This window comes from Amblyraja radiata, chromosome 30 (genome assembly GCF_010909765.2).
Source record: "Amblyraja radiata isolate CabotCenter1 chromosome 30, sAmbRad1.1.pri, whole genome shotgun sequence".
Classification (NCBI taxonomy): domain Eukaryota; kingdom Metazoa; phylum Chordata; class Chondrichthyes; order Rajiformes; family Rajidae; genus Amblyraja; species Amblyraja radiata.
The window spans coordinates 23740643-23812731 of record NC_045985.1 but is presented as its reverse complement, the minus strand read 5'-3'; the positions used below and the strand labels follow the sequence as shown (position 1 = coordinate 23812731).

The 72089-nt window shown below is 45.6% G+C and overlaps 2 long non-coding RNA genes across 2 annotated transcripts; one reads left to right on the top strand and one right to left on the bottom strand.

Annotated features, from left to right (window-relative positions):
- Positions 1-13151: 13151 nt before the first annotated feature.
- Positions 13152-21521, bottom strand: LOC116990000. Its single transcript, XR_004416382.1, has 3 exons — positions 21466-21521; positions 15535-15581; positions 13152-13558 (listed from the first exon to the last, which is right to left on the bottom strand). It is a non-coding gene; the product is annotated as an uncharacterized LOC116990000 (long non-coding RNA).
- A 23634-nt stretch (positions 21522-45155) lies between these two features.
- Positions 45156-58865, top strand: LOC116989999. The gene is made up of 3 exons (XR_004416381.1): positions 45156-45165; positions 46253-46255; positions 58550-58865. It is a non-coding gene; the product is annotated as an uncharacterized LOC116989999 (long non-coding RNA).
- Positions 58866-72089: the final 13224 nt, after the last annotated feature.

Genomic DNA, 72089 nt, shown 5'->3' with positions numbered 1-72089 from the left:
CTTCATTCTCACATAAATCAAGAGGTGTTGCAATATTAATTCGTAAAGGTATACCCTTTAAACATATATCAACGATAGAAGACATTGAAGGCAGATATATTATAATAATAGGGGAGTTATACTTAAAAAAGGTGACTCTCCTCAATGTGTATGGACCAAATTTTGATAGCCCTCTGTTTTTTAAGAGAATTCTTAACAATATCCCGGAAGGTACACAACAAAACTTAATAATCGGTGGAGATTTAAATTGTACATTGGATGCTTGTTTGGATAGATCATCAACTCAAAGAAAACTAAAATCTCGATCAAGTGAATTTTTAAATTCATACATTAATACCACTAATATTAAGGACGTTTGGAGAATTGAAAATCCATCGGGCCGAGAATATTCATTTTACTCACCAGTACATAAAACTTACTCAAGGATAGACTATTTTTTAGTAGATTCAAAACTTATCCCATTCACCTATAACTCACAATATCATAACATCATAATCTCAGACCACGCCCCATTAACATTTATGATCAAAGTAAACGGAATGGCAGAGACACAGTCACAATGGAGATTTAATCCCCAAATCTTAAAAGATAAGTCATGTAATGAATATCTAGTAAAACAGATTAAAATGTTTTTTGAGGCTAACGATAGCCCTGAAATCTCTGCCTCCCTTCTTTGGGAAACATTTAAAGCATTTGTACGAGGAGCATTAATTTCTTCCCAATCATTTTTTAATAAAGAGAATAGGGCCAAACAACAGAAACTGGAAATGGAAATAAAGCAATTAGACACAGAAAATGCAGCAGCACCATCCACGATAAAACACAATAAAATTGCAGTATTGAAATATAAATTAAACAAGATTTATTCAGACCAAGTTATAAAACTTTATCAACATACAAAACAATTAAATTTTGAATTTGGTGACAAACCACAAAAACTATTAGCGCGTCAACTTCGCAAATTGGACGGGGAAAAAACAATATACAAAATTAGAACAGATAAGGGAGAAACATTAACACTGCCTAAAGATATTAATGATAGATTTCTACAATACTACCAAAAATTGTATTCATCTAAAATAACAGAACAATCAACGGGAATGGAAACATTTTTACAGAATTGTAAGTTTGCGGGTCTAGATCAGAAAGAGAGAGAATTGCTAGGGGCTGAAATTACGATAAAAGACATTGAAGAATCAATAAAGTCCTTAAAAAACGGAAAGTCGGCAGGACCCGATGGTCTAAATTCGGAATTTTATAAAAAAAATTATGATTTGCTTTCCCCACGCCTACAGACAATGTACAAATACGCATATACTCAACAGAAACTCCCAGAAACTCTAAATGAATCAACAATCATACTTATACCAAAAACGGACAAGGATCTTGAAGACCCAGGTTCATACAGAGCTATAGCCCTCTTAAATACTGATCAGAAAATATTAACTAAGATTCTATCTAATAGATTGAGCTTAGTGATCAGTAAATTAATACATCCTGACCAAACAGGGTTTATCCCCAAACGGTATTCATTTTTTAATCTGAGAAGATTATTTAATATTATATACTCCAATAGAATCCCTAACGCAGAGCTAGCAATTATCTCGTTAGATGCTGAAAAAGCATTTGACCAGGTAGAATGGCCATATTTATTTTCGGTGATGGAAAAATTTCAACTAGGAGAGAAGTACTGTACATGGGTTAAATTGTTATATTCTAACCCAACAGCTAGAATATTAACAAACAAAATGTTATCAACTAAATTTAATCTCTCTAGAGGCTGTAGACAAGGATGCTCACTATCCCCACTATTATTTGCTCTTGCAATCGAACCCCTAGCAGAAAGCGTTAGAAACCATCCAGGAATATTTGGATACAATACTAGAGACACAAGGAATAAAATCTCCTTATATGCAGATGATATACTAATATATATTACAAAATTAGAAACTAGTATTCCAAACCTATTAAATCTAATAACTCAATTTGGTCAGTTTTCGGGATATAGAATCAATTGGAATAAAAGCGAAATCATGCCAATAACAAAATTCAATTTACATACAATACAACAATCCCCTTTTAAAATAGTTAAAGATAAATTTAAATACTTAGGAATCTATGTAACTAAGACATATACCTCTTTATTTAAACTAAATTTCCCACCCTTACTGAATAAACTACATAAGAATATTCAATACTGGAAAACACTCCCCATTTCAATGCTTGGGAGAATTAATGCTATAAAAATGATTTTTTTACCGCAACTGCTGTACCTACTTCAATTAATTCCGATATATATCCCAAAAACTTTTTTCAAAAAAGTCGACTCCATTGTTACAAGTTTTGTCTGGGATTATAAGAATCATAGAATAAGTAAAAAACATTTATGTAAATCAAAGATAAATGGAGGTCTGGCTTTGCCAAATTTCTTATTTTATTTTTGGGCAGTCCATATTAAAAACATGAATTTTTGGCTGGAAGAAATGGACCAACAACCAGATTGGCTAATGATGGAAAAGGAAGACTGTCTACCTTTTGAAATTGGACCGATCATATTTGCCCCCACAAAACTGCACAAAAAAACCTATAAAGAAAACCCCATAATACATAGTGGAATACGAATTTGGAAACAAATAAAAAAAGATTTAAAATTGAATAATATACCACTCTGCCTTCCCATTGTAAATAATCCTTTATTCAAATCATCCTTTATGGACAAAGGTTTCACACAATGGAAAAATCATGGAATCAAAAATATAGGACATCTTTATGGGAAAGGTACTTTTCTTTCATTTCAAGAGTTACAACTGAATTATGGACTGCACTCAAATAATTTCTTCAGATATCTACAAATTAGAGATTATGTTAAATCTAATACACAAGTTTACAGGAATAGGGAATCAGAAATTCTTGATGAATGTCTGAACAAGCATCCTAATACTGAAAAACTAAGCTAGCTTATATTTATAACACCCTACTAAATAACGAGGTACCACCGACCGAACCATATAGATACAAATGGGAAAATGAAATAGGTCATCCTATCACGAAAGATATGTGGGACGAAAGTTTACAACAAATACATCAATGTTCATTAAATGCCAGACATACTTTAATACAATTCAAGGTCTTACATAGACTACACTTCTCTAAAATAAAACTAAATAGAATCTTCCCACAAATCTCTCCTATTTGTGATAAATGTCTACATTTAGAGGCTAATTTAACACATACGTTTGCAAACTGTATAAAACTTAAACATTTCTGGACAGATATTTTTGAAATAACTTCAGAAGTTATTAATACAAAACTGGACCCAGACACAAAATTAATAATACTTGGAATATCAGAACAAAGCTTAACACTCACAACAAACCAAAGAAACTTCCTCAATTACAGTATAATAACCGGAAAAAAATTAATATTAAAATTTTGGAAAGGCCCTACAACCCCCACAATTAAAATGTGGATTACGGAAATGTCGGAGTCCCTATACTTAGAAAGAATTAGACTTGTCTTAATGGACAAACAAGATCTTTTCCATAAAATTTGGGCTCCATTCATTAACTATCTGAAGGGATAGATTGGCACAGCACGAGGACCCAGCTGAAACTTGAACTCAGGAACAGATGAAAAACTATACTCTATACTTTATAACCTACGAACCTATCTCCATTGATGTATTACAGGTAACCCATTCCACCTCCCTTGTTTTTCTGTTGTGTTGTTTTTTTTTTTTTGGTTTTTTTTTTTGCTTTCTTTTTTATTTGTAACTTTCTACCCTCTCTTTTTCTCGCTTTCTATAAAAAATAAAAATTAAAATTAAAAAAAAAAAAGAAGGAATGGGTGACGTTTCGGGTCGAAACCCTTCAGACTGATATATATATATATGCGTGTGTGTGTGTGTGTGTGTGTATATATTTATATGTACATATATATAGAGGTAGACACAAAATTCTGGAGTAACTCAGCAGGTCAGGCAGCATCTCTGGAAAGAAGGAATGGGTGACGTTTCGGGTCGAAACCCTTCAGACTGATATATATATATATGCGTGTGTGTGTGTGTGTGTGTGTGTGTGTGCGCCAGATTCGGCCTTTGATTCCTTGGTCCGCCAGCACCACACACTGAATCAGTCAGAAAGTTCAAATATTGTTGGGGTTTTTTACGGTCTCAGAACTCGTGGTTTCAACTTCTCGAACGAGTGACAGCATCAGCACTAAACCAGGAACTCAAACTAGAAACACGAGGAACTGGGAATGAAACCTGTTCAAACAACACAATGGCCAGTTCCCTGTTGGGCAGCCCAGTGGTGCAGTGGTAGAGTTACTGCCTCACAGAAACCGAGACCCAGCTTCAATCCTGATCACGGGTGCTGTCTGTACAGAGTTTGTACATTCTTCCCGTGACCTGCATGGGTCACAGTTTAGTTCAGAGATACAGCGCAGATACAGGCCTTTCGGCCCACCGAGTCCACACCGACCAGTGATCCCTGAACATCCCTGAAGACTGGATAGACTCGGCTTGTACTCGCTAGAATTTAGAAGATCTTATAGAAACTTACAAAATTCTTAAGGGGTTGGACAGGCTAGATGCAGGAAGATTATTCTAGATGTTGGGGAAGTCCAGAACTAGGGGTTACAGTTTAAGGATAAGGAAAAGATAAGTCTTTTAGGACCGAGATGAGAAGATCATTTTTTACACAGAGAATGGTGAATCTGTGGAATTCTCTGCCACAGAAGGTAGTTGAGGCCACAGTTCATTGGCTATATTTAAGAGGGAGTTAGATGTGACCCTTGTGGCTAAAGGGATCAGGGGGTATGGAGAGAAGGCAGGGATGGGATACTGAGTTGGATGATCAGCCATGATCATATTGAATGGCAGTGCAGGCTCGAAGGGCCGAATGGCCTACTCCTGCACCAAATTTTCTATGTTTCTATGTTTCTATCAATACTATCCTACACACACTAGGGACAATTTAAACATTCATACCAAACCAATTAACCGATAGACCTATCCGTCTTTGGAATGTGGGAGGAAACCGAAGATCTCGGAGAAAACCCACGCGGTCACGGGGAGAACGTACAATCTACGTACAGACAGGGCCTGCAGTCGGGATCTAACCCAGGTCTCTGGCGCTGTGAGGCTGGAACTCTAACGTGCCGCCCTGGTTTTCACCGGGGGCTCCGGATTCCTCCCACACACCAAAGATACACAGGTTTGTTGGTTAATTGGCTTCAGTAAAATTGTAAATTGTCCCCAGTGTGTGTAGGACAATGCTGGAGTGCGGCGTGATCGCTGGTCGGCACGGACTCGGTGGGCCGAATGGCCTGTTTCCGCTCTCCACATCTAAAGTCTAAAGTTTAAATCTCTCCTGTACTAGATAAATGATGTCGGAATTGGCAGGTTTTGCTCTAAGACTACCCACCTGTAATACTATTTTTTCAACTTCAATTTTAAAACTTTATTGGCATGATAAAAAATACATTGTTATATTGCCAAAGTATAAAACATGACATAGATATTTAAGATGCATAAGTATAAATACAAGTATACAGTGCATGGATAGGTATGTCCCTGTACATAAACTCGCAATAGGCCTATAGCCCTTTATTGATGCTACACGTACTTGCTAACTCTCTCCACATCCATCACCTGATCTGTTCAGAGTGTCCGACACTCTTTACTTTCAGGTTTCAGCAACATAATAGGACTCTTCTTCATCGATGAGACCAAACGCAGACTGGGCGATCGTTTCGCTGAACACCTTTGCTCAGTCCACCTGATCAACCTGATCTCCCGGTTGCCAAACACTTTAATTCTCCTTCCCATTCCCACACTGACCTTTCTGTCCTAGGCCTCCTCCATTGTCAGAGTGAGGCCCAGCGCAAATTGGAAAAACGGCATTTCATATTTTGCTTGGGCAGCGGTATGAATATTGATTTCTCTCACTTCAGGTAGCCCCGGCATTCCCTCTCTCTCCATCCCTCCCCCACTCAAGTTGCACCAGCTTCTCGTTCTCACCCAGCAAACAGCTAACAATGGCCAGTTTCCTTTATCACCCTTACTTTTTTGAATATCTTTCATTCATTGTTCTTTATCTCTCCACATCATCGTCTATATCTCTTGTTTACCTGATCCCTATAATGCCCCTGTCCCACTTAGGAAACCTGAACGGAAACCTCTGGAGACTTTGTGCCCCACCCAAGGTTTCCGTGCGGTTCCCGGAGGTTGCAGGTGGTTACCGGAGGTTGCAGGTAGTGGAAGCAGGTAGGGAGACCGACAAAAACCTCCGGGAATCGCACGGAAACCTTGGGTGGGACGCAAAGTTTCCAGAGGTTTCCGTTCAGGTTTCCTAAGTGGGACAGGGGCATAACCAGTCTGATGAAGGGTCTCGACCCGAAACGTCACCCATTCCTTCTCTCCAGAGATGCTGCCTGTCCCGCTGAGTTACTCCAGCTTTTTGCATCTATCTTCAGTTTAAACCAGCATCTGCAGTTCCTTCTTACACACAACATTATTTTATAGTTTTACAATGCTAATTACAAAAGAGATCAGGATCAGACTGAACTAGACTGTAGTTAATGTCAGGTACATGTGCTCCGTTTCAACTTTCTTCAAAGCACAAAATTATTATTACACATGAAAAGGACTTTAAATATATTTAAGCAACCTACCTATCCCTATCCCTTGCTCTCTTCTTGAAGGTTTGCAATGTATCTTTGACACCATACAGTGTGTAAGAAGGTATGTGTGGGAAGGAACTGCAGGTGCTGGTTTACACCGGAGATAGACACAAAACGCTGGAGTAACTCAGCGGGACAGGCAGCATCTCTGGAGAAAAAGGGATGGGTGACGTTTCGGATCGGGATCCTTCTTCAGACTGATAGTAGAGGGGTAGGGAAAGGCCAGAGCAAAGCATGGCCGGCAACAGATGACCAAGGAAGGGTGGAGCCCACAATGGCCCATTGTTGGCTGTGGAAGAGGTGATAACGAAGGGATACTGGGATGTGAACAGTGGAACTGGGGAGAGCGGAGGAGAGGGAATGCAGGGGTTACTTGAAGGAACTGCAGATGTTGGTTCCAACCAAAGATAGACACAAAGTGCTGGAGTAACGCAACGGGACAGGCAGCGTCTGTGGAGAGAAGGAATGGGTGACGTTTTGGGTCGAGATGCTTCTTCAGGAACTGCAGGCGTAGGTAAACATAGCTTGTACCCATTAACTCAACATAGCCTTTTAAAATAGATTGGCAATAATTTATTTTGCCGAGTGTAATCGGCCTCCAGCATGGATGAAATGGAGCAGGATGTGGGAAAAGCCAAAGTTGTGATATCAGGAGGTATTTATAGTTGTGGCAGCAATCCCTTGAATTCTAGATCTCGAGAGGCAATGACCATCAGTCAACCTACGATGAGCGTTTGTTGGCGCTGGGCCTATACTTGGAGTTTAGAATTGAAACATAGAATAGTGAAAGGCTTCGATAGAGTGGATGTGGAGAGGATGTTTCCACTAGTGGGAGAGTCTAGGACTAGAGGTCACAGCCTCAGAATTAAGGGGCGTTCTTTTAGGAAGGACATTAGAAAAATTTTATTCAGTCAGAGGGTGGTGAATCTGTGGAATTCTTTGCTGTGAAGGCCAAGTCAATTGATATTTTCAAGATAGAAAGATTCTTGATTACCAAGGGGGTCAGGGGTTATGGGGAGAAGGCAGTAGAATGGGGTTAGGAGGGAGAGGTGGATGGAAACATAGACAGAATATAGGTGCAGGAGTAGGCTATTCGGCCCTTCGAGCCAGCATCACCATTCAATATGATCATGGCTGATCTTCTTAAATCAGTACCCGGTTCCTGCTTTCTCCCCATATCCCTTGATTCCATTAGCCCTAGAAACTATATTCAACTCTCTCTTGAAAACATCCAGGGAATTGGCCTCCACTGCCTTCTGTGAATTCCACAGATTCACAACTCTCTGGGTGAAAAAGTTTCTTCTCATCTCAGTCTTAAATGGTCGACCCCTTATTCTTAAACTGTGACCCCTGGTTCTGGACCCCCCCACCATGGGTAACATTTTTCCTGCATCAAGTCTGTACAATCCCTTAAGAATGCTATATGTTTCTATAAGATCCTGATCAGCCATGATTGAATGGCGGAGTAGACTTGATGGGCCGAATGGCCTAAATCTATTCCCAACACTTACTGAATGACCTTCTAACTCAGACCCAGTGCGGTCTAAACCCTTGGTGATTACAAGACAAAAAATGAGGCACACAATCTCTTGCCCGGAGTAGGGAAATCGAGAATCAGAGGACTTAGGTTTATGGTGAGCGGGAAAAAATTAATTTAGTTTCTTGTCACATTCTCTGAATCTGGAGGTGTGCGTTTCCACACTTCTATACTTCTTGCCTGATGCCAGAAAGACAATACATGATTACAATCGAGTCTTTAGCCCAGAGTAGGGGAATCAACAACCAGAGGTGACGGGGGAAAGATTTAATGGGAACCTGAGGGGTGACATTTTGACACAGAGGCTGGTGGGTGTATGGAACAAGCTTCTAGAGGAGGTAGTTGAGGCAGGGACTAGAAGCAGGTAGGTGGGACTAGTGGTTAGTTTAGTTTATTGTCACGTGTACCGAGGTACAGTGAAATGCTTTTGTTGCGTGCTAACCAGTCAGCGGAAAGACAATACATGATTACAATCGAGCCGTCCAGTGTACAGATACATAATAAAGGGAATAACGTTTAGTGCAAGGTAAAGCCAGCAAAGTCCGATCAAGGATAGTCCGAGGGTCACCAATGAGGTGTAGATGTAGGTGTAGTGTAGATGGCACATGTTGGTCAGTGTGGGCAAGGTGGGCTGAAGGGCCTGTTTCCCCATTGTATGACTCTATGATGGAACTGATATTAGTTTCTTCATGGTGTCTCCTCAGGATTGACTGTGACTTATGGTCAGAAGTGATAGGAGCAGAATGAGGCCATTCGGCCCATCAAGTCTGCTCCTCCATTCAATCATGGCTGATCTATCTCTCCCTCCTAACCCCATTCCCCTGCCTTCTTCCCGTAACACCTACACCCTTAGTAATCAAGAATCTATCTATCTCTGCCTTGAACATATCCATTGGCTTGGCGTCCACAGCCGTCTGTGGCAAAGAATTCCACAGATTCACCGCCACTTGATTCCATGCCAATTCTGTTGGTGCCATGATTATAAGAATGATTAGGATTCCTATTCTATCTCATGTGGGGCAGAGAGTGCTCTGGGGTTGGGTGGGTGGGCAGGCTTGCAGCCAAGAATTCCAGTCTAACAAGTTCCATAGCTATACTTCACCCTCGTTAGACCTCATTTGGACTACGCAGTTGCAGCATGGGACCCATACACAAATAAAAACATTTCTTCCATCGAACATGTCCAAAGACAGGCAGATCGATTTGTTTCTAACACCTATGAGAGAGAAGCGTGTGACACCAAACTTCTGAATTCTCTGGTCGGGGTGGAACCCTCTCCAAGACAGACGTGAAGCTCACCGTTTGACCTGTTTTTACAAAATGTTAAATGGTCAGCTCGACATAGACTACAAGACCTACACCAAACCCAAACCAATTAGGAGCAGACGAGGGCATTCGATCCAATTTGTGATCCCAGCTACAAAGACAGATGTGTACAGCAATTCGTTCTTCCCCCGCACAATTAAAGCATGGAATAATCTCCACCCAACTATAGTTACCCAACCAGATGCAACTAAATTTAAAGTAGCTCTTTCTTCCCAATAACCCTTTCTGGCTTAAGCTCTCCCTTCACCACCTCCAGTTTAAATTCCATTTGGAATATGTTGGAGGACCAAGAAACCAAGAAACCAAGATATGATTTTGATTTCTCTAACTTCAAGTAAACCTTACATCCCCTCTCTCTCTATCCCTCCCCCCCACCTAAGTCGCACCAGATTCTTGTTTTCACCCAACAAGTAGCTACAACGGCCTGTTTCCGGTTACCAAATTACTGGTTAGGACATGAAGAATTGCCCATGCCACAGTTGACATGGAGATTCTTTACAACTCAACATAACGTATAGGACACAAAGTGCTCGAGGAACTCAGTCAGGCAGCAGCAAGAAGGGTCTCGACCCGAAACGTCACCCATTCCTTCTCTCCAGTGATGCTGCCTGTCCCGCTGAGTTACTCCGGCATTTTGTGTCTATCTGTGGTTTTAACCAGCATCTGCAGTTCCTTCCTACACATCTCTGAACAACATGGATAGATGACATTTCTGATCGGGACTCTTCTTCAACTGGTTGTAAGGGGGGGGTCGGGGGAGGGGGCAGTGGGGGGAGGTTAGTTTAGATTAGTTTAGAAATACAGTGCGGAAACAGACCCTTTGCCTACTGAGTCCACACCGACCAGCGATCCCCGCACACTAACACTATCCTACACACACTAGGGACAATTTACACTTATACCAAGCCAATTTACCTACAAACCTGCACGGCTTTAGAGTGTGGGAGGAAACTGAAGATCTCGGAGAAAACCCACGAGGGTCACGGGGAGAAGGTACAAACTCCGTACAGACAGGGTCGGTAGTCGGGATAGAACCCGGAACTCCGGCGCTGTATTCGCTGTAAGGCAGCAACTCTACCGCTGCGCCACCGTTAAGAGACTGTAGGTGACCATGTGATGGACCAAGACATTAGGATCACTGAATTCTTGATGATTTGCCATGTCCAGTATTAGCTTTTAAAACATTTTATTTTGGCTCAACAGTTATACAGCAACAGAGCAAAGCATTGAAATATCTGCAGACCTCAACTAAAATCAAACATATCATTATTAACAAAGTAAAAAAGCAAAAGAATTATAACTAAAAGCCTAAAGACTGATCGCAATTACTGATAACAGTCACTGGATTTTCGAATGAAAACCTTTACAAAGAGGTTGAAACACGGACTTCCTTATCTATAGAGGCTGACAAAGGCTGGGAATAGCATATTTGTATCATTGAAGGGATTATTGTTCACAGAACTAGTCTGAAGAAGGGTCTCGACTCGAAACATAGAAACATAGAAAATAGGTGCAGGAGTAGGCCATTCGGCCCTTCGAGCCTGCACTGCCATTCAATATGATCATGGCTGATCATCCAACTCAGTATCCCATCCCTGCCTTCTCTCCATACCCCCTGATCCCTTTAGCCACAAGGGCCACATCTAACTCCCTCTTAAATATAGCCAATGAACTGGCCTCAACTACCTTCTGTGGCAGAGAATTCCAGAGATTCACCACTCTCTGTGTGAAAAAGGTTTTCCTCATCTCGGTCCTAAAAGATTTCCCCCTTATCCTTAAACTGTGACCCCTTGTTCTGGACTTCCCCAACATCGGGAACAATCTTCCTGCATCTAGCCTGTCCAACCCCTTAAGAATTTTGTAAGTTTCTATAAGATCCCCCTTCAATCTTCTAAATTCTAGCGAGTACAAACCGAGTCTATCCAGTCTTTCTTCATATGAAAGTCCTGACATCCCAGGAATCAGTCTGGTGAACCTTCTCTGTACTCCCTCTATTGCAAGAATGTCTTTCCTCAGATTAGGAGACCAAAACTGTACGCAATACTCCAGGTGTGGTCTCACCAAGACCCTGTACAACTGCAGTAGAACCTCCCTGCTCCTATACTCAAATCATTTTGCTATGAATGCTATGAAACATCACCCATGCCCTCTCCAGAGATGCTGCCTGTCCCGCTGAGTTACTCCAGCATTTGTGTCTATATGCAGTTCCTTCCTACACATTGTTTACAGTACTCTCTAGGTTATTATCAGCAGTAATTTAGAGTATAGGAGCAGTGTAGTATAGGAGCAGATGTGAGTATAGGAGCAGGGAGGTTCTACTGCAGTTGTACAGGGTCTTGGTGAGACCACACCTGGAGTATTGCGTACAGTTTTGGTCTCCTAATCTGAGGAAGGACATTCTTGCCGTAGAGGGAGTACAGAGAAGGTTCACCAGACTGATTCCTGGGATGTCAGGACTTTCATATGAAGAACGACTGGATAGACTCGATTTGTACTCGCTAGAATTTACAAGATTGAGGGGGGATCTTATAGAAACGTACAAAATTCTTAAGGGTAGATGCAGGAAGATTGTTCCCGATGTTGGGGAAGTCCAGAACAAGGGGTCACAGTTTAAGGACAAGGGGGAAATCTTTTAGGAAAACATTTTTCACACAGAGAGTGGTGAATCTCTGGAATTCTCTGCCACAGAAGGTAGTTGAGGCCAGTTCATTGGCTATATTTAAGAGGGAGTTAGATGTGGCTAAAGGGATCAGGGGGTATGGAGAGAAGGCAGGTACGGGATACTGAGTTGGATGATCAGCCATGATCATATTGAATGGCGGTGCAGGCTCGAAGGGCCGAATGGCCTACTCCTGCACTTATCTTCTATGTTTCTATGTTTCTATTGTGTTCAGCAGACCCATTGTCTAGCAGTTAACGGCATTTTTAAATAAATTGACCCCATCAATTTTAATTTAGTTTTTAGTTTTCAGATTCAGATTCAAATGTTATTGTCACTGTGCAGTGTGCAAATACAGAGACAATGAAATGCAGTTAGACCAGTGGTTCACAACTTTTTTTAGCTCATGGCTCCCTTGGGATCTTTTAATTTTTCTGTGACCCCCCCTCCCTGACATTTTTAGCAGAAAAAAAACTTTCAATATTATAATACCTTCCATAAAAATATCAGTGTCTATTCTCTTATTCAGCACATATATTATCTTTTATTCTATTCCACAAACATCAAAAATATTTTGTGGGTTCAATAAAATAACCATTTATAATCATACATTAAAAATATATTTCAACAACATAGATTTAAATTTATTAGAACTGAAATTTAGGAGGCAACGGGTGGTAGCTCTGTGGCCCCCTTCATTGAACCTGTGGCCCCCCTGAAATTTGCCATGGCCCCAGGTTGGGTATCACTGCAGTAGACAACGAAATGCAGGGATATAGGGAAGAAACAGGCCCTTTGGCCCATGGAGTCCATGCTGGCCATCGATCCCCGCACACTAATGCAATCCTACACACACTGGGGACAATTTACAACTTTACCGAAGCCAATTAACCTACAAACCTGTACGTCTTTGGAGTGCGGGAGGAAACTGGATATCCTGGGGAGAACCACGGGGAGAACGCACAAGTGTGTAGGTATAGTGTGAGTGTATGGGGCGATCGATGGACTCTGCACAGGCAGCACCCGTAGTCGGGATCGAACCCGGGCCTCTGGCGCCGTGTCCCGGACTAGATTAACTTCATCAATTCTCTGCAAGACACTCATCCCATCAATTGCTTGCAAGCCCAATACAGACAGCGCCATTAATACATTTACAGCACATTTTACAGCAAATAGCTCCCTCATGGTTATTTTGTGAATGGTTGCAATGTTTCCCCTGTCTGACGGGGTAAATGCTCGGACATCACGGGGTTAATGCTTTTGGACAAGTTTACGTTGACTCCATTCAAAGTATCCCATCTTGTAAACAGGATGCCTGCACTCTAGGCATTTCCTCCCCATTTGCGACATTACTGTAGAAAAACAAGACAAAAGCAGAATTTAAAAAAAATTGCAGAAACAATTTTGATTTGCACGCAGTGGTCTGGTTGTAGAGTTTCTGCCTCGCAGAGCCAGTTCGATCCTGACTACGGTGTTTTGTCTGCACGGAGTTTGAACGTTCTCCACGTGACCCGCGTGGGTTTTCTGCGGGTGCTCCGGTTTCCTCCCACACTCCAAAGACGCACAGGATTGTCGGTTAATTGGCTTCGGAAAAATTGTAAATTGTCCCTAATGTGTGTAGGACAATTTATGGTAAAAACTGTTTAAAAAATTGTCCCTCGTCCATGTTCATACGTTCTAGCAGCAGAATTAGGCCATTCTGCCCATCAAGTCTACTCCGCCATTCAATCATGGCTGATCCATCTCTCCCTCGTAACCCCATTCCCCTGCCTTCTCCCCATAACCCCTGACACCCGTACTAATCAAGAATCTCTGCCCTAAAAATATCCATTGATTGTCTCCACAGCCTTCTGTGGCAAAAAATTCCACAGGTTCACCACCCTCTGACTAAAGAAATTCCTCCTCATCTCCTTTCTCATGGAACATCCTTTAATTCTGAGGCTGTGCCCTCTGGTCCTAGACTCTCCCACGAGTGGATACATTCACCACCCTCTTGACTAAAGAAATTCCTCCTCATCTCCTTTCTAACGTGACCTCCTTTCATTCTGGGGCTGTGGCCTAGTGTGTTGGATAGTGCGAGTGTATGGGGCGATCGATGGACTCGTTGGGCTTGAGGACCTGTTTCTACATTGTATCTTTAAAGTCCAAACAAGCTTGGAAATTGTGCAGCGTTTGCAAGGTACTTTCAAGGACATGCATTTGGAAACCTTCAAAATATTTGTAAATCTCTTCCCTCCCTCCCTCCCCCACAACCATGTTTACTGACAACAGTGCATATTGGCATGTGTACTGACAACAAAACAATTACATTATTACTTACAGCCCATAACAAACAGCCCCTAATTTGAGGAAGGACATTCTTGCTATTGAGGGAGTGCAGCGTAGGTTTACAAGGTTAATTCCTGGGATGGCGGGACTGTCAAATGCTGAGAGAATGGAACGGCTGGGCTTGTACACTCTGGAGTTTAGAAGAATGAGAGGTGATCTTATTCAAACATATAAGACCATTAAGGGTTTGGACACGCTAGAGGCAGGAAACATGTTCCCGATGTTGGGGGAGTCCAGAACCAGGGTCTACATTTTAAGAATAAGGGGTGAGCCATTTAGAACGGAGGTGAGGAGAAACACTTTTTCTCACAGAGAGTTGTGAGTCTGTGGAATTCTCTGCCATAGAGGGCGGTGGAGGCCGGTTTTCTGGGTACTTTCAAGAGAGAGCTAGATAGGGCTCTTAAAGATAGCGGAGTCAGGGGATATGGGGTGAAGGCAGGAACGGGGTACTGATTAGGGATGATCTCTACAACATTCGTAATGGGTTGAACAGGCTAGATGCAAGAAGATTGTTCCCGATGTTGGGGAAGTCCAGAACAAGGGGTCACAGTTTAAGGATAAGGGGGAAATCATTTAGGACCGAAATGAGAAAACCATTTTCACATTACTAATTGAGAATCTGGGACGAGTGCAGATGGGACATCTAAGTCGGCATGGGCAAGTTAGGCCGAAGGACCCGTCTCCACACTCCATGACTCTCTGATCCTATCCATGTTCTCCAGAGATGCTGCCTGACCCGCTGAGTTACTCCGGCACTTTGTGTCCTTTTTTGTAAAGCAGCATCTGCAGTTCCTTGTTTCGCCAAAGCATCATAATTTGGCATCATTCATGTTCAAGAAGGAACTGCAGATGCTGGAAAATCAAAGGTAGATAAAATTGCTGGAGAAACTCAGCGGGTGCAGCAGCATCTATGGAGCGAAGGAAATAGTTTCGTCTCGGGCTGAAACCCTTCTTCAGAGATGCTGCCACGTAATTTGGCATCAGTACTGTCAACACATACCTTGAGATTCCCACGCCTTGATCTTGCATTTCATTCAGTGGTATGGCCTTAAAATAAAATAACCATGTTTAGTTCAATTACATTTCTCATCCGTATGAGTCCGTGCCGACCAGCGATCCCCGCACACTAACACTATCCTACACACTTTTCCACATCCTTTCACACAAGTGTATGGAAAAGCTGCCAGGGGAGGTAGTTGAGGCAGGGAATATCCCAACGTTTAAGCACCCGGAGAAAATCCTAATCTGAGGAAAGACATTCTTGCCATAGAGGGAGTACAGAGAAGGTTCACCAGACTGATTCCTGGGATGGCAGGACTTTCATATGAAGAAAGACTGGATAGACTCGGTTTATACTCACTAGAATTTAGAAGATTGAGGGGAGATCTTATAGAAACTTACAAAATACTTAAGGGGTTGGACAGGCTAGATGCAGGAAGATTATTCCCGATGTTGGGGAAGTCCAGAACAAGGGGTCACAGTTTAAGGATAAGGGGGAAATCTTTTAGGACCGAGATGAGAAAAACATTTTTCACACAGAGAGTGGTGAATCTCTGGAATTCTCTGCCACAGAAGGTAGTTCAGGCCAGTTCATTGGCTATATTTAAGAGGGAGTTAGATGTGGCTCTTGTGGCTAAAGGGATCAGGGGGTATGGAGAGAAGGCAGATACAGGATACTGAGTTGGATGATCAGCCATGATCATATTGAATGGTGGTGCAGGCTCGAAGTGCCGATGGCCTACTCCTGCACCTATTTTCTATGTTTCTATGTTTCTAAGTGTATGGAACAAGCTGCCAGGGGAGGTAGTTGAGGCAGGGACTATCCCAACGTTCAAGAAACAGTTTGACAGGTACATGTTTAGGATAATTTTGGAGGAATATGGGCCAAATGCAGGCAGGTGTAGCTGGGACATGTTGGCCGGTGTGGGCAAGTTGGGCCGAAGGGCCTGTTTCCACACTGTATCACTCTGACTAGGGACAATTCACAATTTCACCAAAAGCAATTAACCTAAAAACCTGCACGTCTTTGGAGTGTGGGAGGAAACCGGAGCACCCTGGAGAAAACCCACGCAGGTCACAGGGAGAACGTGCAAACTCCGTACAGACAGCACCCATAGTCAGGATCGAACCCGGGTCTGTGGCGCTGTGAGGCAGCAACTCTACCGCTGCGCCACCCTGCCGCCCCTTTCTTATAATCTTTCTTAAGATTATGCTACTTTCTAATTTATGATTACAAAATATGAATTAATAAACAAGTTCCAAAGAATTGGAATCCGTGATTGAAACTGGAATCGTTGGGATTGCAGAGTAGGAGTGTAATGATGGGGAGGAGAAGGAACAAGGAAACACTAATGGAAATGTCAGATGAGTCAGTTTATTTTGACGATAGACATGGGAGGGACACAATCTTTAATTGCATCTATTTTAATAGACAAAAGATAATAGACAATAGGTCCAGGAGTAGGCCATTCGACCCTTCGAGCCAGCACCGGCATTCAATGTGATCATGGCTGATCATCCCCAATCAGTACCCCGTTTCTGCCTTCTCCCCATAACCCGACTCCGCTATCTTTAAGAGCCCTATCTAGCTCTCTCTTGAAAGTATCCAGAGAACCGGCCTCCACCGCCCTCTGAGGCAGAGAATTCCACACACTCACAAAGTGTTTTCTCGTCTCCGTTCTAAATGGCTTACCCCTTATTCTTAAACTGTGTGGCCTCTGGTTCTGGACTCCCCTTTAATGCAGGGATTGCATCCATCAGGTCTACTCCGCCATTCAATTATGGCTGATCTTTCTTTCTCTCCGAACCTCATTCTCCTGCCTTCTCCTCATTACCCCGGACACATTGAAGGTGGAGGTGGCAAAGTTGTCTCACACAACAGTACATTATAGGGGCGCAGCGGTAGAGTTGCTGCCTCACAGCGCCAGAGACCCGAGTTCGATCCTGACTCTGGGTGCTGTCTATACGGAGTTTGTACATCCTCCCTGTGACCTGCGTGGGTTTTCTCCGGGTGCTCCGGTTTCCTCCCACACTCCAAAGACGTGCAGGTTTGTGGATTGGTTGGCTTGGTATAAATATAAATTGTCCCCAGAGATTAGTTTAGTTTAGTTTAGTTTAGTTTAGTTTAGAGATACAGCACTGAAACAGGCCCTTCGACCGACCGAGTCCGCGCCGACCAACAACCCCCGCATGTTAACACTATCCTACACACACACTAGGGACAATTTGCACATACACCAAGCCAATTAACCCACACACCTGTACGTCTTTGTATAACCTTATAACCATATAACCATATAACAATTACAGCACGGAAACAGGCCATCTTGGCCCTTCTAGTCCGTGCCGAACACTTATTCTCCCCTAGTCCCATCTACCTGCACTCAGACCATAACCCTCCATTCCTTTCCCGTCCATATACCTATCCAATTTATTTTTAAATGATAAAATCGAACCTGCCTCCACCACTTCCACTGGAAGCTCATTCCACACAGCTACCACTCTCTGAGTAAAGAAGTTCCCCCTCATGTTACCCCTAAACTTCTGTCCCTTAATTCTCAAGTCATGTCCTCTTGTTTGAATCTTCCCTACTCTCAGTGGGAAAAGCTTATCCACGTCAACTCTGTCTATCCCTCTCATCAATTTAAAGACCTCTATCAAGTCCCTCCTTAACCTTCTGCGCTCCAAAGAATAAAGAATAAAGAATAAAGTGTGGGAGGAAACCGAAGATCTCGGAAAAAAAACCACGCAGGTCACGTGGAGAACGTACAAACTCCGTACAGACAGCGCCCGTGGTCAGGATTGAACCGGGGTCTCCAGCGCTGCAAGCGTTGTAAGGTGGCAACTCTACCGCTGTACCGCTGTGTGTAGGATAGTGATAATGTGTGGGGGTCGCTGGTCAGCACGGACCCGGGGAGCCGAAGGGCCTGTTTCCGCACTGTATCTCTAAACTATTCAATTGAACTGATGGCGTTAATTAACAGATGGGACATGATTGCTACGGGGAAAACATGATGGAAAAATCGCTGAACAGGAACGTCCACATTCCAGCATAAAGAATGTCTGGCTATGAAAAGGAGATAAAAATAGCATCACAATATTAATCATGGGGCCCATTTAAGGGGGAATTCTGTCCGAGTCATTTAGTTTAGTTTAGTTTAGAGATACAGCGCGGAAACAGGCCCTTCGGCCCACCGAGTCCGCACCGACCAGTGAACCCTGCACACTAACGCTATCCTAAACACACACACAATTTGCGTACAGTTTTGGTCTCCTAATCTGAGGAAAGACATTCTTGCCATAGAGGGAGTACAGAGAAGGTTCACCAGACTGATTCCTGGGATGGCAGGACTTTCATATGAAGAAAGACTGGATAGACTCGGCTTGTACTCGCTGGAATTCAGAAGATTGAGGGGGGATCTTATAGAAACTTACAAAATTCTTAAGGGGTTGGACGGGCTAGATGCAGGAAGATTATTCCCGATGTTGGGGAAGTCCCGAACTAGGGGTCACAGTTTAAGGATAAGAGGGAAATCTTTTAGGACCGAGATGAGAAAATCATTTTTTACACAGAGAGTGGTGAATCTGTGGAATTCTCTGCCACAGAAGGTAGTTGAGGCCAGTTCATTAAATTTCTTTATTTATATATAGCACATTTTTAGTCAACTTGCATTGACCCCAAAGTGCTTCACATAATTACATCCACACACACAGGCAAAGGTGGGTGAAGTGTCTTGCCCAAGGACACAACGACAGTATGCACTCCAAGCGGGATTCGAACCAGCTACCTTCCGGTTGCCAGCCGAACACTTAGCCCATTGTGCCATCTGTCATCCCTGCCATTGTGCCATCCCATTGGCTATATTTAAGAGGGAGTGAGATGTGGCTCTTGTGGCTAAAGGGATCAGGGGGTTTGGAGAGAAGGCAGGGATGGGATACTGAGTTGGATGATCAGCCATGATCATATTGAATGGCGGTGCGGGCTCGAAGGGCCGAATGGCCTACTCCTGCACCTATTGTCTATGTTTCTATGTTTCTAATTTGTACTTACACCAAGCCAATTAACCTACATACCTGTACGTCTTTGGAGTGTGGGAGGAAACAGAAGATCTCGGTGAAAACCCACGCAGGTCATGCGGTGAACGTGCAAACTCCGTACAGACAGCACCCGTAGTCGGGATGGAACCCAGGTCTCCAGCGCTGCAAGCGTTGTAAGGCAGCAACACTACCGCTGCGACACCGTGGCCGCCCTTAAGGGGATTTGAACTAAATTTTAGAGCAAATGACTAAGTGTGTGTCACAAGGTTTATGGAGTTGACTTTTACAGTGTGGAAACTGGCTCGTTGTAGCCAACTTGCCCACACCGGCCCACACCGGCCCAATAGTCCCACCTGTCTGCATTTGGCTCATATCCCTCCAAACCTGACCTATCCATGTACAACGTACAGAGTATCGTGTACTGTTCTGCCCGCCATTTTGTAGGAAAGATGTTGTCATAGAAACATAGAAAATAGGTGCAGGAGGAGGCCATTCGGCTAGCACCGCCATTCATTTTGATCATGGCTGATCGTCCCCTATCAATAACCCGTGCCTGCCTTCTCCCCATATCCCTTGACTCCACTAGCCCCTAGAGCTCTATCTAACTCTCTCTTAAATCCATCCAGTGATTTGGCCTCCACTGCCCTCTGTGGCAGGGAATTCCACAAACTCACAAATCTCTGGGAGAAAAGGTTTTTTCTCACCACAGTCTTAAATGACCTCCTCTTTATTCTAAGACTGTGGCCCCTGGTTCTGGACTCGCCCAACATTGGGAACATTTTTCCTGCATCTAGGTTGTCCAGTCCTTTTATAATTTTATATGTTTCTATAAGATCCCCCTCATCCATCTAAACTCCAGTGAATACAAGCCTAGTCTTTTCAATCTTTCCTCACATGACAGTCCCGCCATCCCAGGGATCAATCTCGTGAACCTACGCTGCACTGCCTCAATCACAAGGATGTCCTTCCTCAAATTAGGAGACCAAAACTGTACACAATACTCCAGGTGTGGTCTCATCAGAGCCCTATACAAGTATATATTTGCCAAACTGGAAAGGGTACAGTGAAGATTTACAAGGATGTTGCCAGGACTAGAGGGTTTGAGCTATAGAGAGAGGTTGAGTAGGCTTGGAGCGCAGGAGGATGAGGGGGTGATCTTATAGAGGTGTACAAAATCATGAGAGGAATAGATCGGGTAGAGTCTCTTGCCCAGAGTAGGGGAATCAAGGACCAGACGACATAGGTTTAAGGTGAAAGGAAAAAGATTTAATAGGAATCTGAGGGGCAACCTTTTCACACAAAGGGTGGTGGGTGTATGGAACAAGCTGCCAGAGGAGGTAGTTGAGGCTGGGATTATCCCAACATTTAAGAATCAATTAGACAGGTACATGGATAGGACAGGTTTGGAGGGATATGTGCCAAACACAGGCAGGTGGGACTAGTGTAGCTGGGACATGTTGGCCGGTGTGGGCAAGTTGGGCCTGTGTCCACTGTATCACTCTATGACTAGTGTAGCTGGGACATGTTGGCCGGTGTGGGCAAGTCGGGCCTGTGTCCACTGTATCACTCTATGACTAGTGTAGCTGGGACATGTTGGCCGGTGTGGGCAAGTTGGGCCTGTTTCCACACTGTATCACTCTATGACTAGTGTAGCTGGGACATGTTGGCCGGTGTGGGCAAGTTGGGCCTGTTTCCACACTGTATCACTCTATGACTCTATGAATCTATGTCCAAACTCCACACAGACAGCACCCGTAGTCGGGATCGATCCCGTGAGGCTGCAACTTTACCACTGCGCCACAGTACCACATTCTCTAACCACAGTTGTGATTCCCCATTGCATAACTTGGACTAATGCCAATGTTTCTACTTTCCCTTTACTGCTGTTACTCACACAGTCTTGCTGTTCATTTCGTACCTCTTGCTTTGTTTTCATTTGCTGCTTGTGTTTCGTATCTGTGGACCAGACCACATGACAAGTTGTAAAAACATAGAAATGCAGATACAGGCTCATACAGAAGACAAACACGAGTCATCAGGTCATAAGTGATAGGAGCAGAATTAGGCCATTCAGCCCATCATATCTACCCCGCCATTCAATCGTGGCCGAGTTTGAAGAAGGGTTTCGGCCCGAAACGTTGCTTATTTCCTTCGCTCCATAGATGCTGCTGCACCCGCTGAGTTTCTCCAGCATTTTTGTGTACCTTCGATTTTCCAGCATCTGCAGTTCCTTCTTAAACAATTGTGGCTGATCTATCTCTCCCTCCTAACCCCATTCTCCTGCCTTCTCCCCATGACTCCTGACACCCATTCTAATCAAGAATCTATCTATCTCTGCCTTAAATATATCCACTCACTTGGCCTCCACAGCCTTCTGTGGCAAAGAATTCCACAGTTTCACCACCCTCTGACTAAAGACATTTCTCCTCATCTCCTTCCTAAAGGCTGGCAGTATCATCAAGGACCCACACCATCCTGGCCACACACTCATCTCCCCGCTACCTTCAGGTAGAAGGTACAGGAGCCTGAAGACTGCAATAACCAGGTTCAGGAATAGCTACTTCCCCACAGCCATCAGGCTATTAAACCTGGCTCGGACAAAACTCTGATTATTAATAACCCATTATCTGTTATTTGCACTTTATCAGTTTATTTATTCATGTGTGTATATATTTATATTATGGTATATGGACACATTTATCTGTTTTGTAGTAAATGTCTACTATGTTCTGTTGTGCTGAAGCAAAGCAAGAATTTCATTGTCCTATACAGGGACACATGACAATAAACTCACTTGAACTTGAATGTCCTTCAATTCTGAGGCTGTGACTTCTAGGCCTAGACTCTCCCATTAGAGAAAACATCCTCTCCACATCCACTCTATCCAAGCCTTTCACTATTCGGTACGTTTCAATGAGGTCCCCTCTCATTCTGATAAACTCCAGCGAGTACAGACCCAGTGCCAACAAACGCTCATCGTAGGTGCTGTCTGTATGGAGTTTGCACGTTTCCCCCATGACCTGCATGGGTTTTCTGTGAGTGCTTCGGTTTCCTTCCACACTCCAAAGCTTTTCACTGTACCTCAGTACACGTGACAATATATTAGACTGTAAACTGTAGACGTAGGTTAATTGGTTTGGTTTAATGTAAAATTGTCCCTAGTGTGTGTAGGATAGTGATAGTGTGCGTGGATCGCTGGTCGGCACGGGGTCAGTGTGCCAAAGGGCCTGTTTCCACGCTGTATCGTTAAGCTAAACAAAGCTAACAATTTCCTCATACCACAGTCTGAATTCTCTGCATGCAAAAACATGTACCTAGAATTACCAGTTTTGTGTGGAACCTCCTTGTGCATTTGAACAAAGGTTTACATTAGTCAGTGAAAAAAAGAGCTATTTGTTGCATCGTGATTTGAATGCAGTTATTATGGTATCACAAACTACACACAGATGAGGAAAGTGCCGACATTTGTACTGGCCAGGCATAGTGGTTTGAAAACTAATAAATCTGCAATAAAAAACTTGATATGCTGTTATTAGATTGAGAAAAAAAGGCTATCTGATTTCATAGAGACATCGCCATTGAGCGATACAGTGTGGAAACATGCCCTTCGTCCCAACTTCCCACACCTACCAACATGACCCACCTACACTAGTCCCACCTGCCTGTGTTTGGTCCATATCCCTCCAAACTTGTCTTATCCATGTACTTATCGAACTGTTTCTTAAACGTTGGGATAGTCCCAGCCTCAACTATCTTATCCAGCAGCTCATTCCATACACCCACCACCCTTTGTGTGAAAAAGTCACCCCTCAGATTCCTATTAAATCATTTTCCCTTCACCTTAAACCTATGTCCTCTGGTCCTCGATTCCCCTACTCTGGGCAAGAGACTCTGTGCATCTACCCAATCTATTCCTCTCATGATTATATACACACAAGTGTAAGATCATCCCTCATCCTCCTGTGCTCCAATGAATGGAGTTCCAGCCTGCTCAACCTATCCCTCTAGACATTCTTGACATAGAAAATAAGTGCAGGAGTAGGCCATTTGGCCCCTCGAGCCACATTAATAGCAAAAGGATTTGAGTATAGGAGCAGGGAGGTTCTACTGCAGTTGTACAGGGTCTTGGTGAGACCACACCTGGAGTATTGCGTACAGTTTTGGTCTCCTAATCTGTGGAAGGACATTCTTGCCATAGAAGGAGTACAGAGAAGGTTCACCAGACTGATTCCTGGGATGTCAGGACTTTCATATGAAGAAAGACTGGATAGACTCGGCTTGTACTCGCTAGAATTTAGAAGATTGAGGGGGGATCTTATAGAAACTTACAAAATTCTTAAGGGGTTGGACAGGCTGGATGCAGGAAGATTGTTCCCGATGTTGGGGAAGTCCAGAACAAGGGATCACACACTTTAAGGATAAGGGGGAAGTCTTTTAGGACCGAGATGAGAAAAAAAAATTCACACAGAGAGTGTTGAATCTGTGGAATTCTCTGCCACAGAAGGTAGTTGAGGCCAGTTCATTGGCTATATTTAAGAGGGAGTTAGATGTGGCCCTTATGGCTAAAGGGATCAGGGGGTATGGAGAGAAGGCAGGTATGGGATACTGAGTTGGATGATCAGGCATGATCATATTGAATGGCGGTGCAGGCTCGAAGGACCGAATGGCCTCGTAAATCTCCCCTGAACCCTTTCCAGCTTGACAATATCTTTCCTATAACACGGTGCCCAGAACTGAACTCAAGACTCTAAATGCGGCCTCACCAACATCTGATACAACTGCAACATGACCTCCCGACTTCTACAGCCAATACTCAGGCTAGATCTTTTTAATCTGATTACTAATTAGAGCCAATGCATTGTTAGCGTTCATTTTGAGAACACTAGAATACAAAAGCAAGGATAAAATGCCAAAGGTTTATAAGGCTGCATTTGGAGTATTGTGAGCTGTTCCGTGGCACCATATCCGAGGAAGGATGTGCTGGCCTTGTATAGGGCCCATAGGAAGTCTAAGAATCTGCCTCTCCCACTGAGTTCCTCTCCGAAATTGTTTTTCTTTGCTTGGGAATTTCAATATTTTGATTGTAGCTTAGTAAGCAAGTTGGATTCTGTCCAAGATTAAGATCAGTAAAAATATTCAAGAGTTCCTCTGATCTGTAACTATTCACTATTCTTCACTATAACTTCACTATTTTGGTAGCAGCATTTCATTGTTCAGCATTAACTAGGCAACTCATTCTCCTCCCCAGCTAATCTCTGCTGTGGGGTTCCACAAGGTTCCATCCTTGGCCCCATTCTCTTCCCCCTGTATATGATCCCCTTAGGCCAAGTCATTGAAAGGCACGGCATTTCCTTCCATTGCTACGTAGACGATACCCAACTCTATCTCCCCCTGAAGCCCAAAAACCAATCAAATCTGCTTAACCTTACCCACTGCCTCGAGGATATAAAATGTTGGATGGCCCAGAACTTCCTCCAACTAAACGAGAGTAAGTCTGAGGTCATCCTTCTCGGCCCCTCGGACTCAATCAAAATGATAGCAGGCAGCCTTGGAAGCCTTACCCCATGACTCAAACCTCACGTCAAAAACCTTGGCGTGATATTTGACTCAGCACTGAAATTTGACAAACAAATCAATGTCGTGGTAAAAGCTAGTTTCTTTCAGCTTCGGACGATAGCTAAAATAAAACAATTCCTCCAGTTTGATGACCTGGAAAAGATCATCCACACATTCATCTCCTCCCGCCTAGATTACTGCAACTCTCTTTATACTGGCATCAGCCAATCTTCCCTGTCCCGCCTGCAACTGGTCCAAAACGCCGCAGTGTGCGAGACTCCTGACGGGCACCCGAAAAAGGGACCACATCACCCCGATCCTGGCCTCTCTCCACTGGCTCCCTGTGCGGTTCCGTATACATTTCAAGACCCTCCTCCACGTCTACAAAGCCCTCAATGGGCTTGCCCCCACCTACATAAAAAGTCTTCTCACCCACCACTCCACCTCCAGGCCCCTCAGATCGGCCGACTTGGGGTTGCTGAATATCCCACGGTCTAGGCATAAGCTTAGGGGTGACCGTGCCTTTGCGGTTGCAGCCCCTAGACTGTGGAACAGCAGCATCCCCCTTCCCATCAGAACTGCCCCCTCCATCGACTCCTTTAAGTCAAGACTAAAGACTTATCTATACTCCCAAGCCTTTCCTGACGTCCACTGAGCGAGGGCTACATTTATATGTATGTAATTTGTTTGTTTATACTATTCTTATAACAAATGTAAAGCACTTTGGCCAACGAGAGTTGTTATTTAAATGTGCTATATAAATAAATGTGACTTGACTTGACTAACTAACAACTACAAAACTGTTCATATCCATATGTCAACAAAATCCAGTGGTCATTGTACTAAAAATGACCTGCAAATGCTGGTTTATACTGAAGGTAGACACAAAACGCTGGACTAACTCAGAGGGTCTGGCAGCATCTCTGGATAACATGGATAGGTGACGTTTTGGGTCAGGACCGGGTCTGAAGAAGGGTCCCGACCCAAAACGTCACCTGTCCGTATTACATAGAAACAGAAACATGGAAAACAGGTGCAGGATTAGGCCATTCGGCCCTTCGAGCCAGCACCGCCATTCAATATGATCATGGCTGATCATCCACAATCAGTACCCCGTTCCTGCTTTCTCCCCCATATCCCTTGATTCTGTTAGCCCTGAGAGATAAATCTAACCCTCTCTTGAAAACAATTATCAATTTAAAACCTGCAAGGGCACAGAGGCTGACAGAAGTGCTGGAGAAACTCCACTGAAGAAGGGTCCCGACTAGAAACGTCACCTGTCCATGTTCTCCACAGATGCTGCCTGAACCACTGAGTTAGTCCAGTATGTCATGTCTAAATATGTAAAGATAAAAACATAGAAAATAGGTGCAGGAGTAGGCCATTCGGCCCTTCGAGCCTGCACCGCCATTCAATATGATCATGGCTGATCATCCAACTCAGTATCCCACACCTGCCTTCTCTCCATACCCCCTGATCTCTTTAGCCACAAGGGCCACATCTAACTCCCTCTTAAATATAGCCAATGAACTGGCCTCAACTACCTTCTGTGGCAGAGAATTCCACAGATTCACCACTCTGTGTAAAAAATGTTTTCCTCATCTCGGTCCTAAAGGATTTCCCCCTTATCCTTAAACTGTGACCCCTTGTACTGGACTTCCCCAACATCGGGAACAATCTTCCTGCATCTAGCCTGTCCAACCCCCCGAAGAATTTTGTAAGTTTCTATAAGATCCCCCCTCAATCTTCTAAATTCTAGCGAGTACAAGCCGAGTCTATCCAGTCTTTCTTCATATGAAAGTCCTGACAACCCAGGAATCAGTCTGGTGAACCTTCGCTGTACTCCCTCTATGGCAAGAAAGAGACTTTCTCATCAAGACTTTGTGTCCTCTAAAGATGGACACAAAGTGCAGGAATAATTCAGCGGGTCAGGCAGCATCTCTGGAGAAAAAGGATGGGCGACGTTTCTGGTCGGGACCCTTCTTCAGTTCGACTCAAAATGTCGGCCACCTTTTTCCTCAGAGATGCCGCCTGACTCGCTGGGTTACTCCATCACTTTGTGTGTAACTTTGGTATAAACCAGCATCTGCAGTCTTTTGTTTCCACCTTATGTCGTGCGTTTTAGTTTATTTATAGTGCGGAAACAGGCCCTTTGGCCCACCGAGTCTGTGCCGACCAGCGATCCCCGCACATTAACACTATCTTTTGTTTCATAGCATTATCCTCTCCCTACCATGCATCAATCAATAGACAATAGACAACAGGTGCAGGAGTAGGCCATTCGGCCCTTCGAGCCTGCACCGCCATTCAATGTGATCATGGCTGATCATCCCCAATCAGTACCCCATTCCTGCCTTCGCCCCATATCCCCTGACTCCACTATTTTTAAGAGCCCTATCTAGCTCTCTTGAAAGCATCCAGAGAACCTGCCTCCACCGCCCTCTGTGGCAGAGAATTCCACAGACTCACAACTCTCTGGGTGAAAACGATTTCCCTCATCTCCATTCTAAATGGCTTACCCCTTATTCTTAAACTGTGACCCCTGGTCCTGGACTCCCCCAACATCGGGAACATGTTTCCTGCCTTCAGCGTGTCCAATCCCTTAATAACCTTATATGTTTCAATAAGACCCCCATCATCCTAAATTCCAGAGTATACAAGCCCAGCCGCTCCATTCTATCAACATATGACGGTCCTGCCATCCTGGGAATTAACCTAGTAAACCTATGCTGCACTCCCTCAATAGGGAGGTTTCACGGCAGTCGGGTCACGACCCATGACCCGTACTGTTGCTACGCTACTCCAAGTGGAGTACACGCGATGAACTGCAGGTAGGCACTTACCATTGTTTCCAGCGTAGCGGGCCCGTTAAAACCCGCTGAAATTGTCAATTTTTGCGCTGTAAATAATTATGGAAATCGGGATAAGCGTGAGAGATATTTAGCCTACTTCAGAATTCCAAAAGTGAGGAGAAATGATGGTAGATAGAAGCGAGAGCTGAAGGGACAACAACAGCCAGAGTGCTTGGCGAACATTGGCCGTTTGCTCACTGCATTTCATCAACTAAGGCATTATTTGTGTTTTTTCTTGATTCCTTTGGCGTCTAAAAAGTTTCAGAAGTGATAAATCTGGCTGTAAATTTTTTAAATCGCCCATGGTTCTCAAGTGGGTTTTTACATACAAAATGAAAACGCATCTGAAGAAAAATTTACAGCCAGATTTATCACTTCTGAGACTTTTTAGATACCAAAGGAATCAAGAAAAAACACAAATAATGCCTTACTGTTGATGAAATGCAGTGAGCAAACGCGATAATTCCCAATATTTTCAATTCTGATATCTGCACGGCCAATGTTTACCAAGCACTTTAGCTGCTGTAGTCCCTTCAGCTCTCGCTCCCCTATTCCTTCATTTCGCTTCACGTTTGGAATTCTAAAGTTGGGTCCATGTCTCTCACACTTACCCCGACTTACACAATTTTTTTCAGCGCAAAAATTCAAAATTTTGGCGGTTTTTAACCGGTAGGAAAGTTCGCGTTTCTTGCATTAATAACATATACCGGAAGTGACGGATGTCCTCCAGATGGATTGAGCGGCAACCCCTATGACCCAGTGACCTTACGTGCAACCCCCCTATAGCTAGAATGTCCTTCCTCAAATTTGGAAACCAAACAGGCGTCACTGACTAGCTGAGTATTACCATCTTCTGCTTTTGTTTCAAAATTCCAGCATCTACAATTTTCAGTTCAGTTCCATTTAGCTTATTGTCACGTGTACCAAAGTGCAGTGAAAAGCGTTTGTTGCGTGCTCTCCAGTCAGCAGAAAGACAAACGCAAGGCTAGCGTTTGTTTCAAGGGGGCTTGTAACAAAAACCTGGGTCTCTGGCGCTGCAAGTGCTGTAGGGCCTCCTAACACTCGCTAATTTTCATAATATTTTCATAAACCCATGCACAACAAAAACCATTTGCTTGTTTATTTCATGAAAATTCATGCAAAACCCAAGAGCAGATGATTTAAAAAATCCAGCAGAAAGCTTTAAATGCACGAATTATGTCTTTAAGAAGACGGACTCCAGGAAGTTGAGCGTTTAACTCAAGTTCAAAGAGGGTCAGGGACTTCAGATAAAGTGTCTGTAGAAAACATCGCCCAAACTAATGGGAAGTGGAAGTCAATGAGGATTTAAATATTAGTGAGATTACAATTGTACTTAAGAAGGAACTGCAGATGTTGGAAAATCGAAGAATGCTGGAGAAACTCAGTGGGGGCAGCAGCATCTATGGAGCGAAGGTAATTGGCAACGCTTCAGGCCGAAACGTTGCCTATTTCCTTCGCTCCATAGATGCTGCTGCACCCGCTGAGTTTCCCCAGCATTTTTGTGTACCTATCAATTGTACTTGCTGGAATCTGATTTCTAGGGACAATTTTAACATTTACTAAGCCAATTAACCTACAAACCTGTAGGTCGGAGAAAACTCACGCAGGTCTCGGGGAGAACGTACAAACTCCGTACAGACAGCACCCGCTGTCAGGATCGAACCCGGGTCTACGGCGCTGCATTCGCTGAAAGGCGGCAACTCTACCGCTGCGCTACCCTGACCACCACCGTCAAAGGAATTTGAGTAACCGCACTAATGTAAAGTGTATTACACAAAAAGGTCAGCGGTAGAGTTGCTGCCTCACTGCGCCAGAGGCCCGTGTTCGAACCTAACCACAGGTGCTGTCTGTGAGGAGTTTGCACGTTCTCCCCGTGACCATGTGGGTTTTCCCCGGGTGCTCCGGGTTCCTCCCACGCTCTAAAGACGTGCAGGTGCGTCGGCCATTAGGCTTCGGTAAAATTGTCCCCAGTGTGTGTAGGATAGTGGTAGTTGTATGGGGTGATCAGTGGGCGGCACGGACTCGGTGGGCCGAAGGGCCTGTTTCTGCGCTGTATATCCAGAGTCTAAAGTAGAGTTTGTTGGTCTGTGCATGCAAGCGGGATATGGTGAAATTATTATTGCACAGCACAAAAAATTTCCCCCACCACAGGGTTACTCCATTACTCATAGAGCAGGGCTGCCAACATAGGGTGAGAGGTGAGAGGCAGAAATTGCGAGGGAGTGCAGTGACCGAGGGGGGGGGCTATGTGTCAGGGGGTATCCCCCCCCCTCCCACGGTAGGAAGCTTTTACCTTTTTCAGTTTGAAATTGTGGAATCTGGTGCATGCTTTTAACTTACACTTAAATGCAACATTTATGCTTCAAATTGGATTAGGTGTGAATAAGGTTAGACTAAATTACATTCCTAATTACATTCCACAGCAGAGCCAGGCTCTGATCAACAGGTGCAGCACATGAATGACCTTAGTATATTCATGTATGGAAATCAGATTATAATTCATGCTGTTATGCAAATATATAGAGAAACAAAAACATAGAAACAAGAGGAGTCAGACTTCCATCACTGTTCTGCACAAATAAATCAATCAACCTTACCCTCTGACTATAGATGGAGAGGTGAGAGTCAGGTTTAGTGGTGAATCTGTGGAATTCTCTGCCACAGAAGGTAGTTGAGGCCACAGTTCATTGGCTATATTTAAGAGGGAGTTAGATGTGTCCCTTGTGGCTAAAGGGATCAGGGGGTATGGAGAGAAGGCAGGTACAGGATACTGAGTTGGATGATCAGCCATGATCATATTGAATGGCGGTGCAGGCTCGAAGGGCCGAATGGCCTACTCCTGCACCTCCTGACCACTGCCTCCTTCAGGCTTCCTGTCACCTACAGGAGGACCGGAAGGCAGGCAGAGGGACGTGGAAGTTAAATGTGAAGCTGTTGACCCCAGAGAACGTTGAGGAGCTAAAGAGGGACTACGCACGTTGGAGAACGGTGAGGCCCCTCTTTGACTCCCCGACACTCTGGTGGGAAGCAACCAAGGAGAACATTAAGAGGTTCTTCATAGCCAAAGGGGTTCAGAGAGCAAGACAGAGTCAGAGGGAATTGTGCCAACTCCAGACAGAATTGCAACAACTGCTCCTTCTGCAGTCGAGGGGGGTGGATGTGAGGGAGGAACTTAGAGAGGTGAAGGACCGGCAAGCTCGGCTCTTTACCTCTGAATCCTCCAAGATCATCTTCCGATCCAGGGTCCGCCATGTGGAGCAGGATGAGACGTGCTCACGTTTCTTCTTCCATAAGGTTCACAGGGGGAGCTCTGTGATCAACAGCCTTAGGGAGGAGGACGGCTCGGTAGCATCCTCGCAGACAGACATGATGAGGGTCTGCAAATCCTTTTACTCGGAATTGTATGACCAAAAGGCCACAGACAGCACCGCCTCCCAGAACTTCCTGTCCTCTATCACGGAGGTCTTGGAGGACAGCAAGCAGGAGAGTCTGGACCAACCACTGACCCTAGAGGAGCTGACTGGCTCCATCCGCTCCTTTGACTCGAGTAAAACTCCCGGAAGCGATGGCTTACCAGCCGAGTTGTATTCGGCTCTGTGGGACTGGGTGGGCCCCGACCTGCTGGAAGTGTACAATGACATGCTTCTAGCCGGCAGCAGGTCAGACTCCATGAGGAAGGGCAGCATCACCCTAATCTACAAGCAGAAGGGGGAGATGAAAGATATAAGTAATTGGCGACCCATCACATTGTCGAATGTAGTTACAAGATCCTGTCTAAGGCCATCGCCACCCGGGTCAAGTCTGGTCTGGGACGGATGATCCACCCGGACCAAACCTGTGCTGTACCTGGCGGGAAAATCTCAGACAGCCTAGCGCTGCTGAGAGATACCATCGCCTACGTGCAGGACAGACAGGTGGATGCCTGCCTAGTCAGCTTGGACCAGGAGAAGGCCTTCGACAGGATATCACACACGTACATGAGGGACGTGCTCTCCAAAATGGGTTTTGGGGAGGGAATCCGAAATTGGATCAAACTGCTCTACACCAATATCCGTAGTGCAGTCCAAATCAATGGGTGGGAATCAGACAGTTTCCCTGTAAGGTCTGGAGTCAGGCAGGGTTGCCCTCTTTCTCCTGTCTTGTTTGTCTGCTGTATTGAACCTTTTGCCGAGACCATCAGGAAGGATGCGAGCATAAGAGGAGTGACATTGCCAGGCAGTGGGGACATTCAGGTCAAAACCTCCCTGTACATGGCCGATGTCGCCGTCTTCTGCTCGGATCCAAGGTCGTTCCGCAGATTGATCAGCATCTGTGACCAGTTTGAGTCGGCCACAGGAGCCAGGGTGAACCGCAGGAAGAGCGAGGCCATGCTCTTTGGCAACTGGCCCGACCGATCTTCCATCCCCTTCACCATCAAGCCTGACTTCTTGAAGGTGCTGGGGATCTGGCTCGGGGGGGCTGAGTCGAGTAACAAGAATTGGCTGGAGCGGATAGTCAAGGTGGGGAAGAAGCTGGAGCTGTGGAGGCAACGCTCCCTCTCCACAATGGTGAAAAATGTGGTCATCAGGTGTGAGGTACTCTCGGGGCTGCTGTACTAGTCACAAGTGTGGCCTGTCCCTCCCTCCTACGCCACAGGGATCACCCGGGCCGTCTTCCAGTTCATCTGGGGGTCGAGGATGGACCGGGTGCGACGGACCACAATGTACAAGTCAGCAGACAACGGGGGTAAAGCGTGCCCAACGTCGCCCTCATCCTGATGGCTACCTTTGTGTGTGGCTGCATCAGGCGGAGTGTAGAGCCAAGGCACGTGGGCACTAAGTTCCACTACCTGCTGAGGTTCTACCTGTCCCCGGTGTTGCGAAGGATGGGCCTGGCACAGATGCCACGCAATGTGCCAGTCAGCTGGACATTGCCGCCCCATCTGTCGTCTGTGGAAATGTTCGTCCGGACCAACACCTTTGACCATAAGTCCATTGGGCAGTGGTCAGCACGGAATGTCCTGCAGGCACTGCAGGGAAAGGACTCGATGGATCCTGTGGCGTGGTTCCCAGAGCAGACTGCCCAGCTTGTCTGGCAAAATGCCTCATCGCCAGAACTCACCAACAATCACCAAGACCTGGCTTGGCTGGCGGAGAGGGGGGCCCTCCCAGTCAGATCCTTCCTGCACCGTCGGAACCTTACTACCAGCGCACGCTGCCCTCGGGACGGCTGCTATGGAGAGGAGACGGTTGCCCACCTATTTGCAGAGTATGGATTTGCAAAGAGAGTCTGGAGAGGTATGCATGGGTCCCTGGAACGCTTTATCCCGAACAGCTCTGTCACAGAGGACTCTGTGATTTACTGACTATTCCCAGGGACACATTCAGAGGCTGACATCGAGTGCTGCTGGAGGGTCATCAACTCGGTGAAAGACGCTCTTTGGTCTGCCCGAGCGTTGTTCACCACCCAGCGAAGCGAGATGTCCGTCGGGGAATGTTGCCGACTGGCCCGCTGCAGACTGCAGGAGTACGTGCTAAGGGACTCGCTGAAGCTTGGTGCAGCCAACGCCAAGGCTTGGTGGGGGAGGGCCACAGTCTAGGGTCCTTCCGCTGCTGGACATGGGAGGCACGGTATGGTGGAGACACCCCTCAAAATAAGGGAAGGTATCCCATGCCAGGGGGCCACGTGAGTGGCACGGGTGGGGGACAGTTTCGGGGAATTTAAAAGACGTATAAACTTTATTGAACAATTTGTATAGCCATGAAAATGTTGGATGAATTTTTCGCATGGTTCAAACATCTATATTACTAAATCTCTGATCTTGACCGCTTTTGGCCGACTGTGCTGCGATTTCCGAGTGAACGCCGCCACTTACGGCTGTCATTATTGGCCACCTTGCTCAGAGCCCCCCTCCGCCATATGAGTGTGGAGGATTTTTTCCGTCGATGAAAAATGAGAGAGATATGAGAGAATGGTTCTCCTTTCTCTATGCTGCCCCCGCTGGTGGCAGGGGGAGGGACTATAAAATCAGGAAGTGCCGTGCCTCACTCAGTCTCTGCCAGACCCAGGAAGCAAGAGAGTCACGGCTCTCTGAGCTGCAAATAACACTGAACGCACGTCTACTCCACGGTGAGTCCCCTCGATGCGACTGTAAAGTGGCTGCAGCCCTTTCTAAAACGTTTGTTGTAAAAAGTGGGATAACATTAGCTACCCTCCAATCCACAGGAACTGATCCTGAGTCTATAGAACATTGGAAAATTATCACCAATGCATCCACGATTTCTAGAGTCACTTCCTTAAGTACCCTGGGATGCAGACCATAAGGCCCTGGGGATTTATCAGCCTTCAGTCCCATCAGTCTATCCAAAACCATTTCCTACCTAATGTGGATTTCCTTCAGTTCCTCCGTCACCCCAGATCCTCTGACCACTACTACATCTGGGAGATTATTTTGTGTCCTCCTTAGTGAAGACAGATCCAAAGTACCTGTTCAACTCATCTGCCATTTCCTTGTTCCCCATAATAAATTCACCTTTTTCGGTCTTCAATGGTCCAACTTTGGTCTTAACTAATGACATGAATATTGTCCCAAACCTCCGCTCCACCCAACCCGTAGCCCGCGGAGGGTGGCCGTGGGAGAGTGGGAGCTGTCCTGAGGGATGAGCACCTTTGGCCGCTTTCAAATTGGTGCTTGGGTTCAGATTACTCAGTCACCTATGGCTTGTTGGGAAAATGAACCACATGCTCCCGTCTCTCCCTTCTCTCTCCCCCTCTCTCTCCCTTCTTCTCTCCCCCTTCTCTCTCTCCTCCTCTCTCTTCCCCTCCTCTCCCCCCCCGCTCTCCCTTCTCTCTCCCTCCCTTCTCTCTCTCCCCTGATCTCTCTCCCCCTTCCCTCTCCCCCCGCTCTCTCTCCCTTCTCTTTCTCCCGTTCTCTCCCCCTTCTCTCTCTCCACCGTCCCACAGTCACTGACCGCGATGCACCGACATCGGACCACAACTTCTACACCAGGGTGATTTCCCCCCCGCCGACCGTGGTCAGTGACTGTGGGATGCTCCAGCGGGTGGAGGCAGAGGAGAGAGAGAAGAGGGAGAGAAGGGGAGTGAGAAGGGAGAGGGGGGGGAGAGAGAGAAGGGGAGAGAAGGGAGAGCGAGGGGGGGGGGGGGGAGAGAGGAGTCCGTGTTGAAAGCAAGGCTCACAGGCCCATATTAGGTAATCCAGTTGTCGTGTTGCTGGGGATCCGCAAGGCCCCTAAGGCAGATCTGGACACATCTTGGTGTCCTTGAGACTCTTGAAAATTTTTCGCTCAAAGTATAGGAGCAAGGTCCAACTACAGTCGTGCACAACTGGTGAGACCAATCCTGGAGTATTGTGTGCAGTTTTCATCTCCTAATTTGATTCTTGCGATTGAAGGAGTGCAGCATAGTTTCACTAGATTAATTCCCAGGATGACGAGACTGACATATGATGAAAGTATGGGTCGACTGGACTTATCTATCTATCTATATTACTAAATCTCTGATCTTGACTGCTTTTGGCCGACTATGCTGAGATTTCCGAGAGAACACCACCACCTACGGCCGCCATTTTTGGCCACCTCGCTCAGAGCCCCCCTCCGCCATATGAGTGTGGAGGAGTTTTTCCGTCGATGAAAAATTAGAGAGATATTAATGTTTTTACAAAATTCTACATTCTCTCTGCTGCCCCCGCTGGAGGCAGGGGGAGGGACTATAAAACCAGGAAGTGTCGTGCCTCACTCAGTCTCTGCCAGACCCAGGAAGCGAGAGGGTCACGGCTCTCTGAGCTGCGAATAACACTGAACGCACGTCTACTCCACGGTGAGTCCCCTCGATGCAGCTGTAAAGTGGCTGCAGCCCTTTTTAACAAGTTTGTGTTCACAAAATGAATTTTGGTTGTCGGGAGTCTGCAGCCCAATTGTTTGCCTCGCCTTTTTAACAAGCTGATGTCACAATGCCCACATGCCCACCAGTCCAGGCCCACCTGCCACCAGGCCGCGCCCCCCTGCCGCTGTGGATTAAAGGCGCAGAAGGATCGAGAAAGTTCTGCAGAACAAAGATTCTAGATTCCGCTAGAGCTTATTTGTTCTACACATCTCAGGCCAGCGACTCCTCATGTGCTGAATCTCTGCTATAGGATCACGCGCTTAAACTTAGTTTAAATCTTTTTATTTGAATTTTGAATTTAACAGCAATTTGCATACATACAATGATAACAGACAGTGATAATCAGGACATAATTGTACAACAGTATGTAAACGACCCTCAAAACCCTTACCCTTACCCTTACCCACCCTCGCCACCCGGGAACAAACAACACTCACATACGTACACATCCACACAAATACGATAAAAAAATTAAAAACTTAAATTAAAAATAAATAAATAAACAAATAAATAAATAAATAAAATAAAGAATAAATAAATAAATTGTGGGGAGGGAGGGGGGGGGGGGGAGGGGTTGAGGGGATAGCAGCTGCAATAAGACAGAGCTGTGATAGAGGACACTGAGTCCTCTTCCGAGTCCGGAAACAAGTTAAGAGAGTAAACAAGTTCCAGGAAAGGGTTCCATGTATCTAGGAATGTCTTGGTAGAGCCTTTGAGAGAGAACCTAAGTTTTTCAAGCTTTAAGTTGTAGAGCACCTCCTTGATCCAGCGGGCGTGTGTCGGGGGACAGGTAAGTCTCCAGTTAAGCAAAATCAGTCTCCGGGCTAACAGGGTTGTAAAAGCCAGGACCCGCTTCAACGCAACAGAGAGGTTGGTGTTGGGGGGAATACCAAAAATAGCTGACAGTGGGTTTGGAGGAATAGTCTGGCCATAGGCTCTGCTTAGCACGTCGAAAGCATTCCTCCAAAAGGTTTCTAGCTTAGGGCAAGACCAAAACATATGACTATGGTTGGCAGGGGATTGATTGCATCTGTTGCAGGTGTCTTTAACAGCGGGGTATATTCTAGATAATCTTGCGTTTGTGTAGTGGACTTTGTGAAGGACTTTGCATTGGATTAGGCCATGACGGGCACATATGGAGGAAGAATGGATCAAATCCAAGGCAGAGTCCCATTGCTGGTCTGTTAGTTTCATATTCAGCTCGCCCTCCCACGCAGCTTTTAATGAGGTATAAGGTTTCAATATAACCGACCCTAACAAGTTGTACAAAAAAGAGATGCATTTCTTCCGGTTGGGATCTAGAGCTAGGATGGAATCGGTCAGGGTTTCAGGGGGACGATTTGGGAAATGGGGGAATATCTTCTTCACAAAATTCCTAATCTGGAAAAAAACGAAAAAGGTGGGAGTTTGGGAGGCTATAGTTGTACGAAAGCTCCGCAAAAGACGAAAAAATACCATCCTTGTATAGGTTTTTGATACTACTGATGCCATTACTATGCCAGGTTTTGAATGCGGAGTCTGTACTTGCAGGATTAAAGATGTGATTTTTAAGCAGTGGGGTCAAGATGGAAGGGCCTTGTAAACCAAAGTTTTTCCTAAATTGACTCCATATCTTGAGCGAGAGGGACGCAATTGGGCCTGCACCCGCAGATGTTATAGAAAGGGGGAGTTGAGAGCATAGGACAGACCGCAACGGGAGATGTGAACTCGCCTTTTCCATGTGTACCCAGGTCGGTAGGTGGTCGCAATCATCATTCATCCAGTACAGGATTTTTTGCAAGTTAGCAGCCCAGTAGTATCGCCTAAAGTCAGGAAGTGCCAAACCGCCGTCACTCTTAGGAGACTGTAGTAGCGTCTTTCGAATTCTGGCCGGTTTGCTACCCCATAAAAATTTAGATATTCTCCTTTCTAATTTATCAAAAAAAGATTTAGTGATAAATATAGGAACATGCTGGAAAAGGTACAGGAATTTGGGTAGGACGACCCATCTTGACCAGATTTATCCGGGCCGCGAGGGATAACGGTAAGACTGACCAGCGGTCAAAGTCTCTTTCAGCTTTCTCAACCAGAGGCAGGAAGTTTGTGCGGAACATATCAAATATAGGTATTGTGATAAAAACGCCGAGGTAGCGAAATCCGTCCTCCGCCCATTTGAATGAGGTTAAAGAGCGAGGGAGCTGCTTAGCCAATGAGTTAATCGGTAATAGTTCACTTTTTTGGTAGTTATGTTTATAACCAGAGTACACCCCAAACCGTTCTAAAATATTCATAATCACAGGGAGAGAGCTGATTGGATTCGAGATGTACAGGAGCAGGTCATCCGCATACAATGAGACTTTATGAATTGTGTCAAACCGTGTGATACCTTTAAAGCCCTTCTCTGAGCGTAACCAAACCGCCAAGGGTTCTATCGCGACAGCAAACAGAAGTGGTGATAACGGGCAACCCTGTCTGGTACCTCTCCGAAGGGGGAAGTGGGGCGACAGTGTGTCGTTTGTTTGTACTGAGGCCACCGGGGACGAGTATAATAGACTGACCCAATGAATGAAACTATTGCCGAGGCCAAACCTGTCCATCGCCTCGTATAGGTACTTCCACTCGACCCTGTCGAAAGCTTTTTCGGCGTCGAGGGAGACCACTATCTCCGGGGTCTCACTACTTGGTGAATGGATGATGTTAAGGAGACGCCTAGTATTGTGGGAGGACTGTCGGCCTGGCATAAACCCTGTTTGATCTAATGAAATAATAAAGGGCATCACTTGTTGAAGACGGAGCGCAAGAACTTTAGAGAGGATTTTGAGGTCCACATTCAAGAGTGAAATTGGTCTATAGCTACTACAAAGCAGAGGATCTTTCTCCTTTTTAAGAATTAGGGAGATAGTAGCCAACGACAAGGTGGGCGGTAGGCGACGATGTAAAAACGCCTCATTGTACATATCTCTCAGGACTGGTGCGAGGAGAGCAGATAAAGCTTTGTAATATTCTACAGTGAAGCCGTCAGGGCCGGGCGACTTTCCGCTTTGCAGCGATGTGATGGCTGCTTGGACCTCAGTGACAGTTATGGGACCACCCAAGACTTTCGTGGCTTCATCGTCAATTCGGGGAAACGTCATACTACGGAACATGTCATCTGCAGTGGGAGGACAATCGGAAGCGTATAGCTCAGCGTAAAATTTAGCAAATGCTTCATTAATTCTAAGAGGATCGGTATGAATCTCCCCTAAGCTGGATCTAATGGCTGGAATTAGCCGTGAAGTCGCCTCGGTTCTGGCCTGATGGGCCAAAAGCTTCCCAGCTTTATTCCCAGATTCAAAAAAGTGTTGCCTAGATTTAAGCAGTCGTAACTTGGCTTTATTGGTAGACATGAGGTCAAAGTCTATTTGTAACCTAAAGCGTTCTTTATAAAAATTAGGGTCTGGGTCAGATGCGTATTTATCATCAATGTCCTTTATTTTTCGTAACAGGCCTGCCATTTGGGACGTCTCGGCTCTTTTCAGGTTGGAGACAAAAGAGATAAGTTGGCTCCTAATATAAGCTTTTGAAGCTTCCCAGAGTATACCTCTTGCTATGTCCGGCAAGTCATTCAGCTCAAAATATAAGGTGATTTGGGAGTGCAGGAATTGCTTGTAGTGAGCCTCTGCTAGTAATGAGGAGTTGAACCTCCACTGTTTAAAGGGGTTAGTTCGTTTACGAAAGTGAAGATCGAGGGAAGTCGCAGCGTGATCTGATATTACGACACTATGATACTCGCTGGATTTAATTTTGGAGAGCAGTCTGTTATCTAAGAGGAAGAAGTCTATACGGGTATAGGTACGGTGCACGTGGGAAAAAAATGAAAATAATTTAGTCGTGGGAAATGTATGTCTCCATGGGTCAGTGAGCCCAAGTTGTTTGGTAAAAGCATGCAAAGTCCTACCTGATTTAGTTAAAGTGGAGGCTTTGTTCGAAGATCTGTCCAGTATAGGGTCTTGGACCAGATTAAAATCTCCACCCACAATGATGTGGTAATTTTCAATGTTTGGGAGAGATGTAAAAAATATGGTTACAAATGAGCTGTCATCCCAGTTGGGACCGTAAATACTGGCCAATATGACAGGTGTGTCTTGCAGTTTGCCAGAGACCATGACAAAGCGGCCAGCAGGGTCTTCCACCGTTTTCTGTGGTTCGAACATAAAGTTTTTACGAATCAGGATAGCAGTACCCCTAGCCCTATAATTAAATTTTGAATGAAATAAGTGGCTAATCCAGCCTCTCTTAAGCCGTGTTACCTCTCTGTTGCGAAGGTGTCTCTTGAATAAAAAATATATCGCCCTTAAGGTATTGCAAGTGGGCCAAGATCTTATCAGTCTTAGTAGGACCCCCCACTCCCCTCACGTTCCACGAGACAAATCTAAGAGTGTCGTTTGTGTTGGCCATATTTAGCTATATCCAAACGAGTGGGCAGAGCGCTGTAATACTGCAGATTGAAATGGAAGAGCGCATCGAAGCCAGCTGCTGAGAGTGGGGGTGTGGGTGGTAAAAGGGGAAAAGAAAAAAAACAAAACAAAAAAAAATACATACATACGTATACACACAACAAACGGTCGTGACGCATATCACTTAACCATCTTTCAAACCTGAGTCCCCGGACCTGAGGTCCCCAATGTCCCAACCGAACCTTGAGTGCCCATTGCACCAAGGTACGTTGTCCTCGCATCCGCATGGAGTAGTCCGATCTTAACTCACAATATTTCCACATCCCAAAGCAGCAAAGTCGCTTAATATCAGTAAAGTAACATAAAATGAAATAACTATAATAATGATAACAATGATAGTAATAATTTGAGAAATGGACAATAGAAAATAGAAATAGAAATAGAAATAAAGTGAAGTAAACCTAAATGAATAGATACAAAGTTTAAATAATAGCCTTGGTAGTTGTACTACCAATGACATTGCTAACACTAATGGTGATAATAGTAGTGATGATAGTAATAATACAACAAGACAAATTAACAAAATTAACAAAATAGTGATCCTAAATAAGTAAGCCAACGTATAAGTGAAACAGGAATAGCTTCCTTTGGTATAACATAGTATAACTTAAAATTGGTAAGGTATAAAGAAAGAGTTAACATTAGAGAGATTAACAAGTGGCAAACTGGATTCTTGGATTAAGGCGCAGGGCAGAAGAACATCAATTAAGTTTTGTTAAACAAAAACGCTGTAAGAGCTAATTGGTGTAACGCAGCCTTGACTATAATGAGTTATTCTCAGCCCCAGACAGTCCACTATTAAGACTAGTGTAAACAAACCATTCAAATGCTGGCCAGCTGCTAAAAGCAAGAAGGCAGAGATCAAATCACGAACCACAATGTGGGTCCCTTTAGCCCTATGTTATAGCATGTACAGGGGAAGAGCCTTTCAAGTATGATTACACATAAACATTAAAAGGAAAAGTTGGTAAGACATAGTCATTGATATAACAGCAAGGCCGAGCGCTAGCAGTGGCTAATTGCTAAGGGCAGTCAAGCTAAAGTTAGCCCATAATGTAACCCATAATGTAACCGTTGGCGCAGCTTGTGAAGCCCTGCGCGCTCATTCCAGCTGTGAGTTTCCAGAGTCAGAAGCCACTTCCCTCTCTCTCTTCATTTGGCAGCCCGGCTCCCCTCCACTTCCCCTCCCCCCCCCCCTCCCCCTCCTCCCTCGACTCCTCTTCTCACCTTCTCACCTCCTCCCCTCTCCTCTCTACCAAAGATCCTATACATGATCATCAGCAAAGATTATAGAGGAACAAGATAGACCACTTCTACGAAATCCAATGGGCTGATGTGTAGTACAGATCATAATGTCACGGAATGTCACTTCCGCCATTTTAGGAATAAGTCCCCGATCTCCGTTCTGCCTCTCACAGTTTAATCCACGTCAGTTCATTGGATTTTGTAGTTTATCTTGTTCTCTTAGCCTTCATTGTTAGACTATTATTGTCTGTTTATAATAAATAAGGTGCTCCTTTAAAAAAAAAAATTTAAAAAGGGAAACTGCGTATAAAATGAGCAAAAATGCACAATGAAAGGTCTCTGGACCATATTCATTCTATGATCTTTTGTTTAAACAGTGTTGTGGGGGAACGGTATGTGTGTGTTTCTGTGTGTGAGTGGCAAGATAGAGATAATAGATTTCAAAGTTCCTCATGGATCAGAAGCAAATTTGATTTAAAGTAACTCATGCTGTACATAAGCCATAAAGGCAATTATATTTGCCTTTATATTTTGCTATAAGGTATAAGGAACATAAGCCATAAGCCAATACATTTGCCTATATTAATAATATATATGATACACACACACACATATATAAATGTGATATTGATGTATATAATTATATAGCACATACATATTTCTCGTCTCATATATATATATATATATATATATATATATATATATATATATATATATATATATATATATGTATATATGTGTGATATATATATATATATAAATATATAACACACACATATGTATGTTTCTCTAGTTTCTTTCTTGTGATCTCCCAATTTTGTTGAACTTTTTTTTCTTTCATTCAACCTCTCTCTCTGAAATCCTAATATTGTGAATAAATAAAAATGAACACATGCCAAGATATTTTTTCATTCTATATTAGTGTAAAGAAATAGAGTGTATACATACCTACATTGATGGAGAATTGCGAGCATTATACATGAAAACTGTGCATTGCTACCATAGTTTAGTTTTTAATTTAACATATGTTTGAGGGAAATCTACGTATATGAGGGAAATAAGTTACTGTATTTCCCGGCAATGAAGACGTACCACCATTTGAGTTGCTAAATTTTGAAAAAAGGATGGCGGGACAGAATTGAGAGTTTCGTTTAGTCCAGGGGTCCGCAGCCTTTATTGCATAGGGGCCAGGACCCTCCGGGACTAGCTGCAGTTCCCAGGTCATCTGCGAGCCGCGGGTCTAGCTGCGGTTCCGCTGTCCAGGCCCGGCAGCCGCTCGCAGCCACCCAAGCTTTGAGTAAGTTTTTAAATGTGAATATCTCATAACTAAACATTTGTGGGTTAGCAGTATATTGCATCAATCCACTCATTTTTAAATCGTTCTACAACAAATTTCATAAACAAGGATAACACTTTTTATTTCTGTAATTTATGGTAAGATTTACATAATTTATTGTTTTATGTGTGAGATATACAGGGTGTTCAGAACAAAGATGGCAGTTCTTTGACAAGTACTCGGTCTGATTATAACTACATAACTGCAGAATGGATGATATGTCACTTAATTGCAATTGTTTTCAGGGGTGGGGAGAGACATGTATATTGAAGATGTATTTTTCCTCTAGTAAGTCAATTTATGCCTACTGAATATATTCTATATTCATGCCTACTATATAGAATTTCATTGTCCTATCTGGGACACATGACAATAAACTCTCTTGACTTGACATGATTCATCTTAAATGTAGAAGAGCTTACAATACCATGCGTGCCTTACGACAACAACAAAACCAAAAATGTACAGCAGTGTAAAAATTGATACCTTTATTATTGTTTAAGAACAAACTGCAGATGCTGGAATATCGAAGGTAGACAAAAATGCTCCAGTATTTTTATCTACCTTTATTATTGTGCTAAGTCTATAAAAGAAGACTTTCTAATAACTTGCTCATGTACCAAAAAATGTCTTATATAATATAATACATCGTCGGGATCATAAGAATAGATTTATATATGTTACAGTCATCATGCATTGGGAAGGAAATTAAGGCTTTAATGTGTGCTCCTCATGGCATGTCGTTGTTCCCTATAACTCTATTTATCATGTATTTTAAACACCATTGATCCGTGTACATTGAACACCATTTATCATGCATTTTAAACACCATTGATCCGTGTACATTGTGTATATATATATATATTTTAAATAATTGTATTTGTTAGAAGTAGTGTACATTATAATAATATGCCAAAAATAACATAATACATTTCCTGTGCCACTTCATATTTTAAACTTTAAAAAGCAGAAAAGTAAAGAAAGTGAAATAGGATAGTAACTATGTGACAAAGTGATCAAAAGAGACCCTTAGACACGAAAAATTTGAAAAAGAATTAAGAAGTAAGCCATAGAAAAAGAAAAAGAGAAAAAGAAAACAGAAGATATATTAAAAGTAAAAAAAGAGATAAAAGGGATATACCAACATTGTGTATATTTAATAGCATTTATCGTGTATTTTAAACACCATTAATCCGTGTACATTGTGTATATTTAACACAATTTATCATGTATTTTAAACATTATTTCAAACTGGCTTAAACACAAGCCGATTCGGGACCTCCGCTGCTTGGAGGTCCTGAAACGGCCGCCTCCTACCGGAGACCGGGGCTTCATGATGTTATAGGCCGCGGGCCGGCGTTTTTCTCCGGCGAGGAATCCCAGACTCCGCGAGGGAAATTGTACGCTGCCCCCGAGACTAGATTTGTAAGATCTCCGCGTAACCGCTTGGGTTTTCTCCGAGATCTTTGGTTTCCACTCACACTCCAAAGATGTACAGTTTATAGCAGGTTAATTGGCTTGGTGTAAATGTAAATTGTCCCTACCGTGTGCAGGATAACGTTAATGTGCAGGGATCGCTGGTCGGTGTGGGCTCGTTGGGCCGAAGGGCCTGTTTCTCTGCTGTATCTCGAAATTAAAACTAAACTATAAAGCAATAATCATTTTGGACTATTTTGTTTGATTGTTTTACTGTAGTGCATAAAAACAGAGTAGTGATAAGCATTTTGGACTTTGGACAATTAATAACCATCACACCCATCACCTCTCACCAAGTGACAATGTCCAGAACAGTAAATCTAATCTGAAACTCATTTTGAGAAGCCTTATGTTCATAAGGCATAGGAGCAGAACATGGCCATGTGGCCCATCGAGTCTGCTCCGCCATTCAAACATGGCTGATCTATTTTCCCCCTCACAACCCTGCCTTCTCCTGCCTTATCCCCATAACCTTTGATACAATAACTAATTAAGAAACTATCAATCTCTATTGTAACAATACCAAATTGACTTGGCTTCAACGAACATCTGCGGCAATGAATTCCACCCTCTGGGTATAGAAGTTCCTCCTCATCTCGCACTTTTATTCTGAGGCTGTGCCCTCTGTTCCTAGACTCTCCCGGTAGTGGAAACATCCTCTCCATATTCACACTATCCAGGCATTTTGGTATGTTTCCATGATGTTACCCTCATCCTTGTACACTCGAGTACACGCCCATTAGATGGGACATGTTGGCCAGTATTTTAATGTTCATAAGTGCTAGGAGCAGAATTAGGCTTTTCGGCCCATCGCCATACAATCAATGCTGATCTATTCTCCTGCCTTCTTCCCATAACCTCTGACACCCGTACTAGCCAAGCATCTATCTATCTCTGCCTTAAAAATATCCATTGACGGTTTCATCAGCCCTCTGAGGCAATGAATTCCACAGATTCACCACCCACCGACTAAAGAAATTCCTCCTCATCTTCGCAAAGGAAATGTCTTTAATTCTGAGGCTCTGACCTCTGGTCCGAGACTCTCCCACTAGTGGAAACATCCTCTCTACATCCACGCTCTCCAGGCCTTTGACTATTCGGTAAGTTTGTGTATCTCCGTAAACCGGTATCTGCAGTTCATTGTTGCAGACTTCCCCCAGCCGTTTGTTTATATTTTGTTCCAACATCCACTGTCTGTTTTTCACTGCAATTTCTGAACTCTGTGGCTTTATGTTAGCTCAAACCACTGTGCAGTATCAGCTAGTTTCCTTTCTTATACTGTATTTAGTTTGTTTTCAGTTTAGAGATACAGTACGGAAACATGCCATACGGCCTACCGAGTCCGCACCGACCAGCAATCCCCGCACATTAACAATACCCTACACACACTAGGGACAATTTACATTTATGCCAAGCCAACTAACCTCCAAACCTGGACGTCTTTGGAGTGTGGGAGGAGACTGAAGATCTCAGAGAAAACGCATGCGGTCACGGAGAAAACGTACACATTCCGTACAGACGGCACCTGTAGTCAGGATTCAATCCAGGTCTCTGGCGCTGTGAGGCTGCAACTCTACCACTGCGCCAATGTGCTCCAAAAAAACTGATGAAGAAAGAAATTTAGGTCTCAATATGCATTGTATTGTTTCTCTTCAGCATGTTAAGTGGATGGCAAACTATTTATTAGAAGTTTAAATGTTCATTTTGCTGAAAGATTTTCACTCTAAGTATTGGAGCAAGGTCCTTCTGTAGTTGTACAGGGCCCTGGTGAGACCACAACTAGAGTATTGTGTGCAGGGTTCATCTCCTAATTTGATGAAGGACATTCTTGCAATTGAGGGAGTGCAGCGTAGGTTCTCCAGATTAATTCCCGGGATGATAAGGGCCACTTTTCAACATCGTTTTTTAAGGGGTAAGAGCGTTGTAAAAACAAGCCTGAAGGCTTTGCGTCTCAATGCAAGGGGCATTCGTAACAAGGTGAATGAGTTGAATGTGCAGATTGCTATTAATGCTAAATAGACTATGATATAGTTGGGATCACGGAGACATGGCTCCAGGGTGACCAAGGCTGGGAGCTGAACATCCAGGGATATTCAATATTCAGGAGGGATAGACACCTAACAGTAGTAGTGAAGTTGGGGATGGCATCAAACAGGAAATTAGAAATGCGTGCAACAAAGGTAAAACAGTTATAATGGGTGACTTCAATCTACATATAGATTGGGTGAATCAAATTGGCAGGGGTGCTGAGGAAGAGGATTTCTTGGAATGTATGCGGGATAGTTTTCTAAACCAACATGTAGAGGAACCAACGAGAGAGCAGGCTATTCTAGACTGGGTATTGAGTAATGAGGAAGGGTTAGTTAGCAGTCTTGTTGTGCGTGACCCCTTGGGCAAGAGTGACCATAATATGTTCAAGAAGGAACTGCAGATGCTGGAAGATTGAAGGTACACAAAAATGCTGGAGAAACTCAGCGGGTGCAGCAGCATCTATGGAGCGAAGGAAATGGGTGACGTTTCGGGCCGAAACCCTTCTTCAGACTGATGTGACCTTGGGACCATAATATGGTTGAGTTCTTCATTAGGATGGAGAGTGACATTGTTAATTCAGAAACAATGGTTTGAACTTAAAGAAAGGCAACTTTGAGTGCATGTGACGTGAATTGGCCAAGATTGACTGGCAATTAATTCTTAAAGGGTTGACGGTGGATATGCAATGGAAGGCATTTATAGACTGCATGGATGAACTACAACAATTGTTCATCCCAGTTTGGCAAAAGATTAAATCAGGGAAAAATAGTGCATCCGTGGATAACAAGGGAAATCAGTGATAGTATCAAAGCAAAAGATGAAGCGTACAAATTAGCCAGAAAAAAGCAGCCTACCAGAGGACTGGGAGAAATTCAGAGACCAGCAGAGGAGGACAAAGGGCTTAATTAGGAAAGGGAAAATAGATTATGAAAGAAACTGGCAGGGAACATAAAAACTGACTGCAAACATTTTTATAGATATGTGATGAGAAAGAGATTAGTTAAAACAAATGTAGGTCCCTTGCAGTCAGAAACAGGTGAATTGATCATGGGGAACAAGGACAAGGCGGACCAATTGAATAACTACTTTGGTTCTGTCTTCATAAGGAAGGCATAAATAATCTGCCGGAAATAGCAGGGGACTGCGTGTCAAAGGAGATGGAGGAAGTGGTGTTAGGTAAATTGAATGGATTAAAGGCCGATAAATCCCCAGGGCCAGATAGGCTGCATCCCAGAGTACTTAAGGAAGTAGCTCCAGAAATAGTGGATGCATTAGCGATAATTTTTCAAAACTCTTTACATTCTGGAGTAGTTCCTGAGGATTGGAGGGTAGCTAATGTAACCCCACTTTTTAAAAAGGGAGGGAGAGAGAAGACGGGGAATTACAGACCAGTTAGTCTAACATCGGTAGTGGGGAAACTGCTAGAGTCAGTTATTAAAGATGGGTTAGCCGCACATTTGGAAAATGGTCAAATCATTGGACAAAGTCAGCATGGATTTACGAAAGGTAAATCATGGCTGACGAATCTTATAGAATTTTTCAAGGATGTAACTAGTAGAGTGAATAGGGGAGAACTAGTGGATGTGTTATATCTGGACTTTCAGAAGGCTTTCTACAAGGTCCCACATAAGAGATTAGTATACAAACTTAAAGCACACGGCATTGGGGGTTCAGTATTGATGTGGATAGAGAACTGGCTGGCAGACAGGAAGCAAAGAGTAGGAGTAAACGGGTCCTTTTCAGAATGGCTGGCAGTGACTAGTGGGGTACCGCAAGGCTCAGTGCGGGGAACCCAGCTATTTACAATATATATTAATGATTTGGACAAGGGAATTGAATGCAACATCTCCAGGTTTGCAGATGACACTAAGCTGGGGGGCAGTGTTAGATGTGAGGAGGATGCTAGGAGGCTGCAAGGTGACTTGGATAGGCTGGGCGAGTGGGCAAATGCATGGCAGATGCAGTATAATGTGGATAAATGTGAGGTTATCCACTTTGGTGGCAAAAATAGGAAAGCAGACTATTATCTAAATGGTGGCCGATTAGGAAAAGGGGAGATGCAACGTGACCTGGGTGTCATGGTACACCAGTCATTGAAAGTAGGCATGCACGTGCAGCAGGCGGTGAAGAAAGCGAATGGTATGTTAGCATTCATAGCAAAAGGATTTGAGTATAGGAGCAGGGAGGATCTACTGCAGCTGTACAGGGTCTTGGTGAGACCACACCTGGAGTATTGCGTTCAGTTTTGGTCTCCAAATCTGAGGAAGGACATTATTGCCATAGAGGGAGTGCACAGAAGGTTCTCCAGGACTGATTCTTGGGATGTCAGGACATATGAAGAAAGACTGGATAAACTCGGCTTGTACTCGCTAGAATTTAGGAGATTGAGGGGAATCTCTGGAACTCTCTGCCACAGAAGGTAGTTGTGGCCAGTTAATTCGCTATATTTAAGAGGGAGTTAGATGTGGCGCTTGTGGCTTAAGGGATCAGGGAGTATGGAGAGAAGGCAGGTACGGGATACTGAGTTGGATGATCAGCCATGATCATATTGAATGGCGGTGCAGGCTCGAAGGGCCAAATGGCCTACTCCTGCACCTATTTTCTTTGTTTCTATGACGAGACTCACATATTTTGAAAGAATGGGTCAACCGGGCTTATATTCACTGGAATTTAGAAGGATGAGACGGGATCTTACAGAAACATGTACAATTCTTAAGCGATTGGACAGGCTAAATGCAGGAAACATGTTGCCTATGTTCCCAATGTTGGGGAGTCCAGAACTAGGGGTCAGTTTAAGAATAAGTGATCGGCCATTTAGGTCTGAGATGAGGAAAAACATTTTTCACCCAAACAGTTATGAATCTGTGGAATTCTCTGCCACAGAAGGCAGTGGAGGCCAATTCACTGTATGATTTCAATTGAGACAGTTAGATTTATCTCTTAGGGCTAACAGAATCAAGGGATATGGTGAGAAAGCAGGAATCGGGTACTGATTTTGGATGATCAAACATTGATGGTGAATAATATTGAATGGCGGTGCTGGCTTGAAGGGCCGAATGGCCAACTCCAGCACCTATATTCTATGTTTCTGTTTCTCTACTGCGGACAGTGGTGCAGCGTTAGAGTTGCTGCCTAACAGCGCTTACAGAGTCGGAGACCCGGGTTCGATCCCGACTACAGGGGCTGTCTGTATGGAATTTGTAAGATCTCCGCGTAACCGCTTGGGTTTTCTCCGAGATCTTTGGTTTCCACTCAAACTCCAAAGATGTACAGTTTATAGCAGGTTAATTGGCTTGGTGTAAATGTAAATTGTCCCTACCGTGTACAGGATAACGTTAATGTGCAGGGATCGCTGGTCGGTGTGGGCTCGTTGGGCCGAAGGGCTTGTTTCTCTGCTGTATCTCGAAATTAAAACTAAACTATAAAGCAATAATCATTTTGGACTATTTTGTTTGATTGTTTTACTGTAGTGCATAAAAACAGAGTAGTGATAAGCATTTTGGACTTTGGACAGTTAATAACCATCACACCCATCACCTCTCACCAAGTGACAATGTCCAGAACAGTGAATCTAATCTGAAACGCACTATGAGAAGTCCTATTAGTTCATAAGGCATAGGAGCAGAACATGGCCATGTGGTCCATCGAGTCTGCTCCGCCATTCAAACATGGCTGATCTATTTTCCCACACACAACCCTGCCTTCTCCTGCCTTATCCCCATAACCTTTGATGCAATAACTAATTAAGAAACTATCAATCTCTATTGTAACAATACCAAATTGACTTGGCTTCAACGATCATCTGCGGCAATGAATTCCACCCTCTGGGTATAGAAGTTCCTCCTCATCTCATCCTCTTATTCTGAGGCTGTGCCCTCTGTTCCTAGACTCTCCCGCTAGTGGAAACATCCTCTCCCTATTCACACTATCCAGGCCTTTCGGTATGTTTCCATGAGGTGCCCCTTCATCCTTGTACACTTGAGTACAAGCCCATTAGATGGGACATGTTGGCTGGTGGGAGCAACTTGGGCCGAAGGGCCTGTTTCCATGCTCTGTGACTCAATGGCTCCAGTGATGCTGCCCGACCTGCAATGTGCACAGTATTTTAATGTTCATAAGTGCTAGGAGCAGAATTAGGCCATTCGGCCCATCGCCATTCAATCAATGCTGATCTACCTCCCTCCTAACTATATTCTCCTGCCTTTTTCCCAAAACCTCTGACACCGTACTAACCGAGAATCTATCTATCTCTTCCTTAAAAATATCCATTGACGGTTTCCACAGCCCTCTGAGGCAATGAATTCCACAGGTTCACCACCCACCGACTAAAGAAATTCCCCCTCATCTTCGCAAAGGAAATTTCTTTAATTCTGAGGCTGTGACGTCTGGTCCTAGACTCTCCCGCTAGTGGAAACATCCTCTCTACATCCACGCTCTCCAGGCCTTTGACTATTCGATAAGTTTGTGTCTCTCTGTAAACCGGTATCTGCAGTTCATTGTTGCAGACTTCCCCCAGACGTTTGTTTATATTTTGTTCCAACATCCACTGTCTGTTTTTCACTGCAATTTCTGAACTCTGTGGCTTTATGTTAGTTCAAACCACTGTGCAGTATCAGCTAGTTTCCTTTCTTATATTTAGTTTCTTCTCAGTTTAGAGATACAGTGCGGAAATATGCCCTACAGCCAATCCCCGCACATTAACAATACCCTACACACACTAGGGACAATTTACATTTATGCCAAGCCAACTAACCTCCAAACCTGAACATCTTTGGAGTGTGGGAGGAGACTGAAGATCTCAGAGAAAACCCATGTGGTCACGGGGAGAACGTACAAATTCCGTACAGACAGCACTTGTAGTCAGGATTGAACCCAGATCTCTGGCGCTGTGAGGCAGCAACTCTACCGCTGCGCCATCATGCTCCAAAAAAACTGATGAAGAAAGAAACTTGAGTCTCGAACGATTACTGTGGGCGTGGAGGGTGACTGAACCCACACAACTGTGCGGCACGGTGGCGCAGTGGTAGAGTCCCTGCCTCACTGCACCAGAGACCCAGGTTCGATCCTGACTGTGGGTGCTGTCTGTAGAGAGTATCAATGTTCTCCCCGTGACCTGCGTAGGTTTTCTTCAGTTCCTCAAGTTACCCCCGATACGACAGGCGTACTGATTTGTAGACAGATTGGCTTTGTCTAATTGTAAATTGTCCATTGTGTGTGTAGGATATTGTTCGCAAATAGGATGATCGCTGGTCAGCGAGGACTCAGTGGGTCGAAGGGCCCGTTTCCGCACTGTATCTCTAAATTAAAACTAAACTAAAAAGCAATAAACATTTTGGACTTTTTTGTTTGAGTGTTTTACTGCTCTGCTTAAACCAGACTAGTGATAAGCATTTTGGACTTTGGACAGTTAATAACCGTCACACCCATCACCTCTCACTAAGTGACAATGTCCAGAACAGTAAATCTAAACTGAAACTCATTTTGGGAAGTCTTATAAGTTCATAAGACATAGGAGCAGAACATGTGGCCCATGTCTTAACAAGAAACCAAGAAACCAAGAGTCCGCTCTGCCATTCAAACACGGCTGATCTATTTTTCCCCTCACAACGCTATTCTCCTGCCTTCTCTCCATAACCTTTCATGCAATAACTAATTAAAAAACTATCAATCTCTGATGCAAAAACACACAACCATTGACTTGGCCTCCACCGCCGTCTGTGGCAAAGAATTCCACCCTCTGGTTATACAAGTTCCTCCTCATCTCCATTACGCAGGAACGCCCTTTTATTCTGAGGCTGTGCAATCTGGTCCTAGACTCTGCCGCTAGTGGAAGCATTCTCCTCACATTAATTCCATCCAGGCCATCCGGTATGTTTCCATGAGGTACTCCCTCATTCTTCTACACTCGGGTACTGGCCCAGTAGATGGGACATGTTGGCTGGTGGGAGCAACTTGGGCCGAAGGGCCTATTTCCATGCTCTATGACAATGGCTCCGCTGAAGCTGTCCGACCTGCTAAGTTCCCAGTATTTTAACGTTCACTGGATCAAGTGCAGACCCGTTGGGTCTGTTCCCCCAACCCACGGTTGCGAGGGGAGGGGGCGGCCTGAGGCGTCACATACACACCAGCCAATCTCTCACAGACCCACACACACTAACCACCCCACACACACATACTAACCACCCCTATTGATATTATATTATTATTATTAATTAACTCCTTTTACCTCATGCCCTGCCCTATCCACTCTCACATAGCCCCCAATTCGCAGTCACGGAGGGGGAGGGGGAGGCACAGAGAAGAAGACACGGAGGCACAGAGAGGGAGACACGGAGGCACAGAGAGAAAGATATGGAGGCACAGAGAGAGACATGGAGGCACAGAGAGAGACATGGAGGCACAGAGAGAGAGATACGGAGGCAGAGAGAGAGATATGGAGGCACAGAGAGAGACATGGAGGCACAGAGAGAGAGACACGGAGGCAGAGAGAGAGACACGGAGGCACAGAGAGAGACATGGAGGCACAGAGAGAGAGACACGGAGGCACAGAGAGAGACATGGAGGCACAGAGAGAGGGAGACACGGAGGCACAGAGAGAGAGACACGGAGGCACAGAGAGAGACATGGAGGCACAGAGAGAGAGACACGGAGGCACAGAGAGAGAGACATGGAGGCACAGAGAGAGAGACATGGAGGCACAGAGGGAGAGACATGGAGGCACAGAGAGAGACACGGAGGGGGGGGGAAGAAGGGGGGAAGAAGGGGGGGGGAAGAAGGGAGGGTGGAGAGGGGTACGGCCGCCCAGCAACCGTCGGCCTCAGAGTGAGCCTCAGCTCTATGGCCTCGCATCCTCGGCGCTTCAGACCCCGAGTACGGGGAGGAGGGGGGGGGGGGGAGGGCAGAGTGGGGGTGAATGGGGGGAAGAGGATGGGGAGAGGAATGAGAGGATGTAGGAGGGAGGTGAAGTGCAGGGGGGGGTTGTAGCGAGCGAGCAGGCGCGCGTGCGTTGGGGTTCAGCAGCGTGAGCTGTGGCGCGACCGTACTTGGAGGCATACTGGAGGCAGGTGGGCCTGGATTGGTCGGCATGTGGGCATTGTGACGTCGCAGCTGGTAAGAGCGGTTTAGATCTTAAAAATTGAGTGTTGTTTGAGATTTGTGATCAATTTTACTCATAATCGGTGGAAATAATTGACCAAGGAGCAGATGTGCGTATGTAAAAGTAAAATTGCTAGTGAAATGGTAAAAATGGCGGCGTTTTTGCGTCTGGTTTGCGCGGAGTAACGAATCAAATGCAAAATGCCGTACACCCACATACCCACAGTGTTTTAAAAGTATATAGGTAGATAAGTGCTAAGAGCAGAATTAGGCCTTTCAATCGCCATTCAATCATGGCTGACCTATCTCCTTCATCAACCTATTCTCCTGCCTTCTCCCTATAACCCCTGACACCAGTAGTAACCAATAAAATCTGCATAAAAATATCCATTGACGACCTCCAAAGCCCTCTGAGGCAATGAATTCCACAGATTCACCATCGTCTGACTAAAGAAATTCCTCTTCATCTTCGTAAAGGAACGTTCTTTAATTCTGAGGCTGTGGCCTCTGGTCCTAGACTCTCCCACTAGTGGAAACATCCTCTCTACATCCACGCTCTCCAGGCCTTTGACTATTCAATAAGTTTATGTCTATCCGTAAGCCGGTATCTGCAGTTCCTTCTACTGCCTCCAGGACTTCCCGGGTAACGGATATTTTGATGTTACATTCAAGTATCCGGCGGGATGGCACAAGTTGATAGAAGACCTCCGGGAGAAGGGGAATGAAGCTCCACTGTCGTTGCTGAAAGTGCAGCCGCTCTTCACCCTCCCCAACCAGAAGGAGAACACCACCCGACCCGTGGAGCTGGAGAACACCGCGGAGCTGGAGACCGCCACCCGACCCGCTGGGCTGGAGAACGCCAGGTAAGCCCCGGGGCTGGAGACCATCAGCAGAGCCGCGGGGCTGAAGAACGCCTGCGGAGTCACGGAGACGCAGACGCGGAGCAACGAAGCGGCAGAACACCAGCGCGCACCAAGCCAGCTCGGCCGACCAGAAGCACCAACAGACGGCGACGCGTACGAAAACACCGCCGGGGACGCAGAGGTGGGTTAAAGGCCAGGTTAGAGCTAGCCCCACACAGGGTAGCGATTCCTAGCCTTTTTCTCGCCAACGTGCGCTCACTGGCAAACAAAATGGACGAACTCCGGCTAAGGATCACCTCCCACAGCTGGATCAAGGACTGCAACATCCTGATCTTCACGGAAACTTGGCTCAACACTGACGTTCCTGACAGCGCCATCCAGCTATCGGGGCGTCATTTACTCCGAGCGGACAGGACATCAGACTCCGGTAAGACCAGAGGTGGGGGTCTGTGCATTTATGTAAATAAAGCATGGTGCACGGACTCCACCATCATCGAGAGTCACTGCTCAGCTAACCTTGAGTTCCTCTTGGTTAGATGCAGACCGTTCTATCTGCCCAGAGAGTTCACCTCCACTGTTGTGACTGCAGCCTATATCCCTCCTGATGCTAATGCCAAGCTTGCAATGAAAGAGCTGCATACTGCCATTAGCAATCAACAGACGCACAACCCCGAGGCAGCCTTCATTGTTGCGGGTGACTTCAATCACTCTAACCTGAAGACTGTACTCCCCAAATTCCACCAACATGTCTCCTTCCCCACTAGAGTAGACAAGACACTGGACAAAGTCTACACCAACATGGCTGAAGCTTACAAAGCCATCCCCCTCCCCCACCTTGGTCAGTCTGATCACGTCTCATTGTTCCTGCTCCCTAAGTACTCCCCACTCATCAGACGGGTTAAACCAACTGTGAGGACAGTTAAAGTCTGGTCAGAGGAAGCGGACTTCACACTTCAGCAGTGTTTTGGAAACACTGACTGGAAGGCGTTTGCAGCCCAGGCCACCCTTGACTCCCACACGGACATTGATTCCTACACATCCTCTGTTCTGGACTTTATAAACTCCACCATCAATAGTGTCACCTCCCTCAAACAGGTGACCATATTCCCGAATCAGAAGCCATGGATGAACAGCGAGGTCAGGCTACTGCTGAAAGCACGGGACACTGCTTTCAGGTCAGGCGATGCTCGAGCCTACAGTTCAGCCAGGGCTAACCTGAAGAGGGGCATCAAGAAGGCCAAGCACTGCCATAAGCTCAGGATTGAGGAGCACTTCAACAACAACTCCGACCCCCGACGCATGTGGCAAGGCATCCAGGCCATCACGGACTACAGACCCTCCAACACCACCCCCACATCCAGCGACGCCTCCTTCCTTGAGGAGCTTAACCACTTCTATGGCCGCTTCGACAGGGACAATCTAGAGACAGCCATCAAGGCTGTGCTACCTGCCGATCACCAACCCCTCACACTCACCCCCTACGACGTATTCGTGGCACTGAGTAGGACTAATGCACGTAAAGCTGCTGGCCCTGACGGCATCCCCGGGCGCGTGCTCAGGGCCTGTGCTGCGCAGCTGACAGACGTCTGGACTGACATCTTCAACCTGTCACTTGCCCAAGCAGTTGTCCCCACGTGCCTTAAATCCACCTCCATCGTGCCAGTGCCAAAACACTCCACTGCGGCAAGCCTCAACGACTTCCGCCCAGTTGCACTTACCCCCATCATCACCAAGTGCTTCGAGAGGCTGGTCCTGGCACACCTCAAAAGCTGCCTACCCCCCACACTGGATCCCTATCAGTTTGCCTACCGCAAGAACAGGAGTACGGAGGATGCCATCTCAACGGCACTTCACTCCGCCCTCTCCCACCTCGACAACAGAGACACTTACGTAAGAATGCTGTTCATCGATTACAGCTCAGCATTCAACACCATTATACCATCAAAACTGATCACCAAACTCGGTAACCTGGGCATCGACCCCTCCCTCTGCAACTGGATACTGGACTTTCTAACCAACAGACCCCAGTCTGTTAGGTTAGACAAGCACACCTCTTCAACCCTCACCCTGAACACCGGCGTTCCACAGGGCTGTGTGCTGAGCCCCCTCCTCTACTCCCTCTTCACCTATGACTGCACACCTGTACATGGTACTAACACCATCATCAAGTATGCAGATGATACAACGGTGATTGGCCTCATCAGCAACAACGATGAGTCGGCCTACAGGGAGGAGGTCCAGCACTTAGCAGCATGGTGCGCTGACAACAACCTGGCCCTTAACTCCAAGAAGACCAAGGAGCTCATTGTAGACTTCAGGAAGTCCAGGGGCGGCACGCACACCCCCATCCACATTAACGGGACGGAGGTGGAACGTGTTTCTAGCTTCAGGTTCCTGGGAGTCAACATCTCCGATGACCTCTCTTGGACCCACAATACCTCAACTCTGATCAAGAAGGCTCACCAGCGTCTCTTCTTCCTGAGGAGACTGAAGAAGGTCCATCTGTCTCCTCAGATCCTGGTGAACTTCTACCGCTGCACCATCGAGAGCATCCTTACCAACTGCATCACAGTATGGTATGGCAACTGCTCTGTCTCCGACCGGAAGGCATTGCAGAGGGTGGTGAAAATTGCCCAACGCATCACCGGTTCCTCGCTCCCTTCCATTGAGTCTGTCCAAAGCAAGCGTTATCTGCGGAGGGCGCTCAGCATCGCCAAGGACTGCTCTCACCCCAACCATGGACTGTTTACCCTCCTACCATCCGGGAGGCGCTACAGGTCTCTCCGTTGCCGAACCAGCAGGTCCAGGAACAGCTTCTTCCCGGCGGCTGTCACTCTACTCAACAACGTACCTCGGTGACTGCCAATCACCCCCCCACCCCCCGGACACTTATTATCACTTATTATTATTTATTTAAATCATTTGCTATGTCGCTCTTCCAGGGAGATGCTAAATGCATTTCGTTGTCTCTGTACTGTACACTGACAATGACAATTAAAATTGAATCTGAATCTGAAGGAAAGTATAATCATGGTACACATGTTCAATCCACATGTGCCCGTAGTGGATGTCCTCACCTTCCTTGCTCTCTACGTCGAAGGAGCAGGGAACTGCGTGGACGTGAAGGACCTGCATTGGATTTGGACAAGCAAGCAGCAAGTCAAGGTAAAGCTGAGGGTGGACAAGGACGGAGCATTCCTCCACCCTCCCTCGGTGTTCGCGATTGGAGGAAACCGAGGATACATGAGTTACGTGGGGCAACCCAGACTGTGCAGGAAATGTAACAAGCCTGGGCATGTGATGGCCCAATGCTCTGCAGTGGACTGCAAAAACTACAAGACGGAGGGACATGAGACAAAGGACTGTCAGGCCAGCAAGAACTGCATCTGTGTGAGGAGGCAGGCCACTTTTACAGGGTCTGCCCTAAACGAGCCTGCACCTATGCACAGGCGACAAGAGGGGCTGCTGCTGCCAGCACCACCAGGGTGGGCGAGACACCCCCCACCACTGCCAAGAACCCAGCAGAGAGGGGGAACAGGGATGAGGACAGCCCAACCACCTCGAGCCCCCAAGTGCCAGGAGCCCCCAGCACCCTGCCCAGGAGGGAGAGTCGAAGGAGGAGGGGGAACAGCAGGAGAAATGGACGATGGTGACGTATGGAAAACACCAGAGAGTTCAGCACAAAGAGCAGAGGCCAGAAGGTGTTGGCAAGTCTAAAATTAACCCCAAAAAAAGATCTCTCTCCCTGACAGAAGGCAGCAACCTCTCCTCGTCGGAGGATGAGGCGACCGGGAAGTCCCGACGACAGAGGCACAGGAAGAAAACCGGGGAGCAAACGAGAAGGGCCACGCCGATTGTCCCCCAGCCCCAGGAGACCGAGAGCAGAGCAGTGTCGAGGGGCTCCAGCCCCAGGACATCGGGAGCAGAGCAGCGGCCGATGGGCCCCAGCTCCGAGTTTCCGGGAGCAGTTAATCTGTCACCGTACCCCAGCTACAGGAGACGGGGAAGCAGCGCACCCAGAAGGGGGTGGAACGAACACCCACCCCCCAACGACACCTTGGGTTACGCCACAGGAAACCCACCGCATTAAGGATGCCGGCACCGAGTACCTGAGCCCACCGAAGCGGTGGGCATGAGATGACACGAGAATGGTCAGTGACTCTAAAGACAATGGAGCTGAAACTGGCATCTTTAAACGTGCGCAGTGTGAAGAGCACTGCACGATGTGTTAATGCCTTACAGTACCTGGCCAAGGTCAAGGCAGATGTGACTTTTCACCAGGAGTGCGAGTTGCCACAACTCCGCTGCTATCGGAGGTGGTCGCGATGGTGGCCTCACGGACTGTCGGTGTGGTCGAGGGCAATGACTGTCGTGCTTCCGGCCTGCGGATCTTGCTGCGGGGAGGGAACTTTGCCATCACTGAGGTCAGGGAGGTGGTTGGGGGTCGTCTCCTCGTGGTGGATGTAATGTACCGTGGTTCTCCGCACCGGCTGATTAATGTGTATGCCTCACCCCTGCAGAGCGAGTGGCTGGCCGTTCTCCAGCAGCTCCCAGTGCTACTGGCCACGTCCCGGCAGCTCGTTCTGGCCGGTGACTTCACCTACATCATTGATGCGGCTGGCGATCCGGCAATGCCGACAACAGACTGAACAGCACGTCCAAGTTCCTGATGGAAATGGTAAAAGTCGCAAAGCAGCATGACACCTTCAGCGATCCTGCAGGCGGGTCCCAGCCGCGGTTCACCTGGTCGAGATCGGACGGTTCAGCCCGATCCCGGATAGACTTCGTCTTCACCACGAAAGCCGTCACGGTGAGACACACCGACCTCACGCCGCTGTTCTTCTCTGACCACTGCCTCCTTCAGGCTTCCTGTCACCTACAGGAGGACCGGAAGGCAGGAAGAGGGACATGGAAGTTAAATGTGAAGCTGTTGACCTTAGTGAACGTTGAGGAGCAAAAGAGGGACTATGCACGTTGGAGAACGGTGAAGCCCCTCTTTGACTCCCCGACACTCTGGTGAGGTGAAGGACCGGCAAGCTCGGCTCTTTACCTCTGAATCCTCAAAGATCATCTTCCGATCCAGAGTCCTCCATGTGGAGCAGGATGAGCAGGTCTTGGGGGACAGCAAGCGGGAGAGTTTGGACCAACCACTGACCCTAGAGGAGCTGACTGGCTCCGTCCGCTCCTTTGACTCGAGTAAAACTCCCAGAAGCGATGGCTTACCGGCCGAGTTGTATTCGGCTCTGTAGGACTGGGTGGGCCCGGACCTACTGGAAGTGTACAACGACATGCTTCTAGCCGGCAGCATGTCAGACTCCATGAGGAAGGGCAGCATCACCCTAATCTACAAGCAGAAAGGGAAGATGAAAGATATAAGTAATTGGCGACCCATCACATTGTCGAATGTAGTTACAAGATCCTGTCTAAGGCCATCGCCACCCGGATCAATTCTGGTCTGGGACGGTACCTGTGCTGTACCCGGCAGGAAAATCTCAGACAGCCTAGCGCTGCTGAGAGATACCATCGCCTACGTGCAGGACAGACAGGTGGATGCCTGCCTAGTCAGCTTGGACCAGGAGAAGGCCTTCGACAGGATATCACACACGTACATGAGGGACATGCTCTCCAAATGGGTTTTGGGGAGGGAATCCGAAATTGGATCAAACTGCTCTACACCAATATCCGTAGTGCAGTCCAAATCAATGGGTCGGAATCAGACAGTTTCCCCGTGAGGTCTGGAGTCAGGCAGGGTTGCCCTCTCTCCTGTCTTGTTTGTCTGCTGTATTGAACCTTTTGCCGAGTCCATCAGGAAGGACGCGAGCATAAGAGGAGTGACATTGCCAGGCAGTGGGGACATTCAGGTCAAAACCTCCCTGTACATGGCCGATGTCGCCGTCTTCTGCTTGGATCCAAGGTCGGTCCGCAGATTGATCAGCATCTGCGACCAGTTTGAGTCGGCCACGGGAGCCAGGGTGAACCGCAGGAAGAGCGAGGCCATGCTCTTTGGCAACTGGCCCGACCGATCTTCCGTCCCCTTCACCATCAAGCCTGACTTCTTGAAGGTGCTGGGGATCTGGCTCGTGGGGGCTGAGGCGAGTAACAAGAATTGGCTGGAGCGGATAGTCAAGGTGGGGAAGAAGCTGGAGCTGTGGAGGCAACGCTCCCTCTCCATAATGGTGAAAAATGTGGTCATCAGGTGTGGGGTACTCTCGGGGCTGCTGTACTTGGCACAAGTGTGGCCTGTCCCTCCCTCCTATGCCACAGGGATCACCCGGGCCGTCTTCCAGTTCATCTGGGGGTCGAGGATGGACCGGGTGCGACGGACCACAATGTACAAGTCAGCAGACAACGGGGGTAAAAGCGTGCCCAACGTCGCCCTCACCCTGATGGCTACCTTTGTGTGTGGCTGCATCAGGCGGAGTGTAGAGCCAAGGCATGTGGGCACCAAGTGTCACTACCTGCTGAGGTTCTACCTGTCCCCGGTGTTGCGAAGGATGGGCCTGGCACAGATGCCACGCAATGTGCCAGTCAGCTGGACATTGCTGCCACATCTGTCGTCTGTGGAAATGTTCGTCCGGACCAACACCTTTGACCACAAGTCCATTGGGCAGTGATCAGCACGGAATGTCCTGCAGGCACTGCAGGGAAAGGACTCGATGGGTCCTGTGGCGTGGTTCCCAGAGCAGACTGCCCAGCTTGTCTGGCAAAATGCCTCATCGCCAGAACTCACCAACAAGCACCAAGACCTGGCTTGGCTGGCGGTGAGGGGGGCCCTCCCAGTCAGATCCTTCCTGCACCGTCGGAAACCTCACTACCAGCGCACGCTGCCCTCGGGACGGCTGCTATGGAGAGGAGACGTTTGCCCACCTCTTTGCAGAGTATGGATTTGCAAAGAGAGTCTGGAGAAATATGCATGGGTCCCTGGAACGCTTTATCCCGAACAGCTCTGTCACAGAGGACTCTGATTTACCGACTATTCCCAGGGACACATTCGGAGGCTGACATCGAGGGCTGCTGGAAGGTTATCAACTCGGTGAAGGACCACAGAATCACCTCCTTTGGTCTGCCCGAGCGTTGTTCACCACCCAGCGAAGCGAGATGTCCGTCGGGGAATGTTGCCGACTGGCCCGCTGCAGACTGCAGGAGTACGTGCTAAGGGACTCACTGAAGCTTGGTGCAGCCAACGCCAAGGCTTGGTGGGGGAGGGCCACAGTCTAGGGTCCTTCCGCTGCTGGACATGGGGGGCACGGTATGGTGGAGACGCCCCTCAAAATAAGGGAAGGTATCCCATGCCAGGGGGCCACATGAGTGGCACGGGTGGGGGACAGTTTCGGGGAATTTAAAAGATGTATAAAATTTATTGAACAATTTGTATAGCCATGTAAATGTTGGATGAATTTTTCGCATGGTTCAAACATCTATATTACTAAATCTCTGATCTTGCCCGCTTTTGGCCGACTTTGCTGCGATTTCCGAGTGAACGCCGCCACTTACGGCTGTCATTATTGGCCACCTCGCTCAGAGCCCCCCTCCGCCATACGAGTGCGGGGGATTTTTTCTGTCGATGAAAAATGAGAGAGATATGAGAGAATGGTTCTCCATTCTCTCTGCTGCCCCCGCTGGCGGCAGGGGGAGGGACTATAAAACCAGGAAGTGCCGTGCCTCACTCAGTCTCTGCCAGACCCAGGAAGCAAGAGAGTCACGGCTCTCTGAGCTGCGAATAACACTGAACGCACGTCCACACCACGGTGAGTCCCCTCGATGCAACTGTAAAGTGGCTGCAGCCCTTTCTTAAACGTTTGTTGTAAAAAGTGGGATAACATTAGCTACCCTCCAATCCACAGGAACTGATCCTGAGTCTATAGAACATTGGAAAATTATCACCAATGCATCCACGATTTCAAGAGTCACTTCCTTAAGTACCCTGGGATGCAGACCATAAGGCCCTGGGGATTTAACAGCCTTCAGTCCCATCAGTCTATCCAAAACCATTTCCTACCTAATGTGGATTTCCTTCAGTTCCTCCGTCACCCCAGATCCTCTGGCCACGACTACATCTGGGAGATTATTTTGTGTCCTCCTTAGTGAAGACAGATCCAAAGTACCTGTTCAACTCATCTGCCATTTCCTTGTTCCCCACAATAAATTCACCTTTTTCGGTCTTCAATGGTCCAACTTCGGTCTTAACTAATGACATGAATATTGTCCCAAACCTCCGCTCCACCCAACCCGCAGCCCGCGGAGGGTGGCCGTGGGAGAGTGGGAGCTGTCCTGAGGGATGAGCACCTTTGGCCGCTTTCAAATTGGTGCTTGGGTTCAGATTGCTCAGTCACCTATGGCTTGTTGGGAAAATGAACCACAAGCTCCTGTCTCTCCCTTCTCTCTCCTCCTCTCTCTCCCCTCTTCTCTCTCCCTTCTCTCTCCCTTCTCTCTCTCCTCCTCTCTCTTCCCCTCCTCTCCCCCCCCCCCTTCTCTCTCCCTCCCTTCTCTCTCTCCCCCTTCTACACTTCTACACCAGGGTGATTTCCCCCCCTCCGACCGTGGTCAGTGACTGTGGGATGCTCCTGCGGGTGGAGGCGGAGGAGAGAGAGAAGGGGGAGAGAAGGGGAGTGAGAAGGGAGGGGAGAGAGAGAAGGGGAGAGAAGGGAGAGCGAGGGGGGTGGGGGGGTGGGGAGAGGAGTCCGTGTTGAAAGCGAGGCTCACAGGCCCATATTAGGTAATCCAGTTGCCATTGGTGTTGCTGGGGATCCGCAAGGCCCCTAAGGTAGATCTGGACACAACTTCTGTGGAACTGGTGTAGGGCTCCCCGCTGACGGTGCCTGGTGGAGCAAATGGGTGGACTGACTCCTGTTCCAACCTCTTGCCACGGTGTTGCTCCTGTTTACATTCTGCCTGCGCTCAAGGACTGTCTGTTTGTTTTCATCTGCCGGAACTCACACCAGACTCCGCTGCAGTGGCCTCATGAGGGTCCTTTCCGGGTGTTGCGGCCCAGCATTGCAACTTTTGTTTTGGATGTCAGGTGTCGTGAGGAGATTGTTTCGGTGGCCCACCTCAAGCCCGCCCATTTGGATGTTGACAGCCTGTTGGTGGTAGCCTAACCCCATCGTAGAGGTCATCCGCTGGACGTCCCGCTTTCGCCAGTTGCACCTGTTGAGACTGTTCCGCCTGTGGCGACTGTTCCACCTGTTGTACCTGTTCCGCTTGTTGTACCTGTTGCCCCCGTTATGCCAGTTCCCCCAGTCTCCACTCAGTCTAGCTGCCTGACTCGGACTCCCGCTTGTTTCGTTTCCTCTGGTTCTGGGGGTGGGGGGGCGGTCAATTAGCAGCAACTGGTGGTGGGGTGGGGAAGTCGGAACCCTCGTCATTGGTCGGCATGGTCATGTGACCACGGGGGTTCATTTGCGGGCTTTTATCCAGTTATTCAGCGCTCCTCCCACCGACAGTAGCTGTGTTTGTTAGCCTAGCTAAGCATGCGTTTTTCACGAGTTTTGGTTCTGTTTTTTCATTAAATAAAATTACTTTACTCAACCTGCCTAGTCTCGCTTCAATGCATTGTATTGTTTCTCTTCAGCATGTTAAGTGGATGGTAAACTATTTATTAGAAGTTTAAACTGTCATTCTGCTGAAAGTTTTTTGCTCAAAGTATAGGAGCAAGGTCCGACTGCAGTCGTGCACAACTGGTGAGACCAAAACTGGAGTATTGTGTGCAGTTTTCATCTCCTAATTTGATTCTTGCGATTGAGGGAGTGCAGCATAGTTTCACTAGATTAATTCCCAGGATGGCGAGACTGACATATGATGAAAGAATGGGTCGACTGGGCTTATCTATCTATCTATATTACTAAATCTCTGATCAATTATATTTGCCTTTATATTTTGCTATAAGATATAAGGAACATAAGCCATAAGCCAATACATTTGCCTATATTAATATTATATATGATACACACACCCACACACATATATAAATGTGATATTGATGTATATAATTATATAGCACATACATATTTCTCGAGTCTTATATATATATATACACACGGGAGGGCTGGACACCTAACACAATATTCCACCTCTGCACCAATTCCAATATTGCTGGCCAGTGGGGGGGGGGGGCACTTTCTGTTGCGCTAGTATGAGTGTTGTGGGGCGAAGTTACTGGTTTCCAGAGGGCTAGCATGAAGTTTGTGGGCCGAATGGATTTTTGGGCTGGCAGCTCAGTCACCGAGGCCTGGCAGTACAGTCACTCAGACCTGGCAGGCTGGCGGCTAAGAAACTGCCAGAAATTGTGCCCAAAACAGGTGACAGGCAGTAAGAGAGAGAAGGGGGAGAGGGTAGACTGAATGGATTATTGGGCTGGTAGTTCACTAACTCACGGCTCGTGGGCTGGCAGTGCAGTCACTCATGCCTGGTACGCTGGCAGTTCACTCAGTCACCCCACCTACCTTCACCCCCTTCACCCCCCCCCCCCCCCCAATTTTCTGCTCCTTGCCATTCCCCTCCCACCCACACATTCAGTGCATCTCCCCACAACCCCCCCCCCCCCCCCCACATGCACTCTTAGTGGCTCCCCCACTGAGCAGCCATTCCTGCCTATTAGGTTCTATTGTGATAAAAGAGCACACAGGCATTAAAAGTGCAAAAAGGTTTTATTAAAGTTTAAAATGTGAATGACTCTTAAAATATAAGAACAATTTAAATGTTAAAGATAAGAATTATTAAAGTTCTTTCTTGTTGTGTTCTGCTGCTCACTGCCTCTTGATGACTATTTCCTGTTGATAAAAAAAAGACAATTTTAATATAGAGAAAGTCAGCGGTCAAATTTTAAGAAGGAAAATCTGAGAATTTATCGCAAAGTCATCATTCAACGAAACACTTTTAATGACAACATTCTTGGTCGATGTTCCATCCTTCAGGAAAACTTTGACATTTCCCTTCATCTTTCCTCGGCTAAAGCCACATATAGTTGTCAATGCTGAAATACCGGTTTGTCGAGGTAGATCAACACCTTCTGCATTGTTTGTCCTTGTGCTTTATGGATCGTCATAGCAACACTTGATTGAATGGGGAATTGGGTCCGCTGAAGGGGAATGTCTTCACCTTCTGTCAAAATAAGTGCTATCCTAGGAATGAGAACAATGTCACCTTTGAAGGCTCCCATGTTGATTCTTGCAATGATCAGATTATTGTGTAGCTCTTCCACAATCATCCTCATTCCATTGCATAGCTTTGGTGGCTCCAAGTTTCTCATTAATATTTTTTCAACTCCAATTTGTGTGGTGGTAATCCAGAGAGTTCGAGTGAATCGAGGAATTATGTTGGGAAGTGAGTATCATGAGTTCCCTCAGTGACAGCATTGGAAGAAAGGTACTCCTTAACGATTCCAGGGAAGCGTTTGATGCATGTAGAATTGATGCTTCTCATGGTTTCGTTGTGAGGAACCAAGATACAATTGTTGGAGAATAATTCTGCAGGATTGTCAAATGTGGGATAGATGAAATCAATACAATCCTCCAGTGTTTCTGCCGATAGAAGCAGGTCTTGTGGGATTTCAATTTCATCGTCTTCATTCTTTAAAATCTTGTCTTCTCCAACTTTCAACAAAAATTGAGAATAGCCGCCTTCTCCCTCTGTCAATCGGATATTTGTGTGCAATTGAAACTTGGTGAAAGTCTCCACAAGTAGGATTTCTTGATGCAGGCATTTTCAACATCAGCATCATTACCCCTTTTCACCACAGCAAGTAGTTGTCGAAAATCGCCACAACAAACGATAAGAATGCCGCCAAAAGGCTTAGTGTTGCTGAAGACATCTTGAAGAGTTCTGTCCACCGCTTCAAAGCTTTCTCTCCTAATCATTGGACATTCATCCCAAACAATGAGTTTCACTTGCCTCAAGAAATGTGCCGTCTTAGAGTTCTTCTCGATGTTGCACAATGTATCCTCAGCCACTTGGATGGGTATCTTGAATCGAGAATGTGCAGTTCTTCCACCAGGCATTAACGTAGCTGCTATCCCAGTCGATGCTACAGCAATAGCCACATCACCTTGACCTCTAAATTTGGAGAGGATCAATTTGCTGATAAATGTTTTTCCTGTTCCTCCTGGTGCATCAATGAAAAACGTTGAAGGGAGATTCCTTTTCAAGGAGTTGCACACCTGGTCATACACTATTCTCTGCTCATCAATCAGCAGAGGCTCATTCTGCTCAACACACTGCTGTTGTTCATTTTTATCATATTGCAATTCCTGCAGCAATTCTGGATTGTCACCATCAAGGTGCATCCTTCCATTTCTTGGTTGTGGCAAATTAAATAATTCTATTGTCTTGTTGTAATTCTCCAGCTTGTCTTGAATATAGAACAGAGCCTGATCATGATGCTTCTCTTCAATCACGATATTAGGATCATTCATTGTTCTCCGGTCTTTTTCAAGGTAATCTTCAGACATTGAATCCTTGAAGTGATCCCATAATTGTCGAGCATCGTTGATCTCAGTATTCGTCAACAAAACAACAAACAAATCTCTCATTGCACTGGGGAGTCTTGTGTTCTCAGCATCTTCCATTATTTGTTGCCAATGGTCGTCAGTCTGCAACAAACCTCTTTGTCTGCAGAAGAAAGGATACATTTGTCCATCATGCGTTTTCAATGAATCAAAGGATACTGGCCCATTTATGTGATGCAGAAGCAATCTCAAGTAGTAGAGGTCACCAAATTTTGGAGACACGGTATACACTCGTCCCAGAACGTTACATTAAAAAATACCTGGATAATCTTGCACTCTTGCCGGCCTTCCTTCTTTGCCATCTCTTGTTCTTCCATGTGTAAAATCGGGAAACATCAGCGTAGTTGAGTGTTCTTGGAAATGGCTCCAGAGAAGACAATGCCATGAATTCAGTTAAAGTCGTTCTCCCCATATGACCATTGGTCCTGTGTTCAGCAGCATGGAATCTGAGAACAACTCGTTATTGTGCTGGTAGATGTACCTGGAGTCGAAAGACCGCGGGGTGTCTCTCATGAGTCGTAAATCCAAGGATTAATGCCACTGCTTCTGATGGACCAATGTATCTGCGAGTCAAGTACTGTGAAATGTCGTCATCCCTGTTCACTCTAAAAGATGCTTGATCATTTCCCTTCATGGTGTACTTGATGACGTATTTGACTGACTTTATAGAGCAGCATATCTCAACGTTGATGTGACATTTGAACATCTTCAATAGTTGAGCATTATAGGGCACCACCCAATCAGAAGTGATAGGTCGATGCTGGCGTCCTTCTTGATATCCCTGAAATCCTCCCGTGTCTGGAGATCTTCTCCTGTATAGAGCGTATGAATTACGTCCACACCTTGTGCTGGCGATAAATGGCTTTGGGAATCTCTTACTGCATGTTCCTTTCTTCCAACATGGAGAGGTGTGGTTGCAGAATGGTCCATGAATCATGTGCTTGAGTACCAATTCACACAGCTCAGGATCCACTTGCGGGTCTGGTATTGATGAACCTGGCCTTGAATGATCACTGAAGGATTCCATCCAGGTTGCACCACTTCCTTGGCACCGAATGACGTCAGTTGAAATAAACAGTTGTATTGTCTAATATGCCTTATGAACTCCTTTGCTTGTGCAGTGTCAACAGTATACAATCTCATGAGTTCATCAGGCAGTGCGTGCACAGGAGCAATGTTCACTTGACCATTCATGCAGCAAAAGTGTGTGGTTTCTGCAGGGAAACGGTTCATTCGACAGTGAGGGCAAACCTTTGTCATTTGTCCAACATCAGAAGAAAGATTTCTCCTTACCAGTTGTGTATTTCGTCTTGTTGTATCTCTGGCCTGCTGTTCAGCCAGTCTGGTAGTTTTTTAATCTCCTGTCTCTTGAAGCCTTCTTCTTTGCGATCTTTCTCGTTCATGCTTGAGACGCAAACTTTCTCTTTGTGGTGTGTCTGCATCCCTGCTGCATTGTGGTCTTTCTTGTTGATCATACAAACATTGAGTTATTTTTGGTTGTCTCTTCATCCCTTCTCTGTGCTCTTTCTTGTCGACCCTTGATACGCTCACTTCTTCGTGGCATCTCTTCATCACCCCGTGTGCTTTGCGTTCTTTCTCGTTGATCCTCAAAATGTTCAGTTCTTTTTGTTGCGCCTCTTGATCCTTTCTTCTTTGTCTGCTTTCTCGGTCATCTGCGCGACGTTGAGATGTTTCTTCTTCGGTATCTCCTTCCCTTCTCAGTCTTGTTGCAGCTCGATGTTCCACTGCCCGCTGCCTTGACCATCTGCAGTCCTTTTTGTCCCTTTTCCTGACATGATGTCAAAAAAGCAGGCAAAAGACAATTTCAGTTGTTAATGAACACTGAAGAATTTGTGCAAAATACTTTTTGGAGGTGGGATGCTGTCAGGGTGGGATGGGGATGGTAAACATTGTGCAGCCAAGGGAGGAGGGACAGCTTCAGGCGGGGGCTCTCGTGAGCTGATGAGAAGGGGGGAGGTGTCCTCTTACAGGGGATGAGGGCGGCTTCAGTAGGGGGTGCTTTCTATAGCCAGGTGGAGGGCAGCATCTTGAGGTGGGGGGGCAGTGAGCGATCTACTCATGACCTGTGGACTCACTCACTGCCTTGGGATTAACTCATGGCCTTTGGACTGACTGACTCTCACGGCTTGTGGTCTGACTGATGCCTGACTTCTGGAGTCACGTCCGACATGTAAACTGAAAACTATAACATCTACATTGAGGAACAGCTTCTTCCTGACAGCTACCACGCTATTAAACATAATAAGTTCTGAACTACGAAACACTATATTATTTCTCACACATATTCACATACTCACACACACACACACACACACACACATATATATATTCACACACACACACACATATATATTCACACACACACTCACACACACACACACATATATTCACAGACATATATTCACACTCACAGACGTATATTCACACTCACAGACACACACACACATATATTCACACACACACAAGCTGAAACACAATTGCAGCTGTTGCTGAAACACAATTGCAGCTGTTGCTGAAACACAATTGCAGCTGTTGCTGAAACACAATTGCAGCTGTTGCTGAAACACAATTGCAGCTGTTGCTGAAACAGACAAACAAACACTTACCAGTTCTGTATAATTTTTCAACACCTCGTGCACTTTGTGGTCAGCGCCATCTTGCCTCCGACCGGAAATGACATCATCGCCGCCGGCTTCCCGATCACCGGAAATAACGTCATCGCCGCCATCTTGCAACCGCCAAAATCACAAAATAAGCGCCAATTTTAAATATAAACACAGTTCTGGTCCAAATAAAAAGCTTTATTCGTGCTTCATCCGCCTGAAAACGTTGCAACAAATCCATTTCAATTTACATGAACATTTCAAAGACAATACAGACATCATGCTTTAGTCACCTGAAAACGGTTGAGACCATTTTAAAACCCAAGAGAAACAAATTTGCAAATGCTTTATAACAATAACAAATGCTTTTTATTTTCAATACACATTTCAAAGACAATATAGATAGGCAAATTTACAAATGCATTTCATGTTCAATACACATTTCAAAGACAATATAGATAGGCAAATTTACAAATGCATTTCATGTTCAATACACATTTCAAAGACAATATAGATAAACAAATTTACAAATGCATTTCATGTTCAATACACATTTCAAAGACAATATAGATATACAAATTTACATACGCATTTCATGTTCAATACACATTTCAAAGACAATATAGATAGACAAATTTGCAAACTCTATCCAACAAAATGCCAAGAAACTTCAGACCATGGTGAATGGTGAACAACATACATATCAATTGGCTGAAATAGCATATGGAGGGGACTCACCTTGGAGTAGGGCTGCAGCTCAGAGAGCCGTGACCCTTTCACTTTGTGGTCTGGAAGAAAGTGATTGAAGCAGGACACTTCCGGGTTTTATAGTCCCTCCCTCCCCCTGCTGCCAGCGGGGGCAGCAGAGAGAATGGGGAATGTTGTAAAAACATTAATATCTCTGTCATATTTCATTGACGGGAAAAATCCTCGGCACACATGCGGCGGAGGGGGGCTCTGAGCGAGGTGGCCAAAAATGACGTCCGTAGGTGGTGGCGTTCTCTCGGAAATCGCAGCACAGATCGCCAAAACCGGTCAAGAACAGAGTTTTAGTAATATAGATATAACACACACATATGTATGTTTCTCTAGTTTCTTTCTTGTGATCTCCCAATTTTGTTGAACTTTTTTTTCTTTCATTCAACCTCTCTCTCTGAAATCTTAATATTGTGAATAAATAAAAATGAACACATGCCAAGATATTTCTTCATTCTATATTAGTGTAAAGAAATATAGTGTATACATACCTACATTGATGGAGAATTGCGAGCATTATACATGAAAACTGTGCATTGCTACCATAGTTTAGTTTTTAATTTAACATATGTTTGAGGGAAATCTACGTATATTTGAGGGAAATAAGTTACTGTATTTCCCGGCAATGAAGACGTACCACCATTTGAGTTGCTAAATTTTGAGAAAAGGATGGCGGGACAGAATTGAGAGTTTCGTTTAGTCCAGGGGTCCGCAGCCTTTATTGCATAGGGGCCAGGACCCTCCGGGACTAGCTGCAGTTCCCAGGTCACCTGCGAGCCGCGGGTCTAGCTGCGGTTCCGTTGTCCAGGCCCGGCAGCCGCTCGCAGCCACCCAAGCTTTGAGTAAGTTTTTAAATGTGAATATCTCATAACTAAACATTTGTGGGTTAGCAGTATATTGCATCAATCCACTCATTTTTAAATCGTTCTACAACAAATTTCATAAACAAGGATAACACTTTTTATTTCTGTAATTTATGGTAAGATTTACATAATTTATTGTTTTATGTGTGAGATATACAGGGTGTTCAGAACAAAGATGGCAGTTCTTTGACAAGTACTCGGTCTGATTATAACTACATAACTGCAGAATGGATGATATGTCACTTAATTGCAATTGTTTTCAGGGGTGGGGAGAGACATGTATATTGAAGATGTATTTTTCCTCTAGTAAGTCAATTTATGCCTACTGAATATATTCTATATTCATGCCTACTATATAGAATTTCATTGTCCTATCTGGGACACATGACAATAAACTCTCTTGACTTGACTTGATTCATCTTAAATGTAGAAGAGCTTACAATACCATGCATGCCTTACGACAACAACAAAACCAAAAATGTACAGCAGTGTAAAAATTGATACCTTTATTATTGTTTAAGAACAAACTGCAGATGCTGGAATATCGAAGGTAGACAAAAATGCTCCAGTATTTTTATCTACCTTTATTATTGTGCTAAGTCTATAAAAGAAGACTTTCTAATAACTTGCTCATGTACCAAAAAATGTCTTATATAATATAATACATCGTCGGGATCATAAGAATAGATTTATATATGTTACAGTCATCATGCATTGGGAAGGAAATTAAGGCTTTAATGTGTGTTCCTCATGGCATGTCGTTGTTCCCTATAACTCTATTTATCATGTATTTTAAACACCATTGATCCGTGTACATTGAACACCATTTATCATGTATTTTAAACAACATTGATCCGTGTACATTGTGTATATATATATATTTTTTAAATAATTGTATTTGTTAGAAGTAGTGTACATTATAATAATATGCCAAAAATAAC